Here is a 67,116-nt window from a genome sequence, read left to right as displayed (position 1 = left end):
AAATTCAATCACCTTATCCTTTTAAGTACCTACTACACGGCAGTGATCTACAACTTATAGGACGGTGAATGAATATTTTTTTGCATACATTGTGGTGTAGCATGCAGGTACACATTCCTAAAACATTAGGTAAACGTTCATTAAGATTGTTAACAGTTACATAGAGTTTTTTGAAATGGATGCCAGAGCGCATTATCATTAATGTTAGGTTTGAGCTAGACGAAGAGGGTAAAAATACAAATATGACACGCCTTAACATAGCCCCAGCATGGGGTCAGGATTTTGTACGTTTACGAAGGCAAATGGCTATAGTATAACCGAAGCTAAAGTTGGCTAAAACTCTAAGACTTAATTTGAATGAGAAGTCGAAAACAAATATCAGGTTCTCTCTCTTAATCTCATTTTCCGTGTTTAGCACCAACGGTTGAGTCCCTCTACAGTCGTTCTACAATTCAAAATTTTATACTAAGCTAACGGAATGAATGGAGGCTTACAAAAAAGCCAATTCGCCAATGTATGGAATATTCGATACATGTCCAAGTGCTAGGGATTTTTCGTAGTGACGGATTTTGTGGCGACTCTGAGTGTCAGGTAAAAAAAACTGATTTTCCATATATCTGCAATAGATTATAATATACGGCTTTGGCTGTTAACACAAGAGTAAATTATTTATTTATTTAGTACTTATACAGCTAACATAAATTATATATAATTACAAACAAATATACTGAGAATATAGTCAAAAATGGAATACATGATATATTTAACAACAAAAAGATCTATAAAGGGAACAAACAAACAAAAATTATTTAATACATTTGACTAATTGTGATTTAATTTATTTAACTAAGCCTAAATTAGTTATGGATAAATTTGTATTAAATTTATATAAATAAATCAATCGATAATAATAATAATAATATTAAGTCGATATCCTCATATCACCGCGATGTCTGCCGTGCCACAACTTAACGTTAAGAAATGCACCAACATCTAGAGCGTTTACAGTAGACTGGATCACAAAAACACAAAAAAGTAGCGTTGTAGTAGCACACACAAAGTTGCTCATGATTTTAAGTAAATCACAACCTGATAACAATAGACAATTTTTTCTAGACTTCGAAAAAAACTCTAATAAAATAACTCCCTTGAACATTTAAGAGAAAAAAGTTTAACTAAAATAAATAAACTTCACTGAATATTGTATGGAGAGATTATATGAAATAAATTTTATGCAAATAAAGTAAATGTTTTCTCCTCTTTGATAATTCGTGTAATATGTTAATTTCGATTCAGTTGTAAATGCGAGCTCGAAACAATTCCAAATAAAGTTCAGCAGTATGAATTTCAGAACGCTTCAAATGGAAACGAAGTGGTTGAGCGATTTTTTACTCACTCATATATTCGGAATTCACCGACTAAAACTTTCAAGATTGCCGGTATTCTCCAAGTTTTTCTAGAGATTTTTTAAAGTTAAAATGAGAAAATGTTCCCAGCGCACCCACAAATGCAGTACTGGATTGTCTCCATCCATTATGTTTCCACTTCGTTTCATTCTTGGAAAAACTGCTTCGCCACGGGATTATACGGCGAAAGTGGATCCTCGGTTTCATATTTTTTAAAGTAGCGGAGATCAACAACAACTACTTCAGGTGTAATTGTGTGTTATGTTTTCAGTTATGTTATTTACCTGATATGGGTCGATGAGAACTGTCTGAGGTGACACAGGGCCACTTTTATAAACGCCGATGCTTACAATATATTAATAATAATGTATCCATTCGCCATGAGGTATCCTATGATAGATACGATATACATAAGCCGTCTACCATTGTTTGTTGAAGACGCAAAGCTTAGCGTCGCATAATGTGAGGCGTCGAGCGGGAAATTCAAACATAGCTGGCTTGAAACGCTAAAGCAAAATCGTTTTTGTGTAGGTTTGCTTTACTTTAAGCTCTCGATAGCTCTGGCTAAGAGAATGCGCCTTCAGCGAATACAATTCACCAATGATGTAGTACAATAAAGGAAGACTCATTCGTAAGAAATAGTAAAATAATATTAATAATGCTATTTTATAATTTTACTTAAAAGTACAAGCCCAACCTTCTACTTACACAATCAATCAGTAAAAACTTTCGTTCCACGTGTGCTTATTTCGTTGTCCGCACGAACGTTGGCCTATTATTATAATATTGTGCGAGCAATTCGAATATTATCCCATCTCCATGTTACACCGCAATGCCGATACACTGAGCGCGTGCCTTTTGCATAATGCATTAACGCGTCATACAAACTTGTGAAACATTCCACTTTCATTATAATAATCTTAACTGATTGACTTTTAAAGAGGTACAAACACTATTTTAATAAAAATATGTATAATGAAATTTGTGCATCTAAAATAGTTAATTCAAGGGTATGTTGAACCTTGTTGTTGTTGTAAGAGATAATTCCGTTTTCCGAACGTGTGCGTTCAAACACCGAATGTAAATCAATGCACTATTGTGCTCTTTACGCATACGGTATTTATTTTACTCGCTACTCACAATTTCAATGTTTGTGGTAACATTACAAACTATTAGACAGGTAATAGGGAATTTATTGTCCATAACCACCCACGTCAATGGTCGAGTTAAGTGTTAAACAATTAGCTGTGGATAGCATAATCACCTATAAAGAGGTTAAATACAAAAAGCTAAGTCTTAAACTTAAAAGTAGTGAATCTTCCGTTGATTTTTTCTTTGTTTAAAGGTATTTTATTTTATTAAATTAGTATTTATTAAATTTTTTTTTTGTTTATTGTCAACTTTAAAAATGAATAAAAGAACAAGACACCTATTAAATAAATTATAAATATGCAGAAGAACTTTGTTTTACAGAATCTAACGATACCTGAATAGTTAGGATACCGAAACATTTTTAGTTAAATCTTTCCTTAATTGCCTCTCTTGTTATGAAACAAAGCGCGATTCTGAAAAAGTTAATGATGATTACCATGACAAAGTGTTCTGGCGAGAAATCTCTGGCTTTTAGCAACAATTAACCATAATTAACACTTAAGTATTCTTCATTACATCTCAACAACTGAGAGTCAATCTTTTTTATGAAAACGTCCAGCCCTGGTGCCGTTTCTAAATTTTGTTTGTTATAAGTTTTTATGACTTAATATTTTTCTCTATTTTTTATTACAACTTAAGTTTTAAAAAATTAAGAGTCAAAAATTAAAATAAAAACTAAGGGTTTTGCTGGATTTATGAAAGACAAAACATAGAAGATCCAGATTAAGAAGAATATCAGACTACGTGTCATTCAATAGAGATATTAATTTAGCCGGTCAAGAAAGCAACGAAGACCAACAAATAGTTGGGATTCGTTTCTTGGTATTCTTATTGAATTATTTGTAAGATGACCCTATTATCCGATCTCCTTAGCTATTGCTGGAATTGATCTCATATTATTATGCAAGCTGTACTACTTATTCGTTACGTTTGTAGCTTGTGGTTTGAGAGTCTTTCAGGGCAATACAGCAAATCAATAACTAATTACTTATTGAAGTTAGTTTTGAAAAGGATAAAATATTACTATTCAAGTAAACTGTTTCGACTATTGAATAAAATAATTATCTTAAAATACTAAATTGCAAAGATCCAAGTTTAATTACATCTTATATTAGAACTGGACGCCATTTTATAAATGGTAATTAAAGGCAACCCAATGTGTATTCATCAAATATATATCAAACATTATTTAAAAACTTTTCAAAAAGATTATCAATTCTATGATTGTATCTTAATACAATTTAGACTTTATTTAATCATAGAGGAATACTGTTAGAAAGTATAAAATATTTTTTGGATATCTGATTTACAGCTTATAAAAAGTGAAAGGAGTCCAGATGGTTGACGCTATTTATCAAACGGCCTACCTTCGCCGGCTGACAAGGTGACGGATAACTACTGAATTTTATGGATTTTAATATATTTGTTAATACATTTATTATCATATCGGCTGATTAACAAAAATGACTTATAGAATAAAACATAAGATATTATCTGTCACAGAAAGAATTGCGTAAGGAAATTCATGATCACTCACTCCCGTTCAACTCCATTCACTCTACGGAATTCAAATCTTAACATGTCTCGGGTTGGAAGTTCCACGCCCCATGGCTATAGAATATTAGAACTGTTATCGTCATAACATATTCAAGTTCCAGATATTTACCAAGTAAACCTATAAGAAATTGTTTGTTGAAAAATGGAAAAACCGTAAAAGATCGATCTTAAGGTTTCCATATCAATAAGTTTTGAAGAGCAACGGCGACGACGGCTGCTTTAAGCATAAGTAATGTGGCCTAACCTACTGCGCAGTTGGTTGTATTAAATATATATATCTCGTACAGAAGACGAAATAAAAGTTTACCTGTCCCTAAATAATTCAGTTAAGCTCATATTTGAGTAAGCATAAAGTGCTTCCAAAATATGTTTTTAAATATTGTATGAACCTCCAACATAATCTTGCACATACTCACACATACACATAATTTACACTCACATTAAATTCATCATTAATTTCCCCAATGCCACTAAAAATTCCGTAATCATGTGTTTGGAGAATAGACGTAATAATACGGGTTTCGAGAGAAGCAATTTGTCGGCGGACTTCCAGTCGACGGTCTGCTCGAGTGAGCCATTGTCTATTCCAGGCGTGACTTTAACTTAAAATCCGCTTCGCGAAATTTCTATTAAACGCGTGATATAGTGTGAATGCGATGAATACTGGATTGCACGAGCTGAATCTGTGTGTGGCGGCCTATATGAAATTGTAACCGTTCCCAATTCTGAAGTTGTCTGGCAAATATGAATTTAAAATTCCGGCCAATTTCACTCCTTTCATCAGTTATAAACGATACGTTTGTGTTAAGGCTTTTGTGCTCTTAATATTAAATACAAATGGGTTTCATTGCAGAAACAAGCTTCACGAATATTTTTAATTTGATGACAATTTAATTACGTGTAAGAAATATTTTCGGCAATATTTCACGGCGTCGGGGCGTGCTTATCGAATCGCCAGAGGGATTGAGGCAAGAATAAATTCTCTGAACACTTGCAAGGGTAAGATAAAAATGACCTCACAAATGGCTTAGTTGCGGTGCTTTTCAACTTTTTGGAAACTTTGGGACGGCTGAGTGGTTGTAAAGTTTTAGAAGGGTATATAAAATATTCATGTGTTAGAAACGATAGACTTTGAATATATTTTACAGTTTTATCCTAAAACCTTATTAATAATTTAAAACTTTATTCTATACGTAATAGTATTTGCATTTGTAAGTTGAACGTCATAGCAAATTAGCTCCATTCTACATGGATAAGACATTGGAAATGTTGATCGCTGCTCCCTGGATAGCTTGCGTACAATATGCCATATAATCTGACATATTATATTTCTAGTTACTTAATGAACAGGATAGTTGTACTACTGAGATCCCTCGGGCGGGATGTATGAGCTTATCGAATTGGTTCGACATATTTTTCGGAATCGAAATTAAGCGAGAGGATTTTATTGTCAATAAAATCCTTTAGAAACTTCGCTCAATATGGGGATGTATAGTTGACGTGGTGAACTTATTTCGTTATATTATGAATTATGTATTATATGTTTTGAGTAGAATCTGTGACTGAACAAAATTTAGTTTAGTATTTATCAGTATTCTTGTATTTGGTTTTTGGTTCAACCCGAGTTTTAGGCAAACAATTTATTGAACTCGGTCTCTTGACGTATGTTTGAAGTGAGATATGGAGCGGAACTCGCAACTAGTTTAAAATCTGGACACGAAGTTACTAAATGCATCGTCAGCTTGCATTGTTGTTGAATTTTAAAAATCCCGTTATCAATTATATTACTATTAAAATTTGTTGCCTAAATAACAGCAAATAAATAAATTTTAAGTCATAATTAATATTACAAACGCGTTTATATTATCAATTATAAAACTGTGTTGTAATTAATACAACTATTTATTTTAAATTATAAAAACGTTCTGAGTGTTTTGTAACAATTGCCAGTAACATATTACACACAATTGCGGATTCAATGTTCCCAATCCGGCCACGCCATAAACTTTATGACATGTTTGACACAATTACAGTTAATTGATTCTAAAAATATAAATTAAATGTACATTGAATATGTGCGAATAGCAGAGAAGTCGAAGCAACCACAACCCTCATCAATCTGCGACAGGGAAATATCCTGAATAATAGATCGAGGTGTTCGCCTTTTGAAGCCACTTTACGAACTAGATCCTGACATTTTGTATTCTTACCTGTCATATTTACAATATGTTTTATCGTGCATCATCCTATTAAGTTAAGCAATATTCTGACATACGTTATTGGTTTATTAACATGAACAAATGTGCTCTGCTAAAAACATATAGGGTGTATGTTAGGTAAGGTAACTTACAGATTTGTTTATGGATAATTTTTTCACACCGTGAGTCATATTGTTACATTTTTACTAATGTCGTATCAAAACCGTATGCCATTCAAGGAAGACTGTAGATGGAGCTTTCTAATAGTGAGAGAATTTTGAAAATTGGTCCAGTAATGTATTTAGTTTGTATGTGTAAAGATTACAAACACACAAACAAAAACACAAATGTGAAACAACCTCTTAATAATATTAGTGTAGATATATTGTTTAAAGAAAGTTGGTCTTTGACAACTAAGAATTTCGTGGCTCTGCGCTTTTAAAGATTACAAACACACATACAAAAACACAAATGTTTCCTCTTAATAATATATGTATAGATATATTGTTTAAAGAAAGTTGGTCTTTGACAACTAAGAATTTCGAGGCTCTGCGCTTTTAAAGATTACAAACACACATACAAAAACACAAATGTTTCCTCTTAATAATATATGTATAGATATATTGTTTAAAGAAAGTTGGTCTTTGACAACTAAGAATTTCGTGGCTCTGCGCTTTTAAAGATTACAAACACACATACAAAAACACAAATGTTTCCTCTTAATAATATATGTATAGATATATTGTTTAAAGAAAGTTGGTCTTTGACAACTAAGAATTTCGTGGCTCTGCGCTTTTAAAGATTACAAACACACATACAAAAACACAAATGTTTCCTCTTAATAATATATGTATAGATATATTGTTTAAAGAAAGTTGGTCTTTGACAACTAAGAATTTCGTGGCTCTGCGCTTTTTACGCATCGCTACCTTTCACTAAAAATTACGTTTTTGCCAAAAAAACTTATTACTTAGAGACGGACAAAGGCATTATAATAATTAATACCTTGTTATATGTTGGCATTCAAAGTTTCTTAAATAACCACGTTATTCGTAAAGTAGCAAAATTTATTACCTAGATTTGGAACATCACATTAAAGTTTGATCTGTTTCAAAAGTTGTATTTGCTATAATATATTTATTTGACAGGGGCATACTGGTGTAATTTCCTATTGCTTTAACATATTGTGATGGCTATAGAAGCTTAAGGAATAACAAGCAGAATATATTACTAACGTATTCCGGGTGAATCGAATAACAATCCCGTATAGGAGTCATCTTGAATTCTTACATATTTGTTTATTTCTATGTCGGCGCTAAAACCTAATAACTAAAACGTTCTTACCTTAAGAGAAAAAAGTAATGTTATGAAAGCGTAACATCATTACATTAATGGACCAAAATATGCAAGACCTCACGAAACGGAAAACAATGTCAGTGGAAGAATTCGTGTAAATCGACATTCGGAGCTGTGCAAAACATTGTATTTCGTGACGTCACTCAGGGGGTATTGTGAAAAGCGCGGTTTTCCTAAACAACAAAGACTCCGCTTTGTATGTGAGTGAACAAGTTGTTCACATCTTTCAATTTGTAGAGCTCCCTTTTTATTGCCGACCGATAGAAACACGTTTAATAGATTTCTATTATCTGTCATTCTATTTATTATAACAAAATAAATAACCTTTGTAAAAATTTTGTCAATGAGGAATATTGACAACGAAAGAAAGTAGTCGTATATCAAAATCAGCTAGTCTAAAATACAAGAGCTGTTTAATAAATAATGCTTACGCGATTTATTCTCCTTGCAAATAAAATTTTGTCTGTCCAGATAAAACAAAAAACAATTTTTTATTTTTCTTTTTTTATTTTATAAATAGAAGTCAAGACGCTTCGTGCCGGAACGTTTTGTTATAAATTAAAGTTAATAAAATATTCCTGATGAAACATTTCACTACGGAGCTGGTAAATCAAGACTTGAGAGCTACATTAGGCCTACATCGTCCTTCTTACTCTACGGTTACCCGGTGGCATGCTAAGTTAAGGAAGAAGTCCATTAACGACGACACTCGCGCGCGCCCTGTGAACGCGGGTTGCCCTGCATCGGTAGGTACTTAATAAATGATTAAAAAAGTTAAGAACATTGTACTGGCGAATCTACATTTGTTTGTTGTTAACTGATTGTTTTATAGCAGCAGTAATGAAGATATCTATCAGTGTTCTATCTAGTGTCTCTAATATTTTCAAACACAATGTATTTATGTCATCGTCATCATCCATTAAAAAAGTGTAGAAACAAATGACGCTGAAAAATTATACATTAAATAATTTTTCAGCGTCATTTGAATGCGGATACTAGATCATTTTGACAAGTGTCGTCATTGTAACGGACAAATTGAAATAGTTATGTGCACACTTAAAAGCCTACAATGTTTGTTAAAAATAACATACATACAGTGTTTGGCTTCTATATTAAATATTTAAGCAGGATGTGTTAAAAAACATTATTTGAAATTAATTGAATCAAATTTCTATTAATTACTAGCAGACTCGGCCAAGCGATGCTGTGGCTAAGGTTTTTGTTATATTACATAGTAGTAAACTATTCAAGAGAATCGCTACAACTTATGTGAAAGGTTGGTACTTTTAACACAGCGCCATCTGTTAGAATTATATCAAATTAAAAACAAATAATTTGCAATAAAATAAAATTGCGACTATAATTTGAGATTTAAACTATCCTATCTCTCAAGTTGGATTGAACTGCACATGGTGTGCGAATTTTATTATAATCGGTTAAGTGGTTTAGGAGTCCATTGAGGACACACATTGTGACACGAGATTTATATATATTAAGATTAAGTGAGTACTACCAATACCACATGACTTGCAAATACTGATATGCTTTTGGTTTTTTATCCGACAGCGTTGTGTGAATTTGGAAGACTTAACAATAACTGCCTGAGAAATATTGATGGTGCGTAGACTGCACACGTGTTAAAATAATAAAAACACCATTTGATTCAATATTAGATTATTAGATATTTTGGGATTTACAAAGGTCTGCTACTACAGCAGTAACTCGAGTTGGTTATTGGTAGATTGTATTATTTAGTTGAATATATTATGTATAATGTAGGTAGGAAGAATACATTATTTATAGCAACGATATTAATTTTAATTTTATTGGCAGATTTTTTTTATTCAAAAGAAGGATTATGAGACTTACCTGGTAATCGCAAGCTTTAGACAAAGGATAAATCCCTCTAAAGAACCGGAGGTGGACTAACTCGAAACGGTACAAACTAATTAAAAATAATACTCTGGTGATGTTTGCCCTCCTTTCGCTTCCATCATAGAATTTTACAGTTTTATTATAAAAAATCTGTGTGCATACAACAACTTTTATATTGAGTGTCCATACAGTGATACATATTGTCAGGGAATTTTATGATTAGTAGGCAATGATATAATGTTATGATTGAGTCAATTGATGACGAAAACCTTTGATTTTTATTGTTGTTTTGGGTTTAATGATATTCCATGTAGAAAATTGATACAAAATCAATTCTCAATTGAAATAAAGTGTTTTTGGTAATATGTTAAGGATCCCACACGACCATTAAAAGACATGATATTGTAAAAAATGGAATAAATTTAACGGAGGAGGCGAGTGCTAAAGAATTTCTTCAAAAGTGTTTAGAACTGAGACGCCATTACTCGATGTGAATGCGGTAGCAGAATTATGATTTCACCTTGTGAGAAGTGAGTGAAGCTCTGGTGCGCCTCAGGGTTCAGCCGATCCTGATGGCCTTTTGGACAGTGAAAGACTACTGGCAGCCTCTCTTTACTATATCACGTCACGTTTATCCCCGGACCGGATATACGTGACTATAGATCAATTGCTGTATTCTCTACCATCTCCCGATGGCTGGCCATGCGTCATACTCGTGAACGGGAGCTACTTGTGGTGACTGGTCGTACTTTAATTCTTGTATGCGGTGATATTAGTTATTAGCAATACAGCGTAGTATATTCTCACAAGTAGAGGCTCAATTGCGCGATTAACAACACGGATTTAGACCAGGGCGAAGTACGACTACGAATCTGTTTTATTTAATGCCTGTATCGGATGATCGGGGTAAAGTTGAGTTTACCTGGATATAAAAAAAGACTTTGACCCGGTGGACATTCTTCTTGGTACAGAAGCGAGGTCGGCTGTAGTGTAGACTGCTATATTTACAGCGACAAGATAACATTGTGTAGACTACAAAAATCATGAGTCTGCGCCGTAGATAAATGTAAGAATAATATTACTCGTAGTGCGAGTAATCAGAGCAGAGCAAATGCCTCGAGTGGGATCGAGGCGCCATCTTTACTTTTGGACGGTGCGTACACAAAACGGGTATTTTTTAAGTATTCAGTGGTTTGTGGTGATGGGATGAGTTGGGTCGTGTATATTGTGATTAAAATTAAACTGACGCTTTTACTTAACCCGTTTATTATTATTTCAAACATGTCACTTTTAACTTTTCAATAATTGTAGTCAGACTGTCATTGTAGCATTACCTAAATATGTAGTATTTACCTAAAGTCGTACTCGTACCTATAGCATGAAGAAAACCTGATAAAGAGGATTGCCACAGATATAGGTTCCCACAGTATCCGAAGATCGGGAGTGAGACCGGCCTTTAAATGAAAATTACTATGTATTAATGAAAATACCGATCACATAACAAATCAATGAGATAATATCATCCTATGCTGCTCCGTTACCCTCATCAAACTGACAGTCTTGAATAATACATTTCAGATCGCACTGAATCTCTTAGCTCTTGTGCAATTTCATGTCTCAAACACTATTCAACTGTCACCTTTTATGTTATATACTTAATCGATATCAGTAGTGAATCTTTACAGATTCAAGTTAAAAAAGCGATTTGTTTATAGAATCTGTTTAATCTTTCGATGTTGACTGATGAAGATTTATTTGTCTAGATGAAATAGACCCTCCAAAGGAATATAATAAATTAGATACAAGAAATACAAGTGTAGGTAGTATAAAATAAATATTTGTGACGGCGGTCGCTGGTGCGCGAAAAACAACATCTGCAATTCTAATGAGTTGCGTTTGATATTGTATTAACACATCTATATACGCTTTAAATAATGAAACTATCAATTATATCGATACAGCGATTTGAGCGTAAACGTATACCTATACAAAAATATTCGGTCACATTAATAATATTGTTACGAAGTAGGAATTACAGAAATGTTTCTCGATATTTCTACAACTTAGAGAACCAGCTAGAAATGTAATTTATGAGCGTTCCAAGACAGGCCATACCACAAATTTTAAATATTTCATAATTAAAACCTTTGTTTTCAGGACTGGTTATACCCCTTTAATAAAGAAATATTTTGGAACGAACTTTCAATATGTCAGACAAGAATGAAATGATACGCATTAGAGAGGGAAGATCGGAATTTTCTCAAAACAGACCAGATGACCGAACGTTCTAGAATTATGCTATATAAGGATAGAACAATAACTTCACTCATCGTTTTAGGAGCTATACCCAACCTCCATGTGAAGAAACTGGTTGATTCTTCTTTTTCATTTAAAAATATACTCCCTAGTTTTCTTGGTTTAAGTTTAGTGGTAAGTTTTAAACTTGGATTTAGATTTCCCCCGAGAATGTTTCTAGAAGAAGTAACGTGACTGTTTTTAAAATAGTCACAAAATATTAATAAGGAAAAAATTCAAATATTCAGTTATAGTGTACGCTGGTGACTCTAAAAAAATAAATTTAGAAAATAAGTAAGAAAGTCATTTGAATATTACGTTATAAATAATATATATATATATATATTTTTTTTAATTTCATATGGTAACTTAATTATTATTTCGTATCCTATATTTCGTTTTTTTTTCGATCAACCGTAACTATCAAAAAAAATGTGTTAAACTGAGATGTAATAACTTTCCGATAGTACGAAAGAAAAAATTCACATGCCTATGCAAAGTATGTTGCTTTTGGTTCTAGCACGTAATTTCATAAACACCCAAAACGCTTTGAAATTCTTTGTGAATACATTATGCGGAAGCCAAAAGGATTTTAGGGAATTTAAATGCATTCCTTATTCCTAACCATGTTAGTCATACATACACTAGTTTGACATTTAATTTAAACTAAAACTAACTGCAAAATACTCGCTACTTATATGAAATATAAAACCATTTTTTTTAATAACAAACGAGCCTATGGGACGCCTAAAAAGGGCAGTCATCGTAGCTCATTATTCAGATACCCATTTTTTGTGTGTGTTACCGGTCTTTAAGGGAGGGGCTAGTTCGCGAAAGAAAATTCCTCGTGAAACGGACTGTGCCACCAAGGTGAAAATATTGCAACGAACCAAATAAGTAAAACTTCGTAACCACATTGAGTTGTATATAACATACAACGTTTTTATTTTACGTTGTATATCACATTCGGTGCATATTACATTGAAATAAAATACTAAATAATAAAAAAAACCTAGAATTAAGTTGTCAGGGCAGGACTTGGTCTCAATTTCGACTCAACGACGTGTACTAATGACGCCTCCAAACAGAAAACGCGGCAACAACAAAGCTTTTCTAAAAGTTCCAAAACAAAAGCGCCTTTGTACACTCCGTTGACTGTTTATATTTTACTGTGCAATATATATGTAGAAATCCATACGTTAGTGTTCCATCTTTTTGCGTTAAATTATCTTTAAAAATGTCTGAGTACCAGAAATGATTCTGTACGGTTCCTGGGTCATCGGGTGCTTTAAAGGAAAGCCATAGTAATGCATGAACCGTTAATAAGGCATCGATAACCTGATTAAGGTGAAAATATATAATTTCTACTTTTACTTAGCGATAAGTAAGGCAATTGTCGACATAAACTTCTCAAACGAGTCCCAAAAATAACATCCTCCAGCTACATAACAATGAATCATTCCGGTACATGATTCTCGAAAATGAAATATGAATTCCTGTGTTTTATGATAATAAAGAAAGACAAAATACGGAAATTTCCCCATTTATTCATTCTTCCGTCATTGGTACATATCAAATAACTTATTTTTACATCCAACCAAATAATCTATATAACCAAATATATACTTTTTCCACTTCCGTGCACCACGTTCATCTTCTAATCGTGCATTTTATGGTTTCACTTAGACTTAAAATAAATCAGTTTAGATATTGGCTATGTGCCACATTACATTTTTTGCTTTATTTTCACATAGTGTTTTATTTTTATTTTAAATGCATTTAATGTTTAAAATTTAGTATGTTTGTGAGTAGGCCTTGGTTTCAACAATCAAATAATGCACAAATGTGCACACTTATTTATATTTTTTGTAGTTATACACATTATAATTTATAATATGTTTAATGATAAATTAATAAAGTTATTTTTTTTTTATAGAACAGGGGGCAAACGGGCAGGAGGCTCACCTTATGTTAAGTGATACCGCCGCCCATGGACACCCTCAATGCCAGAGGGCTCGCGAGTGCGTTGCCGGCCTTTTAAGAATTGGTACGCTCTTTTCTTGAAGGACCCTAAGTCGAATTGGTTATTATTATTGGAAGTTATTTCTATTTTGGTCATTCGACTGGGTTAAAGGTAAATTGCCGGTGACAGATATGTATAAGTTTGATGGAGGTATCTTGTTCCATTGAGCGATGATTAATAATTCAAAGCAATTGTTGAGGAATACGACTACCTCTGAGGGTCTTATGCCTGATTAAATTTTAGTCCTTAATCATCAATTATGGCGTTAATATTCTAGTGGGTGACTGACGTGATAGTTATTTAAGAAAGTTATAGTAAAAGTTAACATCGCGTGTTTTGTCCCAACGTATGACGTAATGGATTTGTGCCCCTTTTAGCAGAGAAAGGCATTTGTATAGAAAACACAGTAAAGCTATTCGAAGTATTTTCTTAGGTCCTGCGGTTGGAAACACGTAGATGAATAAATTAGTTCCTTTTTAAGTCAGTATAAAGGAAAACATCGGACAATTTTTTGGCAAAAGCTTCATCAAGCGTTGAGGGAGTTTAATTTGTAATGTAAATTAAGCAATTGTTTGGTTAATTGGGGTACTACCTATCCAAACCCAAAAGGAACACCGTTAAAGAAAATAAATTCTCTTTGTAAGTACTTTTAGCTTCTGCAGATGAATAAAATTTTATGTAGTTCATAAAATATAACATGTTCAAGACTATTGTTATCTATTAAATTATAATTATTGTTAAATATTAAGTACATCATTTCTTAATGTTGTTTGACTAGCTTGCTGCCTTACGATATTATTTATGTGTATGTGTGTGTGTGTGTTATTGCTGGCTTACTGTACAATACAGTTTAAGGACGCTTAGGTAATGAATGTAGCAGAAAAGGCGTTGTCTAAAGGAAGGAGGTCGAGCAATTGCACTGGTAAAATAAACTCTGTGACTGAGGTTATTTCGCCAGTGGGTGATGAATGCATGCTCCATACGACGTTAGTTCAATTTGATATATAATTAATTGGTGTCTCTAATTAAATTTAATCGCTTGGATAAGTTCGAACAGTATTTAATTAACTTGTTTTTCCGTCTCCGTAGGGACTGACAGTTGTCAGTATAACATATAAGTAGGGCCTAAACTTTGTTTTATTTGGGTAGGCCCTTCGCAGTGAGTAATCCCTTTTAAATAGGTATTTATCAGGGTGAGTGGAAAATCCTTTTCATAACGCTTGTCAACGTTAAAACTGAGAAGTAAGCCTCGGCTTTGAGATTTGTTGAACATAATTCATGAAATTGTTTTATTTTATTGAAATCTATTCAATCTAGAAATCTTAACTCAATATCCTTTTGACCGAATATATGTCATTAAAATGAGTGTGTTACAAATATACATATATTCGTACAAATAAAATACTAAAGTGCAAAATGTTGTGCTCATCAATTACGTTTCCAAGTCTGAATGTGATTTCATTTTAAGGCTGAAGGTTTAAAAATTAAACAACATCAATTGTATTCAATAAAGTACTCAATTGCTTCCAAAACCGATTAATTTCCAGTTGTTTGCTCCAGGTGAAATAAAACAAATAACATTTTTATCCACTTGCACAATTGTTTAAATTGGGAGCAAAATGTTTTCCGAGTGTAATAGATTTTTCTGTTTATTACAGCCTATGACCATGAAGACGATGGCAAAATGGTGTGGCAGATTCTTCAGTTTGCTTCCGTGAAAACTTAACATTTATTTTATAACTTACCTTTATCCAAATAACTGGGGTTTTCTGATCTGTTATTCCAAATATTGAAAATGGTTATTTGTTCGATTATATTTGCTTTTACTGTATTATCGTACATGAAATATTGACTTTCTTCGGGTAAAATATGGGAAGCAATATATGTTTACTTTATTTAAATATTTATTGTCGAAGTCAAATGATGTGAATCTTCGAAGATATAGTATTTGACGATAAATCTTACTATGTGCCCCGAGGGAAACTTCAAGACAACCATTTGTCTACTTTACGAAACAATTTCAAACAAAACGCTTGAATTTATATTTAGATATAGCTTTGAGTTTAAAAATGTATCTGAAAACTGTAAATTGTTTATGAATTTCAGGATTGGTTGTTTGATTAAAAAGCTATTTCGGTCCTTATGACTTCTAAGTAACATAGTTTATGTTAATTTTCAAAATATGTATTTAATAAAGTTAAATGTAATAAAAACATAAAATTCTTGTGGATTTGGGACAGGCTACATTATGTATACAAATAAAGGTTACAGAAAAAGCATTATTAAGATTTAGGGTTCTTTTTTTTTAATTTACGGGGGCAAACGAACCTGTAGGACGCCCAAAAAGGGCAGTCATCGCAGCCCATTTTTAGTACTCTCCTTTAAGGAGGAGAACGCTCGATTTTTAAATAGTTGAAAGTATTATCTCTCAGGGAAGACCTCCACCAGTAGTCAATTCCACAGTTCGCTAGTTTGCAAAAGAAAACGCCTTGTGAGACGAACTGAGGAAGACTTCCAGCCATCAAGGTGATGTTGGTGAAATTTAGAATTCATACGGCTCGTACAACGCCAAACAATTATCCAGAAAACTCACCGTAGTACACACTCTATAGAAAACGCAAAAAGACGCAATGTCTCTGCGTAGAAAGAGAGAGAGAGAGAGAGAGAATCAAAATATATATTGAGGAAATAAAACTTTTTATTATTACTTTAGGGCAAGCCAGGCGCTTATTAAGGAATTATTATTACTGAAAGAGCAGAAAAAAACAGATTGTGTGGTAAATATACAATTTGGATTATTTATATGTATTACATGTTGAACGCGAGTTTACCACGCACGATAACACGAATACTGCCACGGAAGCCTCACCGCAACACAGACAGTTGACCAAATGAATTAATATCTGTATCACATTTCTCTCTCTCAAAGTTGTAATAATATAACACTTTTAATTCAGCTCGCAAATGATAATTAAAAAAGTTTTTTTATAAAGCACTGCTTATCAGTTGATTTGCTGGGCAATTGTATATAAAATCATATTCTCTGTTTAACAATTCTTTTGAAAATGTTGGCGTAGACAAAAAAGCGGCTCGGCCGAAACGTGATTTCACATTATGATAATACTTTGCACTTTTTATTCGTATTGCTTCGTCCTGCTAATGACGATAAAAATGGAAATAATAAAAGTCTCTCCGGTGAAAAGAAAGTATTCGTCTTTTAGCGTTTTATTTGGTCCTAGCTGAATTAATTATTACGTTTGCTAAAGAAACGATATTGAATAAAATTCTATGTGACTGGAAATACACATAACAGCGCTATATTATTATTTACGATCCAACGAAAATATAGAGGGCTTGTTACAAGTGCTCGTGGGCTAAAAAATATGTAGAGTTGTCTCGTTTATAATGTCGCTGTAAATTAGTCTTAAATACCTAATGGAATCCTTTTATTTCAAAACTACAAAACTAAAAAGATAATCCCGCACACGACCAATTCTTGTTGTCTAAAACCACGATTCGAGCACGTTCTCATACCCACTCGTAAATCACTCGGTCGGTGCTCGCCATCGATAGTGAATGACTGTTCGTTCTGTACATTTTGCGTTTATCGCGATCAATGAGATGATACCTCACCGACTTTATGTAGTACGGTTACGTAACTCTTAACTCTAACATACTTATGAAGCCCCAGCTTCAAGCCGACATTTTCTTTAGTCTAACCATTTTATGAATATGAATACAAATAGAATTCTTTACAGCTTTGATTTTATGTATAATATATTTCCATTTTCATGACGAAAAAATGATATAAACGAAGTGAAAACGGTTTAGGCCCGGTCGCGGCACGTACCACAATTCTGCCTCGTGCTACCCACACAAAAACATCATTTTATCATATGATCTTTGTTCGTAAATCATCTACAGTGGAGGTTCATATTGTGCTTGAGATTTTATGTAAACTATTTCAAAAAATATAATACTATGGATTTATTAATCTTATTTTTTATTTCATTAGAAATATGTTGCTATTACTACTTTCTGTGCTTATATATTATATCATATATCTACTTATACTAACCTTAAAATCCCAATTTTAGGTAGAGGAAATTTAATTAATATTTGCGATCGCCGTTCAATCAAAATCTTCAAGCTTCACTAAGATAAAAGTTTCCTCGATAAAAGCAATAAGATGGTCTTAGATAGATATTTCGCTAAAGTTTTTAAATTTCACATAAACTCAAAAGTTGTTAAACTGAAAAATATATTAGATTACAAATTGTACAATTTGAGCAATTCATAATATCTGAGTCTAGACAGTTTATGGATCACGCTTTCGTGTGTCATTTATTTAATCATATGAAATAAATTGTTCATATTTGTTGTAGCTTTTGATATACTGTGATACAAAAATAACATATGCATTTTAAAATATTAATTACCAAAAGTTTCGACACCGTTTATTTTATGCACATAAAAACCGCTACACCGAAAATGAGTTTTTTTTCAGGTGTACACAACTTATCGTTAATTAGATTAGATAGCAGTTCAAACCCGAACTATACTTAATATGGGATTATTAACATTTTAGGCTATTTAATTACGTTTTACAAAGCCAGGGGCGGCAAGGGCTCTCCAGTTGTGACACAATTGTCCAATTTCCTTCCCCATTCTGATAAAATGCTGACGCATTATGGACGTGACGAACGCCAACTCTCCTCGGTTGAATGTGCTTATCGATGCTGAAGAGGAAGAGGTCAATAACCTCTACATACGTAAATAAAGTAAATTCCTTAAATATAATGAATATACTTACATAATAAGTTTGTGATATAATTGATAAATAAGCTTTTAATTAGGGTTATTTTGTTTGTTTGTTTATACCTATCAATTTTTAGAGATTGGTTAATGTGTTGATGGTAGCTGTTGCATATATATTTTGAAAAACGATGTAAAAACCATAAGCTAGAAGAACCACGAATGTCTTAAACAGGCTTAACAATACCTGTATACTTAGAGAATAGCATTATGTCGCCTGAAATCCTAGCCTCGTCACTAAAGCTGTGAACAAAGAAGTTAATACCTTTGTTGGAGGAACATTGAGGTACTCGCAAGTTGCGTATAAAGGAATGCAAGGTGAGTTCTAGCCTAGTAAGTTCATTGTAATGAGTTCATTCGAAGATTTAAATGGTTTTGTTTTAAAATAGAAATCTCTATTTGCCTACATTCAAATTTAGAACGCTTGCAATGCCTTCTACATCCATTTACACGAAAGCCTCGCAATGCGGACACATTATGCAAACGCATACATATTTTATATCGTTTAATAAATGCATAAGTATTTAAACTTGAAAATAATGTGTACGTTAAAGCAACAATGACTGAACAAGACTGTGTGAAGTGTGAGTTATATAAAATAGTTTTTGATGGAACACTCAGTCGCATATAAATGCATCGAACGCCTATATAGGCCTTTGGCACGTTTTCAGCCTCTTTTTACAACATATCGTCTGTTATAATACAATTCTTGCCTTGAAAAGTTATAAGGGTCATACATGTAAAAGGGTTTCTGACCATCACTTCGAAAGACGTTGGTGCTTTTAATGATAAACTACACTTTATATGGTACGTTATAGTCTAATTCATCAGATATTTTTATTCGTCAACACCAACCACCCTTAACCTAAGGGGCTGCTTACGAAACATTGCTGGTAAGATAATAATAATCAATTGTTAGGAATTTAGAACGGAAACAAAAATGTCACAAGTGTTCAATCATTTTCCATCTTATTAATATTGGAAATTCTGTAATTTATTTCTTGTAAGGGTTTCTAGGTAGCATCGTCTAAGTTGTACGATTCTTTCATCAACAAATTAGTAATGATTACGTTAAAAGTTATGTCAATGGTGTTCCAATAATATAATTTTATCCACGTTTAATATTAATGTTTTGAACATTAATAAATTGGAAATTATATTAATCAAATGAATGCTTAGAAGTGTGATTGCTAATGGAATTCCTATGTTCATGTATTTTGTTGATGCTACGTAAGGTCTGGTAATTAGTGTTTAGTTCAAATCGATAGGCATAGCTAATTAAATATGTATTGATATACTCCGATTTGATACGCCAACTATAACGCAAAAGTGTGTCCATTTCGGAACTGCCTCAATAGCCCTTTGTGCCGCATATTAAGATCAAAATAATAGCATCATAAACCCGTAATACCCCGTGTATTCAGACATCCCCAACTTCCTAACTTAAGACTATGATTCTGTTTCCTACATCAATTACAATTTTTTTTTAGATTTGGCTTCGTCCGGGTTATGATCCCTAAAACCTTCCTAAAACATCTGCTCTCGAATGAACTTACCACTTGAGGTATTTTCTAATAAATGTGACTCACAAAAGTCATTGTTGAGATTTGCTCTACTTAGATTTTGGATACGTTAGATGCATTTTCATATCAACATACTTTTTATTAATTATATTTGATAATAGTTACGTCAGTGGACGTAATACGTAAATAGTGATTTAGAATTTTACAATGAGTGTTTAAGAACTATTGTGAGGCAAGGTAACAATTAGCATCAGTGTAACCTCTCTTTGTTCCCAAACAAATAGAATTTCTCCAAATCCTTACGACTGATAATATTGTGTGCCTCTCTTTCTGGTAAGGAGACATTATAACGAGGTATGTACTTTTTACCATTTTAGCATGAATTGTATGGATCGATGGCCACCAAAACTGTTCTTTTTGTGGAACATATTCACTATCAATAATTTTAAATAACTTTAATTAACTTTTTACATAATGTTGAAAAATATTTAAGTAATGTTGAAAGTATAACGCGTTTAAAAGAAAAACACTGCAACGTGAATATGAAACGTACCTACATATAAATATCTCCATTTTGTAATTTGACATTTTGAGGCACAAAATGTGCTAATTAAAATATACATAATATATACAAGTGAAAAACATGTTAACAGTATTATTCAAGAGGTAATTGTTGGAAATTGCGTTGAATATATAAATTTATGGTAAGAAATGCAAATATTATTTTGGAATTCAAGATAGAAGGGTCGTTGTAAATAACAAAAATAAGATACAAATACACAAATAAGGTACAAATAGAGATACGTTTTTTATGTTTTAGATTTTATAACATATATCTTGAATATGAAAGCTTTAGACATTTATATTAGGTGTAAATTATTTTGTACTAAAATTCTTTCAGGTATTTGTGCATTTAATATTTATTAGCAAAAAATATTATTACCCTTTGCCTTTAACAAACCTCTAACACAAAATCTTGCTTAAAAGATTTATGAATAACATATGTAATCCCCTCTTACAGACCATTACACTTTGATACAATGTGACTTCGTTTTTCGTTTCGCTTATTTTGATCGCCTTCCCATATTTTATACTTAAATACCATAACGAAACCTCCAAAAGTAGGCATAAATCAAGAATTTCTCATGAATTTCATTCCCCGGACATTAAAGGGTCAAGGTGAGCCGTTAATCTTGTAAGAAGGTGCCCGTTCCACGTCCTAGTGCTAATGTTTGCTCGATAAATCTTCGTCAACTTACCTGTCACCTTTATAAAGATACAGCCTTAGCCTGATTCAAGATTTAATGGACAACCTGGGTAGACCTCCGAAACATTCCTGCGCGCTATTTTTTATTCAGGATCACGAAATATTTACAGCTCGTTGTATGTTGAAACGTTAGCTAAGCGTCAAGTTAATTCATCTTTTGATTTCGATTTATTTACTTAATTTGTCAATGCATAGATAAGTATCATTCCTGAGTTGCGTTACATAATAATTTAATAAATAAATATATGTTTACATACATACTAATATATATACATATAGGTTTTACTATATTTAAAAGGAAAAAAAATGAGATATGCATCCGTCAAATACGTATATAATTAATTGTTATCGGTCCCTAGTGAAAATATAACCAATTTACTTAATAAAACTTACCAATACCTCAGCAAACTTATAAGTTATCGCGTTGAATTTTTAAAAGTTTGAATCTGTTATAAATATAAAAACTCCTACACTAATAACATTCTAAGAGGCACTGTGGCGGATACCTCTTTATCCAGTCCTAGTTATTTTTTAAAATTATTATCTCTTTAGAAATGTTTGTTATTTAATAAACCAATATATACTATGATTATTTCTTGTCAAGGATCGACATTGAAGTATTTCTGTAATTCCTTACCCAAGTCCAAGCCAATAAGGGTCGACCCGCTCAAGCAATTTGTAAATACCGACGACCTAAAAACATGTTTTCAATCCCCGCGGGCGTTCTTACACAGTCTCTCTATGAAACTCTAAACTGCTTGTGAAAAATTGTAATAGACTTTCCCAAGTCATGTAACTTTCACCAACTTCTGTTTGAACATTGACCACTCGTTTTTGTATAGTTGCGATTTGTGGAAATATTATATAACTTTTGCGCGTAGAAAGTGTTCGAATTCATTTTATAGGTTCACCCAACTTGAGTAATCCTTATTTTTCTATATAAGGAATATGAGGCTTCATATATATAAAAAAAACATCATATTGAGTATTAACCAACAAGATATTGTCAAAGCCCAATTGGGGCTTTTAAAGTAATAAAAGTCATGTTTAAAGGACTTAGTGAGCCTGTTCAATCTTTTACGAGTTCACCTGAAAGGAACTGCATTTAATGCGAACTGAACTGCTTAAAAGTCTGTGGCTACCGGTAGCCGCCATTGACATTTTGCCTCTTAAGTAGAGCCTTCCTATAATTATTTTCAAATTAATGCAAGTGTAACTCACTTCGCTTTTAAATCTCACTTGTGAGTAGTTCTTGACCCTCTTCAGTTACGAGGAGCGCTTAAAAGGTGCATTTAATATTTCAAATCATTTTTAAGGCGCCGATTTTAAAAGTAATGAACGAGAAAACGCTACATTAATTTGAATTTAATTTCACGCTTATATGTTACTTTGGATGTTTCACTTTTCATAGCTTTGCCACTTTCAATAATTATCATGAATCGTACTGTACGGATTTGGGAGTTTATCGCAAACATTGAGACAGACAGGCGCTGCGGAGGATTCCGCTTTGTGTGATGTAGTGATTACTCCTCTCTCTGGTTTATTTTATTTGTACCCAACGAACCTGTAAAAGACATAATTACCTAAGTATCCAATTACAAAAACTTAATTAAACTCGATTAGTTTTAGTGACTTCAAACAAAATTATACAGAACACTCATAACTACTTTAAAGGCAAAGTCTGTTTTTGAAATTATCAGTGCGTAGATTAAACGTGAACGTTTCATTATTATTATTAGATTGGATTTGGATTAATTATAAAATTTCTCATCAACCCTCGACCTAAATGACTTTGGAAACTTAAGTTTGAATAATTAATGTTTTAGGAAAGAATTTAATAAAAATACAGTTAGATGCATTATTTTATTTACATTTACCTACTATATTTGTATGTACAGTGAAATCTCGTATCTACAAAAAATCTTTCGTTGATAAATTTTATTAAAAACTTTTAACATTAATAAACACTAGATGAAACAAACATACAATATTTACAGTTATAGATCTTAATAAAATGGATCTTTAATACAGTATAAACAACAATATAAATTTGCATTGCAATTAATTCATAACAACATTCAATTCATCAATTTGTTTTAGTATCTTAAAAAGATAAATATCGAGATGATACTCAAAAACCTATTCTCAACTGTTTTTTAAACGCGATATTGAACTTAATAATATATGTTAACCATATACATTTGTTAATATCAAAAACAATTAATAGTAATCGTAAACTCTTGTTTTATTTGCTGAACAAGCTGTAAACAAATCTAAAAATACAATCAAGAGCCTTCTTAAAATTATAAACAAACACCAGTACAACACAAATCATTCAACACACGATTATGTAACACTAAAATAGTTGCGTAAAATGCAAAAATAAAGTGCACGTCGGTCTGAAGAGCAACAGTCGCTGATGTGCGCGTGCCCCTTTCGTCAGACATGACACTAGAGGCCACTATAACCCGGCGGCCACTTGCATCGTTTCGAGTTTCATCTGCAGCTGAAACACTACTCACTTCCGGGGGTACACAGCTTGGTAGTTTTATCTATAATCGTTAAGGTTGACATTACATCTATTATCAGAAATAATAGCGAATAGTACGTGTAAAGTGAATAAAAAATATTAATTCAAATATAAATAACTTACTTGAGGTTTTGTGTAGTTAAACGAGTCCACGCAACGATGCGCATGATGAGCTAAGCATGCTGCATATGCAATAGCATGGGGAATGTAACTCTGTTCCACAACTCCCGTAAACAAAACAGTAGCCATTGGACCTAAGAAGTAATGGTTTCTATCTTTAATACAATTAAAATTTTGCCAAACATTTTGGCAGAAAAATATAATGGTTTTAGAAATCATAAATATATAATAATTTATATAAAAACACAATTGTGGCTTAGTAAGCTACTAAGCTATTTTTACCTAAGGCATAAATAGGTACATCTTCTCCTCCATGCGTGGACCACTGTCTCGGCACAGCAGCCGCGTGAACAGCGTCGACAGACATGGGCAGAGTACCGTTGAAGGGCAATGCTCTTGGTTCCGAATGGCCTGGTCCAGTGCCATACAACAACGTGGTATACTTCAGGCCATCAATGTCCGATGGGACAGTGTCTGATCCTAAGAGAATAAAATGAGGAATGAGGCTAAAAAGTCCAGTCCAGCAATAACTTCTGTTACAAATGAAAATGTTTTTTGTTATTGAAGTAATGTCATATTATTATTAAAATTTTTGTACCTACATATTTATTACTTTTTATGTAACAGTATTTATGGCAAGACTAGTTATATGGCTTTGTAAATATCATATAAGTCCTTATTTAAATAAATATACACTATTGATCGAAACTATGTAACTTTGAACACAATTGCGCTTGATATTGGCTTGAATTGTCTTAGCAGATATGATAGATTCTCAGAACAAAATACATAATATTCAATTTTAAATAAACCTGGAAAAAACCCAAGTAAAAAAAAATTATGTATGAAAATCGTAATTCAATATTTAATAGGAATGTTTGTTCTGTGTCGGTAATTGTATTTAACGCAATGATTATAATCATTGCGTTAAATACAATACTATAGTGCAATCGTGAAATTGTTTGTATTATTACAAAGGACGAGGTGATTTAACACAGGAATAACTGTAAATAGTCGCGTTCGTAAGTAGTATTTCAATTGTATTATTCACCTATAGAAGTTCACTATACGCAAGTGATAATAATAAAAATGCACACACTTACCTAATATAGGATGACCGCGTGGCGTCGCTTGGCCGCCAAAAGTCATAACGTGGCCGTGATCAGCGGTGACCACGATCAACGTCTCAGCTGGATTGACTTTCTCTAAGGCTGCCAGTAACGCCGTCTCTAATTCTAACGTTTCGTCCAGGGCTCTATAGGGGTTGTTGTAATGGTGAGCATGGTCTATCCTACCGCCTGGTGAAGATAGAGCACAATATGCACTATTAAATACTATTCAAGTAAATTTAAAATTCTAATTTACTTTTACACAGGTTGTTAAATTATTACCTTCCAAGAGTAAAAAGAAGCCTTTGTTGTTTTTAGTCAGGATAGAAAGTGCGACGCGTGTCATATCAGCGAGCGAAGGATCTTCCGCTTTACCATTTCCGGTCGCACCCGCACCCTCTTCCGTATCCGCTACCGCTCCTCTCTCCGCATTAAACTCCATGTGTGAATATTCAAACAACCCTGAGAAACAAAGGCAATAAACTTCGATGCTGAGAGGCAACTTTAATTGTATGCGCCGCAGAAATATTGTTTCTGTTTATAAAGGTAGATATCAATATGAATCCTATACATAGGAGGTAGATAATCATTGAAAAATAAAACAATTGCCTAATCAAATCAAATGTACATGAAAATAATATTTTTTATTAATGATCTTGTATAAATCATCATATTTAAATCACAAGTTTTGTTTCAATTACAGAAACGTAAAATGAATCTTGAATATAATTATAATTTTACGTTATTAACAGCGGGAAAATCCGATTATTGCTTTCAATCAATAAACTTCTTTGATTATTTTAAAGATTTTTCTTCTCTGTATTTTATTACACAACATTTAACAAGATATATGCAATTACAATATACAAGTATCCCAATACTATTTCTCGTAACAAAAGTGTAATTTTCTTAGTTTCATTAAGACAAAGCGGAAATGAAATAGCATCGAGTCATGTTTACTGAAGAGACGTCAGTCAAGCGGCTAAACGGATTTCCGCTGGAGTGAGTTCCTTAAGGACTCTTAATTTTATGCCCATTAATTAGATGCGTATTGGTCTTTAGAATCGGATTAAATAGTATATTTTCAAATATTTGGAGGTGGCAAATTTACGAAAAGTGTATCTTTTTCTCGGTTTAGAAATAAATTTTTGTGACATTTATTTCGTGTCGCAAAAAATATATTGGCCAAGCGAAGTTGTCTCAGTGCCAAGCTGAACATCTGAGATGACAGAAACTTACGAGATTGCTGCAAGTTTCTCGAAGGAAAGTTTAATCGCGGAAAACAACAATCTAACTGCAATCCGAGTACGTTATCTGTTCACAAGTTTTTAATGTGTTCGACCGAAAATTAGTGATATCAAAGTTGTTACATCTCGGTAAACATCTCATTTTACAATAGTATGTATAGTAGTAATGTAGAAATTTTGTTTATTTTTTTGAACATTTATGTCACAACTTCATTTGCGTATTAAGTATAATTATTGTTTTGTGCGCAATTCTGTGACTACAAGCTACTTTTTTTAAAGCATTAACATATTTGTATTTTAACTAAATTAAATCTGGACGTGGTTGCTTTAACCGCAACACTTTTATTACAATTGAACAGGGGTGTTTTTGCCAGCGGAGTATGCTTTGGCAAGTGTTGATTGCGTTGCCAGCTTCAATATAACAGGCTGGCCAAAAATACTAACAGTATTGAATAAAAACTTTTCTTTTTTTTTCAACTTTTTAATTAGAGTTTTTTAAAAGCTTGGTATCGGCTGTATGTAAGTACATCAAAGGCTGCTTATGCTGTTAAAGCCAGAAGTGGTCGTAACCCCATTAGGAAGCACAAAATCTTACCGAGAAATTAAGATTCCCACTGCTTCAGGGTCATCATCACAATTTAGTGGGGCATGTCTTATCAAGGAACTACAAAGCTACACTTTTGTCAAAAAAACTTCATTTAAATTATATCAAGATATAGTCTTGGATCATGTTGAGAAACCTTTCAGCAAGACACTTTGTGAAAAATGAAAATTAAATGCATTTGCATTTAAAATAGAACTTATCGCTGGACTGTATATGTATATGTGTAGGTATACTTCATAATTGTATAAGAGAACAATCGTTTTCAATTTTTAACGATTCATGTTAAAAAGTTTGAGGAAAAAGTAATGATAATAAAAGTAATATTTAAAAAACTAAACAAACATCTTCTTTAGAAGTATGTAATTCTAAATTCGTTCAAAATTCTAACTTCGTTACATGTAATCACAAGAACACGGTGCTCGACGACAAGAATAAAAGGTATGAGACAGAGTGGTCCTTTGCAATATTAATACATCATTGTTATACTAAAGTACTAACCTAACAAATAATCCACATTTCTCGGATCTAATTTAGCCAATTGCTCCCTGGTATGTATGTACTGGGCCCGTAAATGTCTTCTTTTCTTTTCTCTCGCCCAGTCTTCAGCGAGATTTCTTCCGTCCAGCCTCCTGCCATCTCTGCTTGGGTGCTCAGGGTCTGGTGTGACGTTTGGCAGAAAATGACGCCGACCACCGCCCATTAAAACCTTTAACAATATTTTATAATCATTAAACTAATTTTGAAATATGGTTTTGTATATCATAGAACATACACTATTGTGGGATTCGTTTTTCACTTATGTGTTGCTCCATAAAATTCTGCTTTCGCTTACGAATTCGTAGCGTACGTTTAAGAAGTATTTTTAACTGTCGTAATTTATTAAAACAACCTATTAATTACAATATTCGTAATCTTGGGATTTGCTTCAAAATTTCAGCTCTATGATTGCTGTATACAATGGAATATTGTGGTGTCATGTGAAACCCACAGGCAATATGAAGTCGTCAGAATGTGAAGGGCGTGCAAATGCGTTTTCTGACAAATTTACAAAAAAACCGTATAGCGTTCGTCTACAGAACTACAACTTAAAGGCACTTCTTTGTCATTAGGATCTGGTGAATGCTGTGTCTCGTATAGCCTGTGCTAGACTCAGCTCATATCTTGTATAAATTGAGCATTTCTTCTTCTAGAGATTTAAGACGTTGCAAGTGCTCTGAATTTGCCGAGCGCACCTAATACTGAAGCCACACAACTATAATTTGCATAACTTGTTTCTTTCATTTGATTAGATTTTTTTACGTGTGACCTTGTGGTGCTGTGTGGTGGTGCAGCTATAAATAAATAAAAAAAAACAAACTTAAGTGAATCAGTTAAGTGAAAAACAACAGCAGAGGTAATTTAATTATCCTTAGACTTTTAATATCCGCTGAATGAACAAAGGCTCGTTTATATAAAGTCGCGAGCTATGTTGTACAGAATAAAGGGGTGAATTATGCAAGTTGAATAAAGCCAGGCGTAAAGCCACTTATGGCGAATCTCTATTGCTCTCGGTCTTAATAAAAGACTAACAAAAGAGACGCTTGCTTTGGAGTGAAACAAATTATTCGTGCTCAACTTCGGGATTTATATCATTTTGCATATAGTTTTCATAAGTTTACGATTGAATTTTAAGTTTCAATCGTTAAAGGGTTATCGTATAAAAACAAAACTAAAATTAGGAGTACTACAGGAAATTGTTCTGCATATTATGCAGGTATTCAGTTACACGTCGGGCTGCGAGGACAACACTATTTCTACGGAATAATATATTTTGTATTTGCGCAAACGTGCGAAACGAAAGCCCGATTACATTGATGCATTATGGCGCCTTTATTTTATATATACATTTACCTGTATTATTAATAAAATTTGTTGAACGGGTTAAATGCAAGAGTATAAGTAATTGGACTCACTGCGATAACCAAAACGATATTTTTTTACTTTCTAAAAGATTCTCAATTGCTGAAATATATTCGACTGAAAGGGCACGTGAAAAGCTTGTAAGTAAAAAGGGCTTTAAAAATCTCGTAATTATAATAAATTTAAAACGTAAAAAATTAGGGATTAAATTTTATGTAAACGAGTATACTTTATCGGGGCCATTTAGGAGTCTGAGTGCGTTGACTCAAGAGTTCGTATGCGCAAGCATTTATAATTAACACCTTAAAGTCCTAATTAAATATATAATAAGGCGTAATTAACAGACTAAACCTTTTGAGCTACAACTTATTGCTACTTCGGTTATCTTGTTTACAAGTATAACGAATTAACCAAATGCAAGTGCTTTACAGTTATTTGATTGTTTTAATATGTTATCCTCTCATTCGGTAATGAATTGTGGTAATACATTGTACTGTTTAATTTATTCAAGTATTTACATTGTCTAGACTGGAATTTGCGTAAAAACAAGGAATAATCAGGCTTTTAAAATACTAGTATTTCCTCTCTCGACTACTTAAGGTTTTGTAAATTTATAAATAATAAAAATAATAAAAATTAAATTTTGAATCGGTAAATAACATTTAATTAACATAAAATCAAATATTATATGAATATTTTACAAGCACATACATTAATGCTCTTCCCTGGTTCGTTTTCAACAAGTTGTAGGGCGATGTCCTTGCAGTCTCGCCGAACAGTGGGGGGCACTCTGCTGTCATCTTCCCAATAGCGCGAAGGCGCGTGCGCATATAATGCAGCTGGTGTTGCATGAGTGATTCTCGCAGTTGTGACAATGCCACTAGATTTACCTGATCAATAATATGAATACAATTAGGTGTAGCATATATTTAGTAAACCTTACCTTGAGGACTGTACGCGGTATGGGTAAAAAATAACATATGACTGATCAATAAGAAAAGATCGGAAGATAAGTTTACTTATAAGTAATAATAAGTTTACTTATTGCACAAAATAAGAATATACTTACAATAAGTGTCAGGTGAACAATAATAATTTATTATGACGACAGTCTCGATATCACGACTAACAACAGTCTACAACGTAGCACACTACGTAGACCATTAGAACAATAAATTATATTTTCTCTGTCCCATGGAAATATTACCATTAATTTCTTATTTATAATAATAATATACAGGGAAACAATTTGTATTTTCGTATGATGTTTGTAATGTTTTCACACAAACAGTACTGGACCGATTTCAATGACTTGATTTTTACAGAGAATATTACAGTTTCAAAAATATAGGGATAAAAATGCAATAATATAACCCAAGGTGTGAAAAAAATTATCCATGAAAGATCTGTCTACGCGTTCGTTGTGGAAACTATTGATGATAGAACAAAAAATTGTTGTACTAAATATTATTTATTTATTTATTTATAGAACGTATGAATATCTATAAAAATAATGTTTTGCCCGTTGGCAATTGTATGTTGGCCTGTCGCGTGTCGGAACTTCAGAATATGAAATTATTTTGAGTTACAAGGCAAAACTAAAAAGATGGGTACATGTGGACACTGAAGTTCTGCAAATAAATCTCTTCTCTAATAACATTATTATATAATCATTTATTAAGAAGAATTTTAAATATTTTGTTTTTATTTTTAACAATTTTACATAATCAAGCTTAAAATTCTTGGCCTGATTAAAAAAATTATTTCATTATCTAAATGAAATCTAATTAAAATCAAGAATTTTTCAATATTTGTGGAGTAGTTTCTAAATTACTTAATTTTGTAACGATCAGTCACGGCACTAGATATGGTTTGTAAGCATAAATCCCATAGTAGGTATACCAGGGAGTCGTTACCTGCATCATGCGCCCAGTCTATGAGAGAAGTAACTTTGGAGTGAACTGCCGAGGCGCAGTTGTTGAATCTTCCGGTAGCATCGAGTCCTAAGGTTTCATATCTCGCCTTCACCCCACAGAGCAGAGCAGTTGCACAAGCCGATGATTCGCCGGTTTGAGCGTCCACGTTGTAGGTCTGAGGGAAAAAACATGATAAAATCTAAGACCAAAATGTTTTTTCAATTGGCGAATGGTGCTCATAAAATCATATATTTATTTAGAATTAAGCTCTATGTTTATAAATCGCAAGTTATGTGATTTTCATTTACAATATAAACAGACTATTCAAATAAGGGACGAAGGAGACCCAAGATTGTTTGTATAAGCAATTGTTTATCTTGCGTTTGTTAATATGTCGGATAATGAGAATAAAGCCTAAGAAATGTGTTGTATTAAAAAAACACACATTTCAGCGTATCTCTGTTTGTCTGTGTAATTATAATCACTAAAACGACTATTTTTTTTTCTTTTCGGATTAACAAATGTGGACCATAGCTGATTTGATAAGGCCACATAATCAGTTATGACTATGTCGAAAATCAGCTGTACGCTTCTGCAAATATCTTGATTAACAGACTGTCGAAGGGAAGGGACGACTACACGAAGTATAATTTTTTTTTCTACTTTATATAGTATTTTTGGATTTTTGAAAACAATGTTACAATACGCAAAAATGTATTCAGTCCAGTTTTGGATTCTGGGGAAGTTTATGAATTGAGTTCTAATTCTGAAATTTGTGTCGACAGATGCCTATCAAATATCAGGATAATTAATTAGTTACTTTGTAAAGAAAATTGTAAATAAATTTCTCAAATAATTATTTCTAAGTATTTTTCAGAAGTTTTAATAATATCTTCGACGCTTTCGCGGTGGCTTACGTGTTTGCTTTAATAAGGATTAAGAAAGATAACTTTAATTAAAGTGCTTAAATCTTAAACAAGAACGGGGTTAGCACAAGTCAAATATGACTTACATAATATGTACACAAATACAGCAGAATAATATTTTGGTTTCGCAAACTTTGGGCTCCATCTTTGTGTTAATCCGACCTTTGCCGAAGATAAGACAGACTTAATTTTAATTAAGGCCTTGCGTAACGTGAACGTTTATTACATTTATCTAAAATGTATGACGATTTAAGGCTTATTTAAAATATTGTAGAAAATATTATGAAGATATTTCAGAGAAACTCTTGGTTATCATAATTTATTTTAAAATGTGTCTCTTTTATACAAGATATATTCTTAATGAATGTTACCTTCGCCAAAGCTACAGCGGGGAAAGTGTCCCAGACCAGATCAGTGTCCTCTCCGCTGTGACCCCGTCGTTGGCCGCGAAGTATCCTTGCGGCGGTGGCTGTGGTTAGGCTCATCCCGTCCCCTACTACTAATATCACGTTCCTACAAAATGTATTTACTTTTTATCTCATTTTTGAATACACACGTTCATCCGTTATTGTTCATCACGTTCTCACTTCGACTAGGAAATAAGTAACAATTATTAAACAATATGTTATTGGTTTGAACAGTAGAAATAATTTAGGTACTTTTTATTTTTATAACAGTGGAAGGACTGTAAGAAATATTGTACATTATACCCAATTCCGTTTTGTTTTGCCTTCCGAGATTTCCGGCTATAAAGGGGTACGGCACTGCTTATACGCGGCGGCTAATTAAAACTAATTGCTCCGTATATTCTCGTACGATACACAAATATGAGGACTTCAGAGGAACAATGAGCTTCATTTAAATTCCTATATTTGCGAAACCTTGCACTTAAGAAGACCCAGTCTGAAGGCACCTGGAATTATTTACGATTGTCCTGAATTTGAAATTCATTAAGTATGGTTTGAATAAGAAAAGCATTGCGAACAAACTTTTCTTGTATTGATGTATTATACTTGCCTGTATTACGTTTTATACTTAAAATTATAGTATATATTTCACATTTTACAATTGTTAGATAGTCATTCGTAAATTAACTGGTCCCGGTGCTAGCTAAGTACTTAAAATTTGCGCAAGTATGTTTACGTATATATTATATATGTCGAAGCAATGGCGATGACATCAACTGCCAATGTCAATATCTGTCACATAGCTGGTAAATTAACAATGTCAAAGTCTTATCAGTTTATAACCTGTTTTTATATATATACTTGCCAATATTACTACTAGATCTCCAAATAAACTTGAAAGGTTATAGTAATTGCAATTTTTATTTCATGATCAGTCATCATTAATAATGGTAGAGCCACCATAGTCGTCAATGCTGCTAGGTCTATAAATTCATTAGTCGATAATAATAGTGACTCCACAGTCATCATTTTCATTATGACTGCCATTTGACTCTGTAGGCGATTCGGGTTCTGCCGCGGAAAAAGTACACGAAATGTCACGAATCTTGTCACAAATTCGCTTATATTCTCAGTTCAGTTCATTGTGCGGTGGAATCAAGCAGAAGCTATTCAAAATTAGATTTATATGTTAAAATGATTAGTTTTAATGGCCGATGTCAAAAAAATAATCTTTTAAGTCATTATCTCCAGTATTTGCTGGTTCTCGTTTGTTGCTTTGTCAAAAATCGGTCTCTGCCCTGTACTTTTCTATGGTTAGACGACAATATATTATTACTATTTATTATCAGTTACTACACCTTCCTTTTTCCAGGCGTAAACTTTGACCTTTCTGTGCCGTTATTGAGGTGCTGCCCTCGTTCCTGTACTATTTCCTTACTCACTCCGTTATAAATGGAGTTATAAAGTTAAGCTTTAATGCCTGCGAGAACATCGAAACATAAAAATGGCCAAGAACATAAGACCTTTAAAAGTAATTTTCTTTTTTGCTATTAATTTATTTGTAACACGACGTGAATTGCTCGTAAGGTCTCAGTTTGATAAATTATGCCAGATTTTATAGCCACAAATCTTCAGGGGATCACAAAGAATATGAAACTGTAATATGTGTAAAATACACAGATTAATGACTTTGATCACCGAGAAAATTTGTTTTATCACATGATTTAACCGTCTCAAAGTCGAAGTGATTGCTTTTAACACAAAGTTAGATAATTCTTTGTGAATAATTAATCATTATAGCATATTATATAAAGGTATAGTTATCTTTCCTATACCGTTTTGTGAAATTCTTTTATATAGACTTAAGTCCAAACAATAAACTTTCAAATCAATAAACTTACTTTGCAATAGGATTTTTCCCAGTTACGTATTGTAGACGTTTTTGCAATGTTTCCTGCGCCTGAGTATACCAATATTGGCGATCTGAAAAGGAAATTATTTTTAATTCATGTGACCTGACGAGTATAACAAGAAATACAATCGTTACAAAAATAAGAAGTTACCTTAAAAATTTTATCGTGATAAATATTACAAGTAGCGACTTACTTTTTATTATAAAATGTGCATTAAACATGCTTAATAGAAAAGTGAGTCAGAGTGTGTTGTACATTAATGATACACAACAAAGGAACTACTTTAGTGAACAATGCGGCGTGCAAATAGCTTACTCTAAATACAAAATACGTGTGTCCTAGGTCGCAAATTCTCCACCGAAGTGTTTGTGCTATGAGCGAACTATATTGCTGTAGTTTAATTCAAAGTGGGATAATAACGAACACTGGGAGGCCTCATTAATATTGAAAAAATGACATAAATGCTTACACGAGAGACGAGAAGAATGTAACGCAATGTTAAATAAGCGATTATAATCATCATTTAATCGGATTATACTTTTCACTCCACAAAACACTTGTCTTGTGCCTAAAAAATTCATCAAAATCGGTCCAGCATTTTAATAGGAATTCAACTACAAATACGTGCGCAAAAAATGTATATAGAGTAATTCACAATGAAGATTTCAGGGTTTTGGTTTTGTATAGCTTTCTTAAAACAGTAATTCTTTTTAATAAGTAAATTTACAACATCAGCTATAGTATTTCAAGAGTTCCCTAAATAAACCATGTGCCATTCCAAAAATAACTTTATTTTTTTGCACCCAAAATCTGTTTTGTTATTCGAGTGGCTGTTCTGGCATCGTTGAAGTCACGGTTACAAAAATGTATTGAAGAAGCTCTTGAGAGCTCACTGTATACTCGAGAAGGCGTGACAAGTGCCAAACAACTCCAGTGAGTTAGTTTTGTGCGAGTGACAATATATTGAAATCTCATTTTTTTTAGTTTACCTTTTTAAGATACAATGGCTCTAAATCTCCGAGTAAAATTAAGTCGGAGGCAAATAAAAAGACTAACACTTAACAAAATGTGCATATTTTACCGTAGGTTTCTTTAACTTCAGCATTCATCGGCGCCGGAGACAGCACACCGGTTCTGATCGTGAACACCATAATCACGACACGGCACCAGACACTCATGGTTAGCAAACTTCATCGGTGCAAAGGCGCAAGCGTCGCGCAAATGTACCTTCGAGCACGACCAGTTCATCTGACCCAAATCTGCAAAACAAATAAAAATCAGTATTTATTATAAATAAATTAATTACCCAAATTAGTGAGGTTTGAATTAATTTGAAATGTTATATTTCTATTTCAAATAAGTTTAAATTAATATTTTTGTCTCCCAAAAAGATAAAGTTCAATAGAGCTCGAGTTATTCTTTAAACAAAGTTACATAGTAAATAATTTCGTAATTAATACAAATCCGGTCTATTGATATTTTATTGTTTAATCGATTGTATTTCCACAAAAGGAAAAACGATTTCACTCAAGCATAATAAATTTTCTCGTATTGTGAGAGGATTCGATTATGAACCGAGATTGCCAAGGGAATTAATCACATTCCTGAATATCATCTTCGTTCTATAACAATAATATTTATATTTATCTTTTTATTCAATTACACCAGAGGCAAATATATGAATTGATTTAACGGAAATAACTTCTACATGATATTATGAACGTGTCAACAATCCTTTGCAACAAAATTTATTTGATATTATTATAAATTAATAACAAAAATCTATTTGTTATTTCCACAACAACATTTCTATATACGTATAAGTCGAAAATTCGGAGTGGTGTAGCGAATAAAACATAAAACTTTTGTACGTGGACGTGGATGCGGGCTTTTCCACCTTTCAAATGTACTTTTATGTTTTTTGCTGGACCAAAAGCAATTATACAAACACACGTGCACAGAGAGCATTGTAAGTCTAGTACTACATACTATTAGAACATCATTATTCTCCATTCTAAACGTACTTGAGAATTTTAATCAGAAGCTAAAGTTCGAAGCTAAACTCGAACAAAATCTGTTTTGTACTTAAAACTTTATTACTTCTTTTCAAAAAGTTCCTTATGAAATATTTAAATAAAATATTCACAGATTGATCTCTATTTAAACAATTGATTAGTGCCTTTTAAACATGATTATGTCTTAGTTTGTCCCTACTTTGGAAGCAAGCCAAATCATATAGTGCTTATATGTGATAGTGAAAATAATTTGGGCACCATGTCAAAACGCTCAACCATGACACAGTATTTTACCGACTATATGTCTGGAAGGCAAGACAGCTTAACTAAATTTTATTATGAATTATTCGACCCTCAACTTGAACAAACTGCATTCGAATCACTGGGCTCTAGTGCATATTCTCTTTTAAGCGCAATTTATATTTGCCTTTACGGTCATGGCTTAATCGTTTGAAATTTATTTTAAATGCCTTGCCTTTCATTACTCATTATCATTAGTTAAAAACTAAGTTAAAATTATTTGTTCTGTAATTGGTATATTGTTATACATTGACTGTGACAAATATACGACTTCAAAATGTTTATCAAAAAGGGAGGGAGGCTGTTTACGATCTATACGCTTCGTTCGATCCAAAATATCATTTTCAGTTAATTTATCGTTGACGCTCCGGTTTGATTCATTTGGCGTTAAATCATTTTAACCGCTTGGTGGATTTTTCCACCCTGTATCTGTTATAAAGTATCTGTTTTATTTATCAAGTTCAGTAAAACGAATATAACATAAATGCATTCTATAATTATTCAATTAACACTTCGCATCTAACACCACAAGAAGCACCCCTTCACAAGTATGACGCATGGCAAGCCATCGGCCCTCTCGCCATATTTTAGGGAGTGAGACAACCCGACGCATGGATGCCGGCCACAAGCAATGACATTTAAGTGAGCATGACGATCCTTGAAATGTAGACTACTACTGCTACACAAGAAAATAATAATAATACTAATTATACTTAAATAATTAGATACCATGAATGTTTGTTCCCACTTTACATTTAAAAAAGTCGTATATCTACGACTATTGTCTGTATAGTCTTAAAATGCAGCTGAGAGATTCAGTCGCGTTACCTATTTATACTGAAGTAATTTATATCCAAGCACTATGACCGTTTAAGTATTCATTTATATTATATAGGCCTTAGCACGCAGTTTTACTTTAATGTACGATTTAAATTTATTTATTGACAACATTTGTTCTCACTAGGGATTTTGTTGAAAAAACGTATGTAATTTCGTTGGAAAGAATTACTCGTTTTATGCAGCCTTGTGGTTGGTGCGCTAATTTTGTATTTATTACGAGTACTATAATTATGGAAGCTACTATTCTTTTATCTATATTTTTCCGCACTTACAAAATATTCTCATATATGTTAATTAGATATATTATTGGAATGTTCTTCTGCGATTCATATGGACTTTGCACTACAATGTAAATATATATAACAACATCTACCTACCCTATTTAATGATAGATTGTTTATGCTTCAGAAACTTAGGTCACTTAGGTTACCTAACAGACTAGATGAATCATTGTATTAAAAAAACTCTCTTGCTTAAGTAATTGCATACCATTATTATAAATTCGTCGTGTGTCGAAAGCATAATCAAAGTCTGTTCGAAAAATTATTTGCTCAATAAGCGTTGTTTATACTATGTGACATTAGACATGCTTAAGTTACATTATGTTCAAAACTTTCGATTTTGTTTGCTTAATACCAACGACTAGTTTGGTTTCTGGAATCCGAGGTGAGCTGCAAACTTTATCTGTAAGATGTTCGCTAACTTTCAAGTAAATATTCCATTCGACTAAGAAATTAAGGTTTGACTTCACCTGTATAGCCTACTTACAAAGTAGTGTGTATATAGTAGTGTAGATGTTATGCATTATATTTATTAGTCAACAAAGTCAACTCAAGAAAAAGTTGTATTAATATTTAGACATTGCAAGGCCATGAAATTACTTAAATTCGTGCGTTGCAACGTCTACTGAGGCAGACCAATATTTTCTCTTTCGAAAACTAGAGTTATATATTTTATGTTACCTTCCTACTACATTATCTACAATGTTCATCAAAAGTATAATCTTCTATTGAAGTGGGAAAGGAAATACAATACTATCATGATTTTTTTATTAAAATAGTTATATGGAAATCGGGAGTTGCAAACGAATGCAACATGAATTTATTAGCAGTTACGGCAAAGCTTGTTTTTCTAGGAAACTAAGAAAGGTTATATTGTTGCCAGTCACGCAACACGATAGCGTTTAAATGCTGCCTTGTGGTTTCATGAGCTAGTTAAGAAATTGTTTATCTTGATTTATGAAACACAATTTTCATTATAATCAAACGAATAAAAGTAAAGAATAATTAAGTCGAATCTAAATTCTTGGATATGATGATAATCTTGATATTTCTTCTTCAAATAGTGTCAAAGTATAGCAATAATTTAGTGTCTCCACCACCAAGTTCAAAAACGAAAATGAAATAAAAATTAATCACCGCGATGTTTTTGTTATTAGCATATTATTACTTAAATGTAGTATATATTTCAGTGTACGATACTTAGAAGGCAGATCGAAAATATTACTATCATTAATTGGAATGATTAACGATGTGGGCAATAATCTTGTAAAATATTTTACTTACGCAATCTTCTTATCCCAATCCAACCTTAAAGATGACAGGTTGCCTGGAAGAGATCGCTTGTTAGCGATAAGGCCGCCCGTTGCATCCCTTGTAATTTATATATACTGTGTTATTTGTATTTCTTTAGCAACGAAGTGTAAATAAATAAAATAAATAAATAAGATGCTAAACCTAAGGCGTTCCTCCGACTTCGAATGCTAAAGACGAGCAGAATCTTAAAAATAGGACCAGCAGCCATTACTTGAAATAGCAAGGCTGACGTGATAAATTTGTTTGTCGGGTTCACTTATTTAGCCATTGATTAATACATTAGATTACTACTTGACCGTGAACCGTACCGATCAGCGTGTGTACTAGAATCGACCTTGGCAAATCATAATTAAAAATGGCGCACACAAAATTCACAAACCATAAATAAAAGCCTTTAGCTCGTCTGTGCGGGAAAATTGAATTGAAAACAGATTCCCGTTTTCCATTCAGTATTTAGGAATAACGTGCTCTTTGACGAGGGACTTTACTTTGTATAATAAACATTACGAACCAACACTTTCAACCACATTCACAAACCAAAATCCTAATTTTCTTTATAAATAGGATGCTTCCAACCTTTGTGACTTTTCAAGCTGTGAAGAATTCTGAGCTGTAGGTTTTGTTATATAAATGTAAGACATTGGCGCTGGTGAGGTTAATTAAAAACTACTTCTACTTAGTTAGACTTTTTCCAATGTAGCGGCCCTATTATAAGGTATACGGAACGCATTTAGATAATGTTTCCAATATTATCAGTGAAATGTCTAGTGACATAATAGTTGCATATACCAATGACCTGCATTCGTCTCGGTCATTTTAGTATATTTAATTTTATTAAATCATTTAATGATCCCACGGCTCAATGGGTTGAACGTTCAACCTAGTTAATATCAAAGCCGATTTTGCCATATTTTAATAATTAGTTAATAATAATAATAATAATAATAGCCTTTATTCAGATACTTACATATTTTATATACATTTAAACAAATTTTCATATTAATCTAAATCTGGTGCATCTGTGTGCCCTTTTTTGGCAAAGGCCTCCTCCAAATCCCGCCATTCCTCTCTACACTGTGCCACTCTCTGCCATGTACCACCTGCCGTTTCTTTAATGTGGTCAATCCACCTTCTCAGTTGTCTCCCTCTTTTGCGCTTGCTGTACCTTGGGCACCAGTTAAGCAGTTTTTTGCTCCACTTTTCTGTACCTCTTGCGATGTGTCCCACCCATTTCCACAACAATGAGATTTTTATGTGTATAATTTAATATAGCTCTTCTAAGATCTGCGCAGAAGGAATCCACATCGGCGTTACTGGCTTGTTCCGTAGGGCAGTAAATCTGTACTATAGACCATTTTGCGTTCGATTGTGGCATTGTAATGTTCAGAATAGCAATTCGTTCAGATATTCCCAAGAACTCCTCGATATTCTTTCGAAGTTCTTTTTTTATAAGAAATCCGACTCCATATTTGCCTGATGTTTCGCCTTTAAAATAAAATACAAAATTACCATGGTCTTCTATTTCTTCTCCTAGCCTCCGAACTTCGCTAAGGCCTATAATGGACCAGTGAATTTTTTCAATTGCTAATATTAGCTCAGTAAGGCTTTCTTCCTTTCTTAGAGTGAGAGTATTAATTGTTGCAATATACAGGTGCTGATTGTCTTTTTGGCGATTGACTATTTTGAGAGAATTATTTTTTATTTTGGGATTTGAAGGGTAATAGTCTTTTTCCCCCACGGTGACCAGCCGGCTTGGGAGAGGTGGAGGGGGCGCTTGTAATTGTTATTGACATGCTGTATATTCTTCTAGAGCGGGACGTTTTGAGTTTGTTTTTTTTGTCAAGTAGTTGTCTATGTGTTTGTTTTTATATAATTTTTTCGCTGCTTTTCTTGTTGTATCGGCTTCGCAGTTGTCTTCTTTGGACTCTGGTGACGTTGACTGGTTTCTCTTCTTTTTTCCTGGTCTTGACCTTTCAGAGACAGTGTTTGGATTTTTTAAATAAATAATTTTATCGTATTTTAGAATCGCTAGTCTGCCTTTTTCTCGTTCTGTGTTGACTATTATTTGCAACTCCTTGCGTTTGTTAATAATTTCTGGAGGAAAATCTTCTTTAATGTAATAGGGTGATGACTCAAAATTTTTCCTTTGTTTAAGGATTTTTATTTTCAATCCCATCGTTGCTAGTGTGAAGATTATGGGTCTCGTTTTCTCCCCCTTTTTTCCTAATCTTCTCACGTATTCGATGCTGTTTTTGTCGCATTTAATGTTCAAGCATTTATCGATTATTCCTACAACGGATTTTTCTAGGTCCCAGTAGCTGTTTTCTTTTTCCTCGACGCCAAAAATAAGTAGATTTTTACGTCGAGAGTTCCGCTCTAGTTGGTATATTTTATTTTTTTGAATTTCAAGGTTTTCTTCTATGATTTTGTTCCGGTTTTCCAGCTCTCTAAACTTTTCATTTAAGCTTCGATTAATTGTGTCTTTAATACCTTCCATCATATCCTGCATGTCGAGTTTTTGTTGGTAAATTGCTTCTTGCATTGTTTGTAATATATTCTTTATTTCTTCCATTCTATCTGTCCTTTTACTCGGGATCGAAAGAAAAAAATAAAAATAAAAAATGTTCCTGAAGTGTCGGGATTTGATCTTTGTTCCGTTAATTGAGTGCCGTCTTCGTACGGAAGCGGCCAACTAGTAGTACGAGGGAATGTTTGAATTTCCTCTATATATTTAGTTTTGCGAGTGATTTTTGACGTAAAGACTGGTAAATATAAAAACGCTACAGCCACATATGCACTTTCACTGCAAAATATATTAAGTTATTGTTCCACAATTAAATGTTTCACTTTTGTCTCTCTTCTACACTTCCGACTTCACAGGTTATAGGAAAGTTAAAATTAACAGGTTGGTCCGTGGCCGAGTCACTCACTCAGTACGTTGCAGAATGTTGTTTTTCAAGTAATTGTTCGAAGTTTATGCATTAAACATTTGTAGGCCGTTAGTTTGTATCGATTTACGATTTTTAAACATAAATGTGCACTGTATTATTCACTGATTATATTTATAATAATATCTGTTAGACGGAGCTTATGTTGTCGGTTGCTACACGCACTACCCTATAATTAGTTAATTGTTATTTATAATTTTTTGTTATTTAAAGATTTAATGATTTTTTATTTGGTTATTTCTGATAATATGATATTACGACAACTATTCTGTAAAAATATATTTTTTTATTCCTGAAAATCTCTACGAAATGTCAACCTAGTTATTGAGGATTGAATAAGAAACTTCCCAGAATTTATTTTTTTACATCAACTTATTCACTTGTTCGGGGAACTTCGTTTCTTTGATTCAATTAGCAAAAGTCGTGTCCATTTGTCACGGGCTGTCTCACTTTTTACTTGCAAACTTTTATCAACCACATTTTGCAGTGTTGAAAATATCGTAGACAAAAACATTACTTTATTAAACAGTAGCAGTGTACCCGTTTCAAATACGCCTGCGAGGTTTTTGGTAGATGGGCTTTAATGCAATAATAGCGTACGACAGTGTTTTATTTTATAAAAATATTGAAGTATCATCAATTTGTTGAATCCGATTTGTTCACGTTATATTTATAGAACGATATTCTTAACACTAGAGCCACATTTATCACTCGGGCAATAAAGACGCACCGCCATATATTCTTGTCGACCAACAACATATTATCCTATACTTAATGATACTTCAAGTATAAAGGATATGTTCGCCGAAGTGGAGGGAAGTTCGGTGGCGAGATTGCTTACACAAAGCTATTAGCAACATGCGTTAAGATTTATTGAGCGATTTGTTTGCTTATACGAACAAAACCAAATCTCTCGATGAAGGCATACAAAAATGCATACGGTTCAATTATTAATTAATTAATTGAATTAGGAGAACGTAAAGTCGAATTTCTTCTTAATAAAGAGATTCCAGCTATGTTCGTTTCAAGTTGTATTCAATGAATAAAAGTAAACGATTCCTCTTTTGAAAGATTTGTGATTTCCCTTCAATAGAATGAAAAGCGTAATGAAATTTTGGTTTAATTTTTTTCTTTTCAATTATTTGAATTAGCTTTTTGTAATCGTTTCTAGGTATTAATTTATAATAAATAATTAAAGATATCCAGATAATATTTATTAATCTAATACGTTTAATGAATACTAATTAAATTAATATAGGCCACCTTTGGTCTAGGTGTGTAGTTTATAAACTTGTTTGTTTGTAGTTCGCATTTCTGTAATTTTAATAATATATAATAAACTTATAAACATGTATCATTATGTTGCCTCATACAATAAATTAAAATCCTTGAAAAGTAGTCGGCTTTGCAATGGATACTAGAAAAATATATTAATGGAAAGATAATACTGCACCGAGCATCGTTAGGGTTTCTTAGATCTTATTATTGACACCCCAATATTAAGCTCGGTTCTATTTTTATATTTCCTTTAACAATAAAGTCTGTATTTTCATCGTTGCATTGTTGTGTTTAATAACTTCTCACACCAGACTCATATGAAAATATAATTTTAGTGGCCATAGACGATGGATTTTGTTAACTGTGAACGCTTTATGCTAGTTACCATTGCTATTTTCAATCAAATTTACACTAAGCAATTGACTGACGGCTGGCAAAACTAAATAAAAGTAGCGCTTCGAGTATTTCGAATATATAACCCAGGTAATAAGTTGAAAAAGTATGTGATATGACGAAATATCATAATATTCTGGTAAATAGATTTACAAGTTTAAAACTATTTCTAGCTTTCGTTTTATTAAAATTGAAAGCACATTGAGAGCACATTGCACGTTTCTTATCGAAATTGTATAGTAGGTAACAACCACTCAATTCAGATGAAACATCTCAGCTCAAATGCCCAATAAATTAACGCATTTAGAATTACAAAGTTCGTCTAGGCATTTTCACAGCGTTTGAAATTTAGAAGTTTGTTTATAAGCAGCATACTGTAAAATACTTTACATCGCGTTATAATAATGAGTCTGAACACCATTCAGGTTCTGGATCTTCGTAGTCGTCATTCAATTTCCATCCGAAGCAGTCAGTAGTTTCTTAACATAATATTAGCTTTTGATTAATTATTCCTTGTAAGTTGGTGTAAATAAATTTAATTGAACTGTTTAATTACTTTACTTCGAAGGGTTTAAACGCAAACAGTAGAATATTTAAATATTATACAGGAGTAGTTCCTGGTAAGTTTACATATGAGTAATAATTATAATTATTATGCTCAAAAGAATCTAGTTCAACTATCGGGACATAAAATCACCCTTCGGCCATACTGTCAGTAAAAACAGATGCCTATAATGAATAGTGTTAACAAAAACAGTACGCTGAGTTCTCGTGCCATTTGCCTTTGTCTTGAGATAATTTTCCTGAGCATTCACTTTCATAGTAAGCTCTAATGTTTGTAATAGGTTGTTACGATCCCCTCTAACTGTAAATTGAATGTATTAAGGTTGGGCGAGCAGGTCTTTCTCGGGAAAGTAAAATTGGTCGTGCGAACCAACTGTTACATCTGAATAAAAAATATTTCAAATAAATTTAAAACGAATGGTAGCAATTATGGCTTTGTAAACCTTATACTTTAGATAGTGACTCTTTTAATGAGAAAATTAAAAAAAATATATATAAATTATTTAAACAATCCAGTAAAATCTATCCTTTAAGGGTCTTCGGCATCAGACTTTTCATAAATGAGAAAGCCGCGCGGGCTTTGTGTGTCATTTGAAGCAATGGCATTGCTGTGGATAATCCTTGATCGTGTCGCCCGCATTTCTTTTTATTTCACTTATACCACTCATAAGTACACAAAATGTCTACTTACTGTCAAAATCACATGCAGAATACTTTCGCCTTACAACATAAAAGCGTAATGGATATCAAAATTATTATATCAAGTAGTTTAAAATTAAATGTTAAAAACAAAAATGTTTTTAAATAAAATAATGAACTAATAACACAAACCACATAATAAACATCTCAAAAAACGCACTTTCATCGCCCAACGCTTTTTCTCCTTCCGACGTCCATTTATCTTTTACGACTTTATTAAAAAAAAAACACTTTTAAAACTTACATTACATACGTTCACTTAAAACATCTCAACCTGTCCGAAACAGTAAATATTCCTACTGTGCCACAATAGTTTATTATAAAATGTGTTATGCAGAAATTATTGTCAAGTAGGTACAGTTAACGTGTCAAAAAGTAGAGACATCTCAGGAAATCGTAGTGGGGCTGGTGCACTTTATTTTATCTAAATATCCTTTTATTGTTTATAGAAAAGCCTTTTATTTTCTTACCTTGTTTAGGGCATCGAAAATATATTTCACAGTGGAAATATAACTTTGTGGTTAGCATCATATTTCTGGGAAGCATCCGCAAAACTTCTACAAGTTTGACTGAATACATCACAAGAAATTGTGTTTCCCAGATGTTTGTTTATATATTTAGAGAATTGGTTCTTTTAATCTATTACCAAATAAGAATGTAGTAATGTAATGCGCGATGATATTTAATTGTCTGCATGAAGTCCGGAGCCAATTCGAAAGCAGTACATTAATACTAAATACCGTATCCGTAACTCGATATCATCTCTTTCATATAAATTACGATCCGTGCTCTGCAATCCATTAACTTATGATGTTATTGAACAATATCCTACAGGCTGCTGCCAGCACTTCTAAAATCTAGGTCAGTGGCGTTGAACGAGTGTAATCATCCCGGTTTGGCGCTTAAAATGAAATGTCACATCTGCCACTAAACCAACGGCATCGAAGCCCTTTGGAACGTGTCTGAATTGTTCAGATTGCATAATGTATGTCCCATGCTTCGGGAATTATCGAGCAGTTTAAACAAACGTATGTGGTAAATAGCGACCATCTGAATTTCGCTTATCAATAATTTATGTTCAATAAATTTAAAAATACGATAAATTGCTGTCTGCCGTGTTAGTTAGCCATCGATATTAATAAACTACGTTATCGACCTACTAAAATAGAATTTGATGAAATCAATTAAGGAGTGTTGCGACAATGCTTACATAGTACACGGCACGAGTTATTTTAATGAAACACTTTTGCATTTTCTTTGTATCCTTAGTATTTGTTAATCAGAAAACACGGATTTCAAATAAATCAAAACTCAGATGATATTTGCCCCAGATTCTGTCATAATTGTTATTTTTACTTTCATTCCATTGAAACCTGTAAATCTTATGATTTTTATCTTATTTGTTTACTTTACACAAATTTTACGAAGTTTTCTCTGTGTAAATTATTATGTCTTAAATAGGATTTCTGCTTATCCAAAACTAATAGAGTACAGAAAAACAGTACTCTAACACATAAAGATCATATTATAACTATCGACTAGGATGAATATTATTAAGTACTTAATGAATAAAACGTAAATGCTTCGCTGAATGTAAAGCGTACACGATGTTTAAGTTTCACACGTTGCTCTTAGACAATGAGAAGAAGTCCATTAGCTATGCAATAGAAAGCAAAGGCCCATTTAATTTCAATCTCTTAAGACTCCGTTGAATGCTCAATCGCTGGAGCTTTCCCAGAAATGCACCATCTTTATTCTAATCATAAATTCCATTTCACTTGACTCAAATTTCTGCGCACGAATAAACTTTCCGAGCACCGCAAAGCTAGCAAAATATTTTGAATTGCCTAAGCAAAAATGCTGTTACGCTTAAGATTAGTTTTCGTTAACTTACTAGTTTGGAACGCGCTTAGGGGACGATCCCATAGGGATTTCCTCTGATTCCCCTTGACCCTTACTTGTATATAACTTACCTGTAGATTGTTAATGAACATTATTTTAGTTTAAGCTATTCATTAGTATTGTTAGAAAATTAAGTCAACATAATATTACTTATTAGCCATAATTATTGTATGGGCCAGGTTTTATTTCATGTAAGTAAATTCGCACTCAACTGTTAGGTTGACCACAATGAATGTTGTAATATGTGTAATGTGGTATTTGTTTTGGGTCAAATAAAGAAACTTTTTATTATATTTTTTTATTTACTCTTTTTTGTGAACTTTTGTAACTTTACATTTGTACTTTGTAACAAAAAAAACTTGTATAACACGCGTAAATAATAATTAATTAATTGTGCTAGTTGACCAAATAACGAGTGCCGACTTCTCATTTATACAGTCTGTGTTTAGTCATATATTAAAACTCAACTCTGCATATTACTTTGTGATTTATAGTTTTGAACCGGAAAGTTAATTAAATAAAACATCTGCTTACTCTCTCGCCTAGCCTACTTGTGTGCTCTGTTACTCTGACTTATAATTACGAAATTTTGTTTAAGCATCTGGCTTCTGCTATAGGTGGAGTATACAACTAATTTACTTAAATATTCAAATGACAATTACGGCGGTAGACGTTATATAGTCCGTCTATCTATCTCAGGGGTTTAGTTATTAACGAATATCTTGTAAATAACCAAATACAAGTTATATTCCCTGCGAAACAATAAGTATTTTGGGCTAGCAGTACACTCATAGTGTTAAAATGATAGCAAGGCGTTTAATGTATAGCTATATCACACACACAAGGTGGTCACAAGAACAAAGTCCAATAGAAAATGTAAGTAGCTAAGGATTTCTACCAATTTGAAGTGCATCGTGTTCAGTTTCAATAGCGTTCGGCTGTTTGCAGGCTTTGCTCTGTAGTACAATTGAAATAAGATCAATTGCTATTATAATCGTGAGAACTGGGTTAATTATTGTGAAAACCGAATGAAAGATGAGAAGGGTAGAGTTATACGCCTCAATAGATGTCGAGGCTCGTTATGTCGTGAACTACTTTCCAGGAGTCAAGCAAATCGTATGTACTGGGGAATACTTGGGTGAAATTTCATTATTTATGATTTTGAGGTTATCAACTCAATTTAATAGGGCCGTGGTCTTATTACATGCATTTCCACTTTTTATTCATGAGTCTTTCAAATTAATTATTTTCTTATTCATAGCTGCGTGTATGTAACTATTAGTGTTAATTAGTTATTTTAAAAGAAGTACAAAATACTGTTAATTGACTTAAATAATTATTTGTAGGTACTTTCCTTCAAATACTTAATTTAAAACATAATATCTAACAAGTATTAAACTTGTCAAAGCTTTCATGTAATTAATGTAGTTACAGCTATTTGAATAAAATCGACTTGGACAATAGTTTACTAAGTTTATTTAAACAAATGTGGTGCTACAGGCTACTGTCTATTTTGAATGAGACTTTCTAGACCGTAAATAATGCAAGAATTTAATTTCGGTCTTTGAAGAATACAGCTGCAGTAAACTTCCGTCTGACAATGGTAGATAGAGTCTACTGAAGGGTTACAAGTTTATTTCGTGGTAAACAGTACAACTAAATATTATTAAAGTTAAACTCAAGTTCATAGCCTTTTATTTTCTGCACAAATGAGTAAAAGTCCATAACAGACAATAAAGGAAGTAGAGAAGACCTTGCTATTACAGAGATAATGTCTGTCTCAGTCAAAATACTTTATCTAATAGCTTAATGTCAAAGTTGAAATATTTTGTATCTTCGATTCGTTCTTAAAGTAAGTTTTTCTTAAAAAAGGAGATAAAAAGCTGGTTCAGTGCCGTTCACGCACGCTGAGCGCCGACGTGGCAAGATAAATGAGCATTTAGATCTGAAAGCGAGATTAGCTATTATAGAAAACTTCGTGAGGTGGCATTTTCCTGTAAGCCCCGTACATGGCCTTAGATTTTATCTTTACTGAATTCTTTTGTTTCAAAAGTTACACAAGAATAGGTTCTTGGGAAAAATTAAAATGAGCTTAATGAAAGAGTGTCAAGAAAAGAGAAGTAAATTAGCTTACAGTACAACAATGCGGCAACGATACCTTCATCAAGATATTTTACTGACTTTTAACCAACTACAAAAAAAACGAAACAGGATATTATCAATTCGTTGTATAATTGTTTTTGTGAATGCCGTCCGTGGCCCGATCTAAGTTATCGAGGTATCAACTTGTAATGAGACTGATAGATTTTCGGATGTGAGCTTAAATTGCCCAAGTTATCAAATTTAAATGTACCTTGTAGAATGTAGACTAAAAGTTAAAGTGACTAATTACATACAGTTTAACAGATTTAATACATAACACAAAAATCAGAAACAAAAACTTTTGCTACTGAGTACAGGTTTCAAAGTATCTCCCAAATACGGACTTATGTAGATGCTTTCTTCCCGGCCCTGAAGCGGAAGTTGCCAATGAGGAAGGATACCTCCCTCAGTTTTTAATATAAAAAAATACGCGGAGGAGTTGCCTTATTAAGCCATGATTTATGTACTTCTAAAAAAATATTATACGTTCTTGAATGCATAGTTAATTGCACAGTTATATATAAATTTAATTGAAACATGCCTCAAAGGCTTGCGATATCGACGATAATTTCAAAAAGAGAAAAATTACATTCGCTGTTTGTCGACTCAAACATTCCATCAAAAATCATTTGTATACGTCAATTTACATATAATATTTATTTACTTAATAAATTTATATTTCATGTAGAAACGTGCTATATTAACAATTACAAAGCCTTTCCAAAAATTAATTATGGACATTGAAGTTTCCTAAAAAACTTACTGTTAACAGTTGGTAAAATACAAATTGAACATTTAGGAACCATCATATTATATGTGTGCATTGTCCAGAATGATGCCATGGCTTCTGGATTACTATAGCATCGTTCCAGTGCATAGAAAAAAACATGTCAGCAAATAAGAATCCAGTCTCGACTCCGTGTCACAGTTGTGGTCTTCAAATCCACAGCGGATGAGTATATTATGTAGCCACGTAGGTTATTTACAAACAGCAATAAAGCTAAGTGATAAGGTTTTTGCGATATAGAGGTTTAAATGAAGAGGTAGTGGAAAAAGTTCAATATTGTTTCCGCCTAAATCGATTTAAACCCTCAAAGTAAAATGTATTTTTCTTTTTCATGAATATAACCGGGTCACCAGTTTATATATCTAGGTAGATCATATAAGGATATTTTTTCGACGTCGGTGCAAATTAATAATAAGTAGATAATGAAACTACCATCATCAATCTATATACATGAAGATAATGAAAACCTACCTACCTGACTATTATAGTAGTACGAAGGTATATTCTATTCATACATTCGTACAACTATTATTCGTAAGCTTGGTTAATCTTGATTTGTGAAAACTTACTCTTTCTCGGTTCTCTGGCGGTGTTCGAAGCAATATTATTAGAACTGATACTTTTAGATTTTTTTCAATAGTTGACTTGAAGCAAGTTAGCAAGGTTTGAGGAGGTTTTGATGATCATGATTGTTTAAAAAATTTATTGCTCATTAATACATGTAAATATTTAATTATGTACTTCAGAATATTTTTTATTCGGTTCCATTAAGTTAATAGCCAAAGCTTCCTGCACGATCGAGCTCAATTTACGTACTCCATTAAGCCATTACAACAAAAGAGTTATTGAGGTATGTTCCGACAAATTATTGCTAATTTTGATTTCGCATTCAGAAATATACGTCGTCTTTCTGTTGTAATTGTAAAATTAGTCAAATGAAATGTTGCGAAATCATTTGTCAAACTGAAGGAAAATGAGAGATGAAGGAATATGTTAGTGTAACAGATATATATATAATAATATGTGACATCAAATTCAAACGTATACAAAACTTGTGTTTCGATTGTTGACAATCAAAACAAATGTTTCTCCAGACATTAATATTTGAAATCTTTATAAAAGGTAGCAAGTTGTTGAATTTGAGCCTACGTCTGTCCAGAGACGAATAGAAGCAATTGTCGGTGCCCGAAAGGCTGTTGTAAAATATAACGCCTTTCTATTGTACACCGAATTCTAGTTAGCATTACTTGGGTCGTGATAACTTTCACAGATTTCATTAGTTTCTTGAAATTACTATTTCCAACAAAGTTTTTTTTTTTTTTTATAGAACAGGGGGCAAACGGGCAGGAGGCTCACCTGATGTTAAGTGATACCGCCGCCCATGGACACCCTCAATGCCAGAGGGCTCGCGAGTGCGTTGCCGGCCTTTTAAGAATTGGTACGCTCTTTTCTTGAAGGACCCTAAGTCGAATTGGTTTGGAAATACTTCAGTTGGCAGCTGGTTCCACAGAGTGGTGGTGCGCGGCAAAAACTGCCTGGAAAAACGCGCAGTTGTGGAACGGCGGACGTCGAGGTGATACGGGTGGAATTTCGTATTCTGCCTCGACGTCCGATGATGAAACTCAGCTGCAGGTATTAATCCGAACAACTCCTCTGAACACTCTCCATGGTAAATGCGGTAGAAGATGCAGAGAGACCCCACATCTCTACGCAACGCCAAAGGATCAAGCCGCTTGGAGAGATTTTGGTCGTCAACGATTCGAACCGCTCTTCGTTGAATACGGTCAAGTGGAAGAAGCTGGTACTGGGGAGCACCCGCCCAAAGGTGGGAACAGTACTCCATGTGGGGCCGAATTTGAGCTTTATATAGTTGCAAGCGGTGGCCCGGAGTGAAGTACCGTCTCGCCCTGCTGAGCACACCGAGCTTTTTGGAGGCTAATTTTGCCTTTCCCTCCAAGTGACCGCGAAACTGAACGTCGTTCGATATGTCAACGCCAAGTATTCCAATGCTGGCTGTGGCTTTAAGGAGAGTGTTTTCGAAAAGAGGAGTAGCGACAAAGGGTGTTTTTTTAGCGGAAAACGCGCAAACTTGTGTCTTTTTGGGGTTAAATTGGACTAGGTTTAGTCTGCCCCAGTCAGAGACTCCACGTAGTAGGGTTTCTACTTCAGACACAAGTTTGTTCCGGTACTCATCGACATCTGCCCGAGAAATACTTGCCCGGCCAGTGTAAAGAGTGTCCCCAGTGCTGTCATCCGCATAGCAGTGAATGTTGCTAAGTTGCAACATATCATTGATATGCAGAAGAAACAGGGTCGGGGATAAAACACAGCCTTGTGGGACCCCAGCGTTCACGGGTTTAAGGTCGGAACATGCTCCGTCGATGACGACCTTGATGCTCCGATCGGCCAGAAAGCTGGAGATCCAATCGCATAATTTCTCGGGAAGCCCATAGGCTGGAAGCTTCGAGAGCAGTGCTTTGTGCCACACCCGATCGAAGGTTTTCGCTATGTCCAAACTAACCGCTAGAGCCTCCCCCTTGGACTCAATTGCCTCCGCCCATCTATGCGTAAGGTATACAAGAAGGTCACCAGCCGAACGACCACGACGAAAGCCGTACTGAGAGTCACTTATCAGCTGGTGGCCCTCCAGATACTCGAGGAGCTGGCAATTAATAATGGATTCCATTATTTTGGAGAACAAGGAGGTTATCGCTATTGGGCGATAGTTGGACGGATCGGAGCGATCGCCTTTTTTAGGGATCGGATGTATCGATGCGATCTTCCAGCACTCCGGGACAGTGCCAAGCGAGTACAGGTACCGGAAAAGGCGCGTTAAGACCGGAGCCAACTCAGGAGCACAAGTACGCAGCACAATTGGAGGAATACCATCCGGCCCGCTCGACTTATGTATGTCCAAGGAAGATAATGCTTTACGGACAGCACGTTGCCGGAATGTAACTTCCGGCATCGAAGAATCACACCGTGAAATGCTCGGTGGTGATCTCCCTCGGTCATCCAAAGTCGAGTTGGACGCGAAGAGACAGCCTAAAAGGTCGGCCTTCTCCTTCGCAGTGTGGGCCAGCGAGTCATCCTCCCTGTGCAATGGTGGAATGGAGGGCTGACAAAAATTCCCTTGGACAGCTTTGGCTAGAGACCAGAAGGCTCGAGTCCCCGAAGGGAGTTGGGCCAATCTCTCGCCAAATCTGGCAATGTGCTCTGACTTTGCTTTAGTGATTTCTCGTTTGAAGGACCTGGAGGCTGAGTTATATGCTTTTTTGAGTTCGCTGGTATTAGCATCACGAGATTTCGCCGCTTCTGCCCATGCCTTAAAGCATTCTCGCTTTCGACGCGAGGCTGTCTTGCAAGAACGCTTAAACCAGGGCTGAGACTTGCCACCGATCGGCACCGCAGAAAAAGGAATAAAGAGTTCCATTCCCTGCAGAACCACTTCGGCGACAGAGGCAGCGACGGAATCTGGAGCTTCAGACGAAAAGCAAATAGGCCCCCAAGGGTAGGACGCAAAGAAAGACCGCATCCCGTCCCAATCTGCTGACTTGTAGTGCCAAATACGGCGAAAACCCAAAAAGCGCGACCGCGAAGGGCGCGTAGATGGCACAGTACTCCGGACCACACAATGATCCGATGAACCCAATGGCGGGTCAACGGAGACTTGATAGTTCTCCGGATGCGAAGTCAGCAGAAGGTCCAACAAAGAGGGTTTATGACCGTCCACATCTGGTATTCGCGTAATCGCAGGGACCATTTGTGTCAGGTCGTAGGCTAAAGCAAAGTCGGCGTTAAAATCGCCAAGTATCACAATTTCGGCGGTAGGAACCCTTTCAAGCAGGGAATCTGTAGCCATTTGGATGTGCTCGATGAGTCGGTCAGTTTCGTCATTTCCGCTATGGGACCTATACAGGCACGCATAGAATCGCGGATGGTCATCGCAGTCTATGCGGAGCCAGAGGTTAGATAGGTCCCTTCTTTCAAGCGTCCCAAGGCGACGAGAACAGATATCCTCTCTGACGTACACGCAAACTCCCGCCCGCGGCACAAATGAATGTTCCAATTTGTACCCCGGGTAGGAGAGGTAAGAAGTATCAGCCGGGGAGGATATCTGAGTCTCAGTGAGGAAGAATAAGGCCGGCTTCGCAGATTCAAGGTGAAAGTGAACCGCGTTTAGGTTTGAGTTGAGCCCCCTAACATTGGTGAAGTCCACTGTGAGCGTGGAAGGGGTTGCCTTCGGCGAATTCTTCCGTTTGCCCCGAGATCGAAACCTAAAACTAGAACTGGATGTTTTGTTTAGAGCGCAGTTTTTGCCCACCCCAGAATACGAAGGGCAGCCTGTGCATCCACCACCGGATACTGATTGTTCCGATGATGGAAGCCCAGAGGGGGATTCTCCACGTGTGGTACCCCCCTGGGGTAATCTTTCTTTAAACTGCACCGTCATACTCTGGGGAAGGGGGGGGGGATGGGCTCCGGGAGTCTCACTCACCGAACGAAACGCGAGTACAATAAGATAAACCTATTGCATCACTTCACGCCGGTTTTCTGTGAGACAGTGGTACTGCCCCGGTCGTGCCTGCCCATTTGGCTGAAGCCCGAAAGCAACAGCATGGCACTCCCACTAGGTGTGGTACTAAAGTGAAGATTTTTAAATAAATTCAAATATTGCCCTTTGATGCTGCTGTGATAATGATAGTAATAATTCTACTACAATTAGTGAAATACTAATTCTAATTCTGTAAAAATTGGTTAATTAATTTACAAAATTATAATATATTTTAGAATTTATATTTACTTTTTTTATTTAATTTAGAAATTCTCTCATAAATGAATGACTTTATCGAACCAATTTCTGTACACTTGCATATATGTAGTAATTCTTTTTACGAAAAATAAGGTCATAAAGAAGTTTCACTTCTTACGTGTGTACACTAGTACACGCACACATTTCTTTTAAATATAAGATGCCTCTGCCTACCCATTTAAAAATACCTTATACAACTTAACTAATTTAGTAAATTCTTTTAAACTCTGTTCGACAAATCTTTTTACAGATAAGGATAACACAGCGGATTTGGGAAAAAGATTTTATTTAAAAAACACATCAAGTAACAGCCGTATAAAACCCGTATTTCAAAATAATCCTTTCGAAATGTGACACCCATTTTAGATAAACGACAGCTTAGTTAAATTTGATACACATTCCGTATACATTGGGACGTGTTGGAAAAAACAAATTCGAAAAGGTTTTTCTTTCATTCTGAGAGTATCTTTATTCAAAATATGTTAGCAAGGATTACGGAATTTCATGTCGAAATGTTACTCTTACTACTCTTAAATAACTAATAGAGCGTGGCCTTATCTAATAAAAATTTTAAAGAGCTGTTTCATACGTGCTGGAGTGAGTTTGAATATATTTTCTGGAAATATGCTACTATCAATACATTTGCGGCGATTTTCGTCCAGCAGATCATTTAAACCCGTCAAAAAGTCCGTCCTAGTTCATAGAGCTTCTATTAATATATCCTACGTATTTTACAATCTTTTAAGTTCATAAGTGTAACATCTCTTCTATTGTTCAGTTCACATAATTAAAGTAACCCATTTTTCAAAGAAACACTTCGTTTTTTACACAATCTGTGTACTCCAAATGTTTAATTAAAAAACACACTGCAAGAGAGCATCAAAAACAATAATTATTTATAATGACTACCTTGAATCAATAACAGGTAATGTAATTTTTAATGTTACAACAAATAGTGTTGACGGTGATAAATTATAAATAGAGGACCCGGTATAACATGTTTAATTTACTAGGCTCAAAAACTATTATACTTTTACTTTTACCTAGAAAGAACGAAATTTGATCTGCATGAACCCACATACATAAGTTACCGATAAACGTGAAAAATTGCTCAGCTTAGAAAATAGATTGAAGTAACAACATTGATTAATGTTGCTTCGATCTTTAAGTGATGATTTTCTTTCGTAATAATGTTTACACTTTCGGAACTTTATTCAGACGAAATTAATATGGTTTACATTATAATTAATTAGTCAAGTGGTCATATGGCCTCTCTCTCTCTCTGTTAAAGTATCGTCAGTGAGGAAAAGTATTACTCCACGGCCCAGTGTCCTCAAAAGTAACGACTGAAATGGCTCAATGTATTGCAATGAAAACTATTATTTTGGAGTTCATTATTAATATTATATTACATATAATAGTTTCCTCGATGGTACGTTAGTTAATTTTATTTGTTCTAGCATAGTCTCTTTCTTAATGTGTTTGAGTAATTACTTCTGTAAGTAATTCATTTTTACGGTAATTCAACTGCCATTCTTTCCTTTTAATTTTTCAATGTTCACTTTTAATCCGTAAAATAATTCCAATTCTGGTTCTATGAATTTGAATTATATGACAATATATACAACATACATATTTTAGACAGAGATCAGTTAGGATGTGGTAGCGTGCGACATATACATATTTTCCAGGATTATTTATTAGTGAAATATTTTGGATTTTTTTATAATTATGATTGATGATTTTTGGTTAGAAATTGCTTTATATGGTTACAAGTGCCTCAAAGAAGTGAGTGTGTGTTGCTTAAAAAGTGTCTTGTTTCCTTAGCTTAGAATTTTTTTGTCTGATATACAACTATCCTGAGTGTTGAGACAAAAATTGAGAAGCCGTAGCAATCTTTGATATTGTTTCACCCCGAGCGAACGAAAACTCAATTTGTAAAGGAAACCAAGTAAATTCGTAAACAAAATGAATCATATGACTTTCTTATAATTATAGAACGAGATTTGTGTTGTTGAGATGACATAATACGCCCAATACTTCCATTTTCTATTTAACTTATTATAAACGTTAAACGTTCGTTCTTTGAGAATCTGTGAGTTTTTTATTATTATTTAGTTTTTATTATAAATGTTATATCTATTCTACTACAATTTGATAGACAATACTATTTTCACTTTTTAAAGGGAACGATTTAGTTTTTATACATATTAGATAAGTATATGACAGTATCTGTAAAGTAATTGGCTCGTTTATCCTTGATTCCTGAAAGTTATTGATAGGGAAACATTATTTGCACAAACATTCGGAAATTGTTATTCAGGTCAAGTGCCATTAATTAAGAGCAATTGATTTATATGTTGAGATGTTTACTATTACGTTAAGGGTACATTTAAACAAAGTCTTTATCATAGACAGTTCAGTGAGGTCACGACTGAGAAAGAACCCGGGCGTTTTATGGTAATCGTTGAACTTTCTTATTATTGTAGTTTGGGATGAACTCGTACAACAACTGAGTTGTTATCGAATATTTATATCCTCGTCAAGAACATGAAGCTGAATAAAATAGAAGCGTTTTCCCCTTTTCTAAATCTGACGAATTCTGTAGCAAACGGAAAGCATTTTCCAATTTTCATAATTGTCACGTGTTGAGGGCGCCTTTTTATCAACTCTTATCTTAGTCTTTAAAATCTATGTTATTTTAAATTTAATATGAACATTTAAATTGTAAATTAGCCCAAAAACGAAATCTTTTCACTTGAGTTTTAGGAGACTAATTCGACGACGACATTTGAAGACCTAACTTATTTTAAGTCAATTCAGTTTAGGCAACCAAAATAAATTACATTAAAGTTTTTTAAAACTGAAGTAAAACGTTTTAGTAAATAAACTAACAGCTAGGTTCCAAAAAACTAATATTTTTTTAAAAGATTTCAATCGCTTGCATTTTAGTTTTAATAGATTGGACGGTTGACTGTGATGATGATGCTAAGTAGGATTCAAAATTTATTTTTAAATCTCAATGACAGACGAAACAGAAAACATTAATTGCAATTGAAATTTTCAGTTAAAATCACTACGTGTGAAAAACAATTGGTTAAATACTAATATAAAACATTAAAAAAGACGAAAAAAATTACAAAAATTCCATCTGTAAACATTATTTATCTTGATAAAATTAAGCCAGGAATAATTCATTAAATGTGTCTCTTTAATATGTAGTTATAGGTATCTATAAATTTATTCATTTATTCATAAATAATTTATATAATAGATATAACTCACCTGGATTGTTATAATAAAAATACACTTCATACTTCTGATATTATTTATATTATTCACATTTTATGTTCACTTAATTAATTTTTATCTTATTTATTAAGATTAATTTTAAAAACTGTAACTTTGTCCTATTTCACTGTTTTCGCGTCTTTATGATTTTATTAACACTGTAAGTTCTATCGTATGGAAATAAGGTTGTTTTCGTTAATGCTGAGCGAAATACTTTGTTGAGGTCCGGAGTCCGACGAGTATCCTTACACACTGGTGGCAACCGAGAGTGTACGACGCATGCGTCAAAAAGCACGACTTGTAGCGGCCTATAATTAATTAATCAGAGTGATTTTTCAGCATTTGATAAAAATATGAAATACGGTGGAATCGAATTACGAGGCTGGAGGCTTAATAATCATGCACAAGTCTTTATCTTATAAGTAGCGAAGAAAATACTTTTATTTTGTTGAAATTTAAGTAATACTTCTTGAACAATAGTCAAGGAAATGTTCCAAAAATCAAGATGCCTCATTTCCTATTGATGCTGCATTAAACCAAATGGTACTTTTTAAGTATGTATAAGTTTTAACTATGTATAACAACATACAAAGGTTCTGAGTGGAATATAGGTTGAAATTATTGTTATTATTTATTAATAAACACCTACAAATAATGGTTAACAGCAACGTAATTTCTTTTTACTGGAGAGCTACGTCGTTTTTACAAAGTCCCGTACTGCATTTTTCTGGTAACGGAACGATCGTACTATTTTAAACTCCAATCCGAATAGGTGTTATAACTTCAAACGCGAAGTTATAACACCTATTCGGCCGATACTAGCGTGTCATTTTCTCTCTCCATTTTATGTCAAATTCATAATTGTATTTCTTTACACATTGCTTATGGCTCTATTATTAAAGATAAAATCTCGTATTCCAAAATCGTTAATCTGCGAAATCATAATAAAAAAAACAGCGACATTTCGGAAAGATAAAAAGGTTTCATGTTGGTAAAGAGTAAGTAATTATTTATTCCCGAGGCAACTTGTCGCAAGGTTGAAGTACATCAATCTAAAGGCCCCAAGAAGTATATGTAAAAGCCGTCTCGAGGTTTATTCGATTACTGCGGATACATTTTTGGAGCAAAGGAAATACAAAGTCATCGTAGTTCAATTTACTACGGCCACGGCTCACATCAAACTATGATTTAACTTTAAAATCATATCTAGGTATATAATCCTTGCGACTTTATCCTCCCTCAATTATTTATATTTGTATACCTTTTACTTCAGCTTTCTGGGCCTGACATACATACATCGTCGACCTTTTGAGTCTATATCCACGATATCGTGAGTAAGACAAAGCGGCATGCCAGTTCCAGTCCATTCCTCCTCTGAACAAGCGAGTGTTAAAAGCGCACATATAAATAAAAGTTCATGTCACAGCAGGGTTCGAAAATCCGACCTTAGGGATGAAGGCTCGAGGCTCCAAGCCAACACTGCTTTCAAAGTCAAAGTCAAATCATTTATTCCAATTAGACCACCTAAAATGGCACTTTTGAACGTTAAATAAAATATAAAAATCATTCTAGTTGCCCCTCCAAAATGTGGTTTTCTGTGGAGAAGAATGGGCAAGAAACTCCACACTCTTTTAAATTATAATTTACAATATTTGTATACATTAGTTATATAATTATATGTGAAGACAATGTACTCCTAGAATAAAACTATTTCTGTATTGTTAGTTTACATGTTCCTCACATATTTACAATTATCGAAACCGTAAAATATTATCTCTTTATACATTAAAGAGTAAGTATTTATTTTTATTTTTCGCTGAAGTAATACATTTATTTATTTAGCATTGACCTTTTGAACTGTCGCTTGCAAATTAAGATAGATCTGGCAAGGCTCCAAGTATCCATAAAATTTAAACCTATATAATATACATAAATAAAATGTTTAATTAAAATATGTATGATACAATATTTTTACTATTTTATGTTATTATTATAAAGTGGTAAAGCATACATAAATAATTTTCTTCGTTTATCTTGTACCTTTTAAGCCTTCTCTAATAATTATTCAAATCTAGCTAGTAAAATAGCTAAACGTCCAAACATTAAAATTAATAAAAGTATTATGTCATATTTTAGATAATATAAACAATGTAAAGGAAGCTTCGAAATTTAATATGATTTATCCTACATTTACAAATTTACTCAATGCTTTTATTTTAACAAAACTATCATTTTTACTCGACGAAGATTATTAACATTATGTTCTGTAACTAATTGAAGCCAGAACTACAAAATCTTTTTTTATGCCAACTTGTAAGGGCGACTAACATATTAATTATATAACATTAATTGTTTGGCCTGAAGGTTCTGAGGTGTAAAGGTGTAAAACTGTGAGCGAGCAATGTTTTCTAAAAATAATATTGAAGAAGTTTAATTCTACTATTTTTATTCTTAACACAATCTGGAATATAAATCGAGAACTGTGCTCTTTTAAATGCTTGCAGTGCTAATACTATCTCATTATGAAGCACCGGGTGCGCCAGCAAATTTTTTAAATTAGCTCATTATTTAAATTCTCTGAAAAAGAAAAACTAGAAGGAGCGATACGCCATAATTTCTCGTTTTTCATACAAAATAAAAAATAACACGTAAAAAGATAGTTGTGGGTTTGAATAGACATGTTTGTCGGCTGTATACTGCAGATAATACTTTCGCAAGATGATACGACGCAATTTTCATCATTGGGTGTCGAAATGTTATCAAAATGGCATCATAAAGTGTTGACAAATGCTGTCCAACAAAAACTAACCAATATACGGCAACTAAGGCCGAATGTTTACTTTGTCTAACTAAAACTACGTTTGGATGTAATCTGAAATACAAAATACAAACAAACTTTCAACGAATAATCGATATAATGTCAAACACGAAAAAAATCCTTGACGATCTTTCAAGATTTCGAACCTTGAAATTTAGAAAACAAATACTACCTATTCATAAAAGGCCGGCAGTGCGCTTGCGAGTCTTCTGGCAGTGATTGTCCATGGGCGGCGGTAACACTTAATATCAGGTGAGCCTCCTGTAACACAATCCAAAGGCCAAGCACCGGAAAAGAAAAGGAAGCAGGTGACGTAGTCATCACGCAAATGTGTTCCTAGAATATGGTTTAACCATAGTAGTAACGTAGATAGCACACGGCACATTCATTATTGGCTTGTTTTGCTTTTATTACCTCGCGATCCAAGTATGAAATTTACATTAAATTAAACTGGAATATATCTTTTGATATAATGAATATTCCATTATATTGGAAAGTAATAACGAAGCTGGTTTTACAATACAGTATTAAAAAGAAATCATTAAAAGCTGAAAGTACAAAGGACCGACCATTTCAATAAAACGGATAAATTGTCCGAGCGCCCGACACCTTGCAAAGTTAAATAGATTTAAATCTTTCTTTGATCCTAAGCTACTGAAATATAAATAAAATTTATGAATAATATTGGGGATTCCCGGTTTAATTTCCGTTGCGGGGAGTTTTTGTAAGCCAGGCCTTTTTGTATAAATGAGTTTTCGATTACGTTTTGTCGTGCATTTAGTTGATTGAACTCATCGAGAGACTATCGGGACCGCTAATGAACCTCTTTAAAAGGCAAAGTGTTCAATTAATCATGAATTTTATTAACTTTCACTTTCTAATTATAATTCATAGACAATGCGATTTTGATGTTAACCAGTTATTGTAGCAGTCCGATACAAGTTACAGGTCAAAATGGATCAAAATCGCACGTATGGAAACAAAACAAATATTAAGATATTGTTCCCACAACATAGATATACTTATATTATACTTAGTAATGAATATCAGAACACAGAAGCAGGTACTTTTCTGTTTTTAATTGGCAATTAAGTATTCTATCATTATCTTCAATACCAATTGTAGTGTTCAAATAAAGTTTGTTTTCAGTAATGAGACCGTCATTGTTCTAAAAATGATGAATGCAATTAGTACAAACAAGAACTGCCTATGTTTTGAAACAAATTGTCTCACTTCATGTATTTGCTAATTACACACAATATTGTTGTTATTAACGGAGGCCTCACCTTCAATGGATTCTTGCAATATTAAAACATTTTAAGTTATACGTAATTGAAAATAATTATAGAATAGTACAAATGTTATGTTAACCTATTTTATATTTAGCATCTCATGATTGTTGCTACTGATCATAGAAAAATATAATACGACGCGATTCTTTCAATCTCTTTAATTTACAAGACAATGTTCCGAAAGATTTAATTCGACTCAAAAGCAATATTTTATATCAGATCTGAAAAATCTCTCGATATTGTAAACAATTACTTTAGTTCGGTAGGTAATAAATTGGCTTCCGATATATTGTCTAAGACAAACCAGACTGAACAAGACCTTTGCTACAAAGTGTCAATTTCCGCTAATTTAAATTCTTTTCTTTTTCTTCCTTGTGACGAGCGTGAAGTCATAAAAATCATTAGTTCTCTTAAGCCAAATTCTGCCCCAGGTGATGATAATATTAGTAATCGAGTGGTCATTCTACTAAAAAACATTATTGCTGCACCAATTTCTTATATCTGCAATCTTAGTATTGAGCAAGGTATCTTCCCTGAATCATGGAAAATAGCTAATATCACACCTATCTACAAATCAGGCAATAAAATAGATATTTCAAACTATCGTCCTATTTCTCTTCTCCCAACCCTCGCTAAAATCGCAGAAAAAATCATTAACGTCAGATTACTGAATTATTTGGAAAAAGAATCTATCCTTGCCGACAATCAATACGGATTCAGACTAAGTAGATCTACAGAAGATGCTACCACAGGACTGGTTGAAACCATAAGCTCCAAATTAGATGAAGGACAAAGATGTATCGGTGTTTTTCTTGATCTTGCCAAAGCTTTTGACACTGTTTCAAGGCCATTACTACTTGAAAAATTAGAAAGACTAGGAATTCGTGGAAATATCCTCCGTTGGTTTCAGTCCTACTTATCCAATAGAAAGCAGAGGGTTCGAGTTGATGGGCATAGCAGTCAACTAGAAAACGTCTCATGCGGTTTGCCACAGGGAAGTGCCCTCAGTCCAACGCTTTTTTTAGTATACATTAACGATTTATGTTCACTTCAGCTCTCCAATGCTAAACTCTTCTCTTTCGCTGATGACACAGCTATAGTCTTTTACTCACACTCTTGGGAACAAGCCTCACGGTTAGCTCATTTAGGTCTTCGACAAATCTCTCAATGGCTTTTAGATAATCTCCTATCTCTAAATACGTCTAAGACCAAATACATATGTTTTCACATCTCGAAAACCAGCAAACCAAACCCTATCCCCCCTATTAAATTACACTCATGTCTGAACCCTTGCAACAAATGTAAGTGTCCTCTCCTGGAGCCCACGAAAACAACCAAATACCTGGGATTAATTATAGATTCAAGGCTTTGTTGGAACCCTCAAATAAACTATCTATGTTCACGAGTTCGCAAACTTATAAATGTTTTCAAACGCCTTAGAAAACCTTCTGACCCACATATAACCAAGATAGTGTATACTGCATTATGCCAGTCGATATTATCTTACTGCATATCGGTATGGGGTGGAGCGGCATTGTCCTCGATGCTGAAAATTGAGCGCACCCAACGTGCCATTCTTAAAATATCCTTCAGTAAACCTTTCCGCTACCCAACTTCAAAATTGTACAGCGAAGCAGGGCTCCTAACTGTAAGACAACTTTATTTAATGGCAATATGCAGGCTTTTTTGGAAACAATCACCCCCTACACCAAATCTAACCAAACGCAAACCATTATATAAGCATCCTAAAAAACGCACTTTCTTCGCTCAACGCTTTTTCTCCTTCCGAGGTCCATTCATCTTTAACCACCTTATTAAAAATAAAATTATTACTAACTTTTCAAAAATCACACTTCATACTTTCACTAAAAAACTCAAAAAATATCTTATTAAGCTGTCATATACTAACACAGAAAACATTCTTATCGTAAAAAAATAGAATAGGTATAAATTTATTAAGTAAAATTAATTAATTAAGTATAATTAATTAAGTTAGATGTAAAAGGAAGAGACTGGCTGCCCACAACACAGGGAATCCTAGTGTGGGGGCCAGAGCACTCTACTTTATAGTAACAATTATTGTATTTTGTGTCTAATAAAGTTATTTCTCTTTCTCTTTCTCTTTCTCAGATATGAAAACCTAGAACGTTTCGTTTTCCATACTCGTTGCTAGTTGTAGGTCCCTCGGCGCAGGTCTCATTGTGCACGGTGTGTGGTGTGTGGCAAGTTCTTACATGCGTTAATTCAGTTGGGCAATTTGTAATGGCTCCGTAAGTCTCTATATTTTTTTTATTTTTAGGCCGTAAGCATTGTTGCCGAAGTAATTACACAAAAACTTTCATCCCCTATTTTTACCGCCATCAGTGTAAATTGCGAATTTATTTACTCGAAATAGAAAAACTAAAACAATGAGAGGTCGCATCACGAGCACTCGAGCCCTTTTAAAGAACAATTAATAATGCAAGATCTGCCAACGTTAGTGTTTAAGAAATTAATCTTCGTCCTATGAAAGCTGCAAATGGCTATTGTTTGAAATAATCACTGCCGGGTAGACCCGAGAAGATATTGTATTGTGAGTTGAAAGACATTGTGTTAAGCGACGATGGCGATTACAATCCGTACCTGAGTTTGTAATTTTCCAAACGTCACGTTTGGTGTGAGCCATGTTTACAGGAATCCGCAAACTGCCACATAGATCATAAAAATGGAGATTTATGATTTTGAGGCTCGTCTTTTCAATGGGTATTATGTCGGACGCTGGACGATGCCAGATGACATTATTCATTGCGTATGATATTGTGATGAATGTATCTGTATAAATGATATATCTTTGATCCGATCTATGCGACCCCAATATTTAATTTTCAAAACAAGGACATTCCATGTGAAATGTCGGTCGGATATAGTATAAAGATGGCTTCAAAAGAGATTAATTCCCGTTTTCAAGTGGTAAAATCAAGTACGGCACGACTAGAAAGAGTTGGTAAATGAGGATGAGGCGTGATAAAGCTAACGTTTTTTGCGTTTGCAGCAGTCGTTAACAGGTCCCACGTACTTTTAATTGCTCTTACAATTGACATCATGACAGGCTTAAATGCTTTTCAAGTGCATTTTATAAAAAGATTTCCTTTATCATGTTTTGCTAGAGCTGTTCGCGTACCAAAAAATATGCTTGCACTTACTTACTGCTTTCTGAAAATTACTTTATTTGGCATAAACTGAGTTCACGAGAGCGGCCAACATAAGATTTCATTTTGGAAACAACGTATTGAAAATGGCTCGTTTTCGTAAATTCGTAGTTTTTAAGAGGCGTTCGTGCAAAGAGCATGTAAAATCCTATATGAAAACAAAAACTTTCTACATACTTGAAACATATCATACAAAAAGCAGATTTTGATGGATGATTGAAGTAATTAAAGTCAAAGCCGATCCACAGTAGAGAAAATCGATTTGACTTGATTCGTTTTATCTTTATTACCAAGTTCGCTTTTGGTTTCCAGTTTTAACTTTTCCAATAAATTTGTTATCAAATTCCATAAAGTTTTGGTATATTTTATAATATCATGATTATTATATCTGCATATGCACTATTCGCAAGACGTCGACACGTTTTTCTATTTTACCTCTTTCGCCTCGTTTGCACAATAATATACCATGATCTGGTGAAAATACGAAACTTGTAAGTCATAGCTTAGCTAGTCCTAACTCGTATAGTTAATATCCAGCAGTAAATTTCAGAAAGACAATTCGAGCTACTGGGATTAAGGGGAGGCGGTGCAGAGCATAGTTCAGGCAACCTTAGCTAACTCAATCTATTCAAATGGAGCGTGCGTTGACTATAATTTACACGCATTTGCAAGCTCACCATTTATTATTAGCAGATATACGATCATTTGGACCTATGAAATAACTATATTGATGGGAATCACGCAATAGAACATCATTGTTATAAAATATTATTATATTGTTGAGTGTACAATTCATACCAAGCAAACACACGGGAACAACTCATACAGAAATGAAATTCCAACCATTTTGTTTCCTTTAACATAATTTATTTAATTGCAGTTTAATCTTTTAAGATACGCTCACAGCTTGTAAACTGTCCAGGAATTGTCATTACTGTTCAATAGAAGAATGTTTGAAGAATCTGCTTCAATACAATCGAATAGACTATCGATGAATAGAATAACCAAGAATGCAGTTGTATTCTTTCCAAAGCTGTTGTTAACGAAAAAGCAATCTACGACGTCTACGAAAAGTCATGAAAATTTACATTCACTTACTTAGTTTACTTATTTCATCTTAACGACCGCAAAGGCGATATTATGCTGTTACCTTAAATTCATCGTAGCCATTTAGCGATTATGATTGCTTCGATATATATTCGATGTTTGCTGTCCAATTGACCTACCAGTACCGAATTTGTTTTTTATCTTTATCATTTAATCATATATTATATTAGTTATAAAGTAAAATCTGTAGGTACATTGATATTATGAATGTAAGTGCATATCTAATAATCTGAAAGCAAGTAATTAAAAACTAAGTACATACATCATATTTTTATTAAAGCAAAAAATTTAGTCCGACATAGTAGAATTTCCACTACACAGGAGTGAGTGAAACCGCAGGGTCATGCTAGTAATGTGTTTAATAATTTGTATGTTACTATTTGTTCTATTTTATATTACTCTTTTACTTACTATGTTTTTCAAGTTTAATTACATTCTCTGAAATTATAAAACATAATGTTTCGTAACAGTTGTTACACTTTTTAGAATGATTTATGTTAAAGTGTGAAGTGCATCGAATATGTCACGAAGTGGCTTTCAACGTTTTAATGAGATCCACTTCTGTCTCCCGTTGATTAATTACACGAAATGAAAATTGCATTTTTTCCATAATTTATTATCAATTAGAACAACGCCGATAAATTTTATTAAACCTAATACAACACTGCGTAAGCACAAAGCCGTGACAGCAAAAGGCCAGTATGGAAGCAGTCAAAAGGAATACAGTTGAATATGAATAAGTGCAAGGACTTATTCATGTGTTTTAGCAGAACTTCTATCTAGGACTTAGCCTTGTAAAGGAGAATGTGTCGTGTTGAATAATTCGTTGGCTGGATGTGCTCATCGTATCACTTATCTGATCGAGCACAGCAGGTGGACACGGCTTGATCTAAAGTCAAACACAAATATTGACAACGCTTTAATTTAGGTTGTTATTGAGTCATTAAGTTTTAAAAGTTCTTATATTTTACATTTTAATGATATAGTTTGTTTATATTTATAGAAC

At 33.5% G+C, this 67,116-nt stretch overlaps 1 protein-coding gene across 1 annotated transcript; it reads right to left on the bottom strand.

Annotated features, from left to right (window-relative positions):
- Positions 1–23,528: 23,528 nt before the first annotated feature.
- On the bottom strand, positions 23,529–57,944 carry LOC110999910 (alkaline phosphatase-like). Its single transcript, XM_022269197.2, has 12 exons — positions 57,700–57,944; positions 35,220–35,397; positions 34,127–34,208; positions 32,190–32,331; positions 30,893–31,067; positions 29,688–29,866; positions 27,576–27,783; positions 25,509–25,688; positions 25,221–25,415; positions 24,400–24,597; positions 24,121–24,251; positions 23,529–24,019 (listed from the first exon to the last, which is right to left on the bottom strand). The coding sequence occupies exons 2-12, from the start codon at positions 35,314–35,316 to the stop codon at positions 23,771–23,773; spliced, it is 1,836 nt and encodes a 611-aa protein (XP_022124889.2). The 5' UTR covers positions 35,317–35,397; positions 57,700–57,944; the 3' UTR covers positions 23,529–23,770.
- Positions 57,945–67,116: the final 9,172 nt, after the last annotated feature.

This window comes from Pieris rapae, chromosome 9, assembly GCF_905147795.1.
Source record: "Pieris rapae chromosome 9, ilPieRapa1.1, whole genome shotgun sequence".
NCBI lineage: Eukaryota > Metazoa > Arthropoda > Insecta > Lepidoptera > Pieridae > Pieris > Pieris rapae.
Note: the sequence above shows the minus strand (reverse complement) of the source record. Positions and strands in the feature narration are given on the sequence as shown.

Coding starts and splice junctions, on each gene's coding strand:
- LOC110999910 (XM_022269197.2), bottom strand. CDS start 35,316: ATGAGTGTCTGGTGCCGTGTCGTGATTATGGTGTTCACGATCAGAACC. Junction 34,209..35,219: donor TGAAGTTAAAGAAACCTACG/GTAAAATATGCA, acceptor TTTCCTTTTCAG/ATCGCCAATATTGGTATACT. Junction 24,252..24,399: donor TGTACCTATTTATGCCTTAG/GTAAAAATAGCT, acceptor ATTACTTCTTAG/GTCCAATGGCTACTGTTTTG.